Source organism: Phocoena phocoena, chromosome 7 (genome assembly GCF_963924675.1).
Source record: "Phocoena phocoena chromosome 7, mPhoPho1.1, whole genome shotgun sequence".
Taxonomy (NCBI): Eukaryota; Metazoa; Chordata; class Mammalia; order Artiodactyla; family Phocoenidae; genus Phocoena; species Phocoena phocoena.
Window position 1 is genome coordinate 76,879,050 of NC_089225.1, and position 55,899 is coordinate 76,934,948.

Here is a 55,899-nt window from a genome sequence, read left to right on the forward strand (position 1 = left end):
AACCCTAAAGATGCTACTAGATCTCATCAATGAATTCAGTAACATTACAGGATACAAAACTAATACACAGAAATCTGTCGCATTTCTATACATTAACAATGAAAGATCAGAAAGAGAAATTAAGGAAACAATCCCATTTACCATTGTATTCAAAAGAATAAAAGCCCTAGGAATAAACCTACCTAAGGAGGCAAAAGAACTGTACTCTGAAAACTATTAGACACCGATGAAGAAAACTGAAGATCGCACAGATGGAAAAATATACTATGTTCTTGGATTGGAAGAATCAATATTGTCAAAATGACTATACTACCAAGGCAATCTACAGATTCAATGCAATCCCTATCAAATTACCCATGGAAATTTTCACAGAACTAGAACCAAAAATTTTACAATTTGTATGGAAACACAAAAGACCCCAAATAGCCAAAGCAATCCCAAGAAGGAAAAATGAAGCTGAAGGAATCAGGCTCCCTGACTTCTGACTATACTACAAAGCTACAGTCATCAAAATAGTATGGTACTGGCACAAAAACAGAAATATAGATCAATGGAACAGGACAGAAAGTTCAGAAATAAATCCATGTGCCTATGGTCAATTCATCTATGACAAAGGAGGCAACAATACAATGGAGAAAAGACAGTCTCTTCAATAAGTGGTACTGGGAAAACTGGACAGCTACATGTAAAAGAATGAAACTAGAACATTCTCTAACACCATACACAAAAATAAACTCAAAATGAATTAAAGACCTAAATGTAAGACTGGAATAATACAAGGAATTCTCTGGCAGTTCAGTGGTTAGGACTGTGTGCTCTCACTACTGAGGGCCCGGGTTTGATCCTTCGTCAGGGAACTAAGATCCCACAAGCTGCGTGGCGCAGCCAAAAAATTAATAAATTTTTTAAAAAGACTGGATACTATAAAGCTCTTAGAGGACAACATAAATCATATTTTCAAATTTGACATATTTATGTCAAAGGCAGGATACTCTTTGACATAAATCATAGCAATATCATTTTGGATCCACCTCCTATAGTAATGAAAAAAATAAACAAAAATAAACAAATTGGACCTAATTAAACTTAAAAGCTTTTGCATAGCAAAGGAAACCATAAACAAAACGAAAAGGCAACCCACATTATGAAAAAAAATCTTTGCAAATGATGTGACCAACAAGGGATTAATCTCCAAAATATACAAACGGCTCATGCAGTTCAATATCGAACAACCCAATCAAAAAAATGGGCAGAAGATCTAAATAGACATTTCTTCACCAATAAGCACATGAAAAGATGCTCAACATCACTTATTATTAGAGAACTGCAAATCAAAACTACAATGAGGTATCACCTCACACTGGTTAGAATGGCCATCATCAAAAAGTGTACAAACAATAAATGCTGGAGAGGGTGTGGGAAAAAGGGAACCCTCCTACACTGTGGGTGGGAATGTAAACTGGTACAACCACTATGGAGAACAGTATGGAAGTATGTTAAAAAACTAAAACAGAAATACCATATGATCCAGCAATCCCACTCCTGGACATATATCTGGAGAAAACCGTAGTTTGAAAAAGATATGGATACCCAAATGTTCATTGCAGCACTATTTACAATAGCCAAGACACGGAAGCAATCTAAATGTCCACTGATAGGAATGGATAAAGATGTGGTACATATATACAATGGAATACTACTCAGCCATAAAAAAAGAATGAAATAATGTCATTTGCAGCAACATGGATGGACCTAGAGATGATCATACTAAGTGAAGTAAATCAGACAAAGACAAATATCGTATGATATCACTTATATGTGGAATCTAAAAAACTGATACAAATGAACTTATTTACAAAACCAAAACAGATTCACAGACTCTGAAAACCAACTTATAGTTACCAATGGGGACGTGTGGAAAGGAGGGATAAATTAGGAAGTTGGGATTAACATATACACACTACTATATATAAAATAGATAACCAACAAGGACCTACTGTATAGCACTGAGAACTGTACTCAATATTCTGTAATAACGTATATGAGAAAAGAATCTGAAAAAGAATGGATATATGTATATGTATAACTGAATCACTTTGCTGTACACCTAAAACAACATTGTAGATCAACTATAAAATAAAAATTTAATTAAAAAAATAAAACGAAAACTTTTTTAATTAAAAAAAAATAGGCAGAAGGCCTGGAGGATAGAAAAAATAACTGCTCATCTCCTTCTTCTTTCTAAAGTAAATTTATGCTCAATTTTTATGTTGTTACTTGGAACTGTAGCAAGTATGTTCCTCCAAAGGAACATCTCTGAGCAAGGAGGAGCTTGCTAATGATCCTGAACTTGCTATTTAATCTCTCATAAATAAGATGGGGATGATCATAACAACAATAACACCTACCTTGCAGGTGATTCTCCGACAGAATCAGAGTTAATGTATCTAAAATATCCTGCACTGTACTTAGAACACAGTAGCATAGTAAAAACACTCAGCAGATGGTAGTTATGATTTTAAATGTTAAACAAACTCATGCAATTATCAGCTTTTTTTTCTTAGAAGACTGCTAGAGAGATTTATTGTGTCCTCCAAGGCTATTCAGCAGATACTGGAGTTACAGCGCAGTGAGTTTAATTCAAGAGAGAAATTCTGAACACAGAGTACTCAACTCCACAGGATTCCAAGACACAAATCTACCTGATCACTCTGTCACAGTCGGCTTTATTATTACCTGCAAATGGCATGAAATAAAATATATATATAAGCATATGAAACAACTTTAATTACAAAAATAAAGTTTATTTAAATTCTATATATACACACACATACACATACACACATACAGAGTGCACCATACATTTACTTATTCTGCTTCTCAACAAATTCTGCTTCTCAACTACAAAGTTATGTATACAGTGTAAACAGTGGTAAGAATTCCTAAAAAGCCCCCACTGTACTTCTTTCATCCTACGTCTCATACTTGTTTTCCTCCCACAGTTGGACTGGGTCTTATAATCCACATGTACATTTATTATAGTATTTGTTTCCCCCTAAAAAGAAACTCTAAAAAGCTCTTATTAAACCAAGTATATCTAACAAGTACTGTTATCTTAGATCCAAGAATATGTAATATTTGAGATAAGTAAAAGGTTTTTATCTGTTTCGACTTCATCAGTAACACCTTATTCCATACATACAATTCCCTAGTCTTCCTATTACATTCCTAGTGATCTTGAAATGAAAACCAGGTCATGGCTATTGAACCTAGTCACCTTTTCTTTTTTTCTTTTTTCTTTTGGTCAGAAAGCCGAACATTGATAATGCATTTTTGTATTTGCCTCAGAGCAGTTTGCTATGAATTAAGCCCAGCCTCCCAGCTCTCAGTCTTTATGGCTAAGATACATGCAGGTGAAAAGTAAAAGATTAACTCCATTACTTGTCTTCCTACCACATAACCATTTAAAGTAAGTTTGCAAGGAACTAAGTGAATTACATAATTGTGCTGACATAAGAGTCCCAATCTGTCTTTCCTCTACTAAGCAACCTCCTTTTCTATGTATTTGAAAAACTAATGATAATAGTAACAGGGCACTAAGAAATGGATGACTGACAACAATGATATATGTAGAAATGTAGCAAACATTTCTTTCAAATAAATATATGCTCAAGGTCTGTATTTAAAGAACTGTATTGAGAGGTAATATCTTTCTCACTACTGTATTCCAAACACCTATCACAGTGCCTGGTACATAGCAAGTGTTTAATATACAGTATTAAATACACAAATGAATAAATGGTGTGAAAAAAATAGTGTATTCAACTCTATGCTGGTTCAATAGCTAATACTGTCCACTTCAGTTTGGGGGACAACTTACCAAAAAATGGTAACAGAAAATGACAGACCAATATAAAATTCTTGCAGGAATGATAATTTTGCATATCTACCAAAAAATTATTATCATATATTAAAAATGAAATACACGGATAATTCTGAAATTATCATGTCCATTTTTGGGTTAATAATAAGCCCTGAGACAGAAAATACTGGTCCATGCACAGCAGCTGCCCAAGCTGCTTTCCCAGCTGAGGGGCTTTATATAGAACAATAAGTATATAAAAGCTTCTGAGCCATTCCAATATTCCCACTGTTCTGATATATGAGAGACAAATTGTAGGCAATATCTCTTCGTAAGTCTAACTGGTCAACTTCCATACCCTAGAGGGAAAAAATATATGAATGAGTTATATTTCAAACTGACAACCAGGACAATTTTATGGCAAATAAATAGTTTTGTAAGTGTTCAAAAAACTATTAAAATTCATAATACTAAAAAAAAATTATAAAACTAGACATATACCTTGGATTTAAATTTTTATTAGGTAATGCTGATTCAGTTAATTGTTACAGTAACTGTATCATCAAATATTTTTAAATGTGTAACCAATAAGTTAAAGATAAAAGTTTCATCCGCAAGACATGGCAGAATGAACTGTAGATGAATTAGGATTTAAGAGTAAAAAAGTGAAACCATAAAAGAAAAATACCATTGAAAAATACAACAATATAATCTTGGGTAGGAAAGGCCCTTCTAAGTATAACAGCAAAAGTAGAAACTATAAAGAGAAAGATTGATATGACTTCATAAAAAATGTAAAACTTCTGCATGCAAAAGAAAAATCATAAAACAAATGACCAGATGGGAAAAAAATACCTGTACTATATAACAGAAAGTCATATAAAGAATAGGTCTAGGAGGGCATACACCAAATTGATTATAATGATTACCTTATGAGTGTTATTACCTTTTTTTCTACTTAAATAACAAAGCAACGAACTCAATGGAATAGATTAGATCTATGTTCCTAATCTTCCCCATGCAAAATTTTGTAGTCAACTGAAAAAACATCTGCAACAATGAAAAATGATACCTATAAAGCTTAAGGAGCAATACATAAAGTACTTATGAAATGAAGAACACAAAAGTATATGTATTTCATCAGCATAACTGTAAGAATATGTATTCATTTGCTTAACGGCTAAAGTTGAACAAGGGTAATAGAAAACAGTTGTGAGGGAATGTGGGGATTATGAGTGTAACTTAAAAAAATTAACTGTGAAGACATACTTTCCTTCAGAAATTAAAAATCAGGCTTTAAACACAGACTATCATAGTATTGGCAACACTTCACCCTACATTACATTATCTTAAACAAAACTGCATTTGTATTGGTCTTTCATTTTTATAAAGAAGTATGTTAGTTACACTTTTGAACTTGGAAATGAATAATGGCTACGTTACTCAATATTCAGGCTTCCTGTCTACCATCTCACACCTGTTAACCACAGGGGCTATCTTAGGATAACTGAAATGGCCATAACCAGAAGTCATATATGGCCACATGGTTGCTGATCAGGTCATTAAGGCCAGGATATCAAAGAATTACTTGTTGCTGAACATAATTAAATAAGTGCATTCAATAAAGGGAAAATATATTTTAATATATAAGCTACAATTAATTTCACTGTCTGGACCACTACACTGAGCTAACTGCACTTATCTATAGATGAAATGAGGTGACTCCTCAGTTTTTAGAGTAAATCATACAATACCTCTACCATGAATGGAGGGAGCTCCAGGGCCTTCTGATAATAGTGGATTGCAAGGTGAATCAGCCCCAGTTGGTGAAGGCCACGGCCCAAATTGTAGAATGATTCCTGGCAAGGCCCACGTAGACTGAGGTATCGATTAAGAAAGGAAAAGCCCTACCAAAAAGAAAAAGATAAATAATTCAATAGTTCACTCATTTGACAGTATGTGCCAGGTACAGGAATACAAACATTTTTTTTTCAGAAAGACAGTGCCACCCTAAAAGAATATATGCCTGTGGTATAGTGTCATATCACAATATAGTCAATTTCTCTTCTGAAGGTGTAAAAGAGAGATTTTTTTAAACTAAAGACAAAAGAATTCATAGAAAACAAAGCCAAATGTTACAACTAGCTGTTAAAGATCTGTAATCTATAAGCACACAGAATATATATTTTTATGGTTTCAAGTTGGCTTTTGTGGCATTAGAGGCCAGTAATATTTTAGGTTTGAGATACATGTCTAAAAGCTTGACCAAAATATAAAATCCAAGCCCTTATAATGACAACTCAGAAAGTTTCATCCTCATGAGCAAACTCACTTGAGCATATCTAACCTTTCTGGGTAAATGGTACCCTTTATATACCTCTCAGAACCTTAATAACCTCTTAACCTTAAAAAACTTGTTTTTTTTTTCCCTCTGAAAACTTCTGACCCAATAGTTTTATGGAGAAACTGATTATTTCAGAGCCTAACTGTAATGATGCAGGCTCCCTGTGTGTCACAGTGTCCAAAAAGCAACTTGCTTCTTCACTTCTTTTTGTATTCACTTTCCCCTTTAATGCAGCTTCAACTTTTATCATGCACAGAAAGCTTCAAGTTGCAAGGTGCAAGTATCTGATGTAAGTAATTAAATAAATATATTACCTGAGTTAAGAGTAAGTCAACTGATTTGTACGTACAAAAATAAAATGCAAATTTCCTGGGTGATCTGCTATGTAATAAATGGTCACAAATTTTCCCTCATAAATTAATAATAAAAATTAAGGAATTCTTTAGAATTAATACATTCTAGGAATAAAAATTATGCTCAGTAAACAAATCATACTTTCTGCACAATAAATGAACCCATTTGAGTACATGAATATGACCTCTACTCCACTGAAAAACATGGTTCTCTGTTAAGTAACAGCAGACAAACAATCTCAGAAATATCTTATCTTCTTATTTAAAAATGAGAAATTTAAAGACAAAAACCTGAAAGAGAACGTTTTCCTTCCTTTCCTAACTAAAAAACAGGTATATACATGCATCAAATATATAAACATAAAAACTGAAATAGAAGCAAAAGTGTTGAGGATACAGGGGTGTACAAGACAGATAAGATCTCTGATCTCTTGGAGTTTATATTTTTACTAGAGGAGACAAGTTATGTAAAAAAGTAAACAAGAAAACAAAAAGGTAATTTCAAACTGCTTTACGAACTAAGAAGACTTTAAAAGAGCAAATTGTGGTGATGATGTAAGGAAACAGTCACACAGGCACGTATTCATACCTTATTGTATGTATATATTATTATATTTTTTTAATTAATTAAAAAATCTTAAGGACCTAGAAGGCTGGAAGCCTCTGAGGCTCCAGAATATAAGGAAGTCTTAAGGGTTCCTTAAGATTCTGCCTGTGTCGTCTTCATTTATGATCTGGCTGCGCACCCTTTTCTACATGGTTGCATGAGTCTTAGCCAGGAGTACCTCTAGATGTTGGTCCATGAGTGCTGAACGTAGGGATAGGTGTTGGGTACTCCCAACATGTGTGCTAAGCAGGTGCTACTTTTGAAGCAGAGTAACAAAAGCATTAAGTATATTCATTTTTAAAGAACATAAAATCAAGTAATGAGGAATCCAAATGAATTACCTGCACAATAAGAGCATGCCTCTTTAATACATACTTCTGAGATGCCATGTGAATAAAGGTTAGGCCTATACAGAGGCTGTAGAGAGGTTCATGGGGATGGCTGCGAAAGGCCTGCACATACTGTCCTGAAAAATGAACAGTAATGTCAGATGGTGGGACAAAAACATAGTTCCTTATTTCTTCAACACTTACTCTAATATATTTTAAGGTAAACAAACGTTACTGTTACTTTAACATATGCAAGGAGTACATTCTAAATTATCAACCAGTGACCTTCCTGGTGGCACAGTGGTTAAGAATCTGCCTGCCAATGCAGGGGACACGGATTTGAGCCCTGGTGTGGGTAGATCCCGCATGTGGCAGAGAACTAGGCCTGTGCACCATAACTACTGAGCCTGTGCTCTAGACCCCCTGAGCCACAACTACTGAGCCCGTGTGCCACAACTACTGAAGCCTGCGCACCTAGATCCCATGTTCAACAACAAAGAGAAGCCAACGCAATAAGAAGCCCGCACACTGCAGCGAAGAGCAGCTCCCGCTTGTTGCAACTAGAGAAAGCCTGCGCACAGCAACGAAGATCCAACACGGGCAAAAATAAATTAATTAATTAATTAAAATGAAAAAATATCAACCAGGTGCACATTAATTTGAATTTTAAAATAATATATAACATAAAACAAAATTAGAAGGATTTACCCATGAGCATATCCTGACCATGAAGATTAAATAGGAGTATAAAAGTAACTTTTTTAAGGTACAGTTAAGACATTTCCATGTAGAACAGTACTTCCAAAATAAACAATGTATCAATTGTGATCATAAATATATCTTATGACCTTAAATCTTTTTAAAGCCAATGGGGGAATGTGTCTTTTGGTGAATTCTTTCATAAAATTAATTGAAACCTATCTTATAAATTCAAATGTGATGGATCATGGAGGTGAGAAAAAGAAACATAGTTTTGTTTTGTTTTTTAGGTTATGGGTATTATTTTCCCAAACATAGCAACTACTTTGTTTTTCCTGAGAAGAGCTAAATGCATCTAATAATAAAATAAGAATTCATGGTTTTGTGAATTCCATGTATTCTATATATATAATTGTCTCATATCAAATGCCTAACTGTATGAGACAGAGGAATTTAAGCAAATTTTTCTTATAAATGTATGATCTCTAATTTATCATATAGATAAGAAAACTTCTATTCCAGAAGACACAGCACTGTAAAATCTCTTTAGCAGCACAGATGGTAGCTTGCCGTTTGGACTTCCTATTTTTGTATAGTGTAAATGTTTCTAAATATAGGAAAATAAAATAAAATCTCTATTTCATATTTTCTTAATATTAAACTAACAATTCCAAAAAAGTATACACAATGAAGGAAAGTTTCAGTGTCTGATGTTCAAGATTACTGGCTAAACAACTATAAAAACAGCAGCCATACACAAAGAAACATGAAAGTATTAAACAGCCAAAATCACAGTATATTCAGAAGTGAACTTGGCAACACTAGCTTTCAGGCAGCAGGAGATACATGTCTCACCTAAACTTTTGGTTAGGTATTTTTCTACTTGTGTGCTCCTGATCCCTTATTACAGAAATTTCCTATAAATGATTAAATTTTCCCTGAGTTTAATTAGAATTAGTAAGAGCTATGTAAATAAATCTTAATATAAAGACTTGTCTCCCACCAGTCAGAATGACCATCATCAAAAAAGTCTACAAACAATAAATGCTGAAGAGGGTGTGGAGAAAAGGGAACCCTCCTACACTCTTGGTGGGAATGTAAACTGGTGCAGCCACTATGTAGGACAATATGGAGATTCCTTAAAAAACTAAAAATAGAACTACCATATGATCCAGCAATCCCACTCCCGGGCACGTATCTGGAGAAAACCATGTTTGGAAAGATACATGCACCCTAATGTTCACTGCAGCGCTGTTTACAATAGCCAAGACACGGAAGCAACCTGAATGTCCATTGACAGATGAATGGATAAAGATGTGGTACATATCAATGGAATATTACTCAGCCTTTAAAAAGAATGAAATAATGCCATTTGCAGCAACATGGATGGACCTAGAGATTATCATATTAAGTAAGTCAGACACAGAAAGACAAATATCATATGATATTGTTTATATGTGGAATCTAAAAAAAAAAAAGATACAAATGAACGTATTTACAAAACAGAAACAGACTCACAGACTTTGAAAACAAACTTATGGTACCAAAGCAGAAATTGAGACTTTGGGATTGACATATACACACTACTATATTTGAAACAGATACCCAACATGGACCTACTGTATAGCATAGGGAACTCTACTCAATATTCTGTAATAGGGGACTTCCCTGGTGGTCCAGTGGTAAAGAATCCGCCTTCCAATGCAGGGAACGTGGGTTTGATCCCTGGTCAGGGAACTAAGATCCCACACATGCTGTTGGGCAAATAAGCCCACACGCCACAACCACTGAGCTCGCACACCTCAATGAGAGAGCCTGTGTGCCACAAACTACAGAGCCTACATGCCCTGGAGCCTGTGCACCACAACTAGAGAGAAGCCCACACACCACAACGCAGAGCCCATGTGCCGCAGCTAAGACCAAATAAATAAATAAAACAAAGAAATATTAAAAAAAATATTCTGTAATAACCTAAATGGGAAAAAAATTTGAAAAAGAAGAGATATATGTATATGTAAATAAGTAAGTAAATAAATAAATAAAGGAGAAAAAAAAAAGACTTGTCTCCTAAAGCAGGCATCCCCAACCTGTCCATGACCCGTTAGGACCCGGGCCACACAGCAGGAGGTGAGCGGCAGGCAATCAAGTGAAGCTTCATCTGTATTTACAGCCACTCCCCATCGCTCCCATTGCTGCCTGAGCTCCATCTCCTGTCAAATCAGTGGCAGCATTAGATTCTCATAGGAGCGCAAACCCTACTGTGAACTGTGCATGCGAGGGGCCTAGGTTGCATGCTCCTTATGAGAATATAATCGCTGACGATCTGAGGTGGAGTTGAGGTAGTGATGCTAGCACTGGGGAGTGGCTGCAAATACTGATTATCATTAGCAGAGAGGTTTGACTACACAGAGACCATAATAAATCAACTGATGCAGACTCATATCAAAACTCTATCAGTGAGTGGCAAGCAAAAACAAGCTCAGGGTTCCCACTGATTCTGCATTATGGTGATTTGTATAATTATTTCATTATACATCACAATGTAATAATGATAGAAATAAAGTACACAATAATTGTAATGTACTGGAATCATCCCCAAACCATCCCCACCCCCACCCGCCTCCACCCAACCCCAGCCCTGGTCCGTGGGAAAACTGTCTTCTATGAAACTGGTCCCTGGTGCCAAAAAGGTTCAGGACCACAGTCCTAAAGGAGTGAACTATCAGCAAATCTTAAGTTCCTCTTGTTACTATAGCAAATTAAAATCAGGTAGCAAAGCATCCATAATTAATGAAAATTATTTTGAGAACGAACAAGCCTCAGCAGGGAGAGTTGTTGAGCTTTAAAGTCCTACTTTCGGACTTCCCTGGTGGCGCAGTGGTTCAGAATCCACCTGCCAATGCAGGGGACACAGGTTTGAGTCCTGGTCCGGGAAGATCCCATGTGCCGCAGAGCAACTAAGCCTGTGTGCCACAACTACCGAGCCTGTGCTCTAGAGCCTGTGAGCCACAACTACTGAGCCCGCGTGCCACAACTACTGAAGCCTGTGCTCCACAACAAAGAGAAGCCACTGCAATGAGAAGCCCATGCACCGCAACGAAGAGTAGTCCCCGTTTGCTGCAACTAGAGAAAGCCCACATGCAGCAACGAAGACCCAACGCAGCCAAAATTAATTAATTAAAAAAAACATTCAAAAAAACAAAGTCCTACTTTAAAGACCTACTTTAACCTTTTGAAACCAAAGCATCAAAAGAAAAATAAATATTAATTATTATAGTTACTGAGAACACTTATAGCCACTTACTATATGTGCCAGGCATTATTTTAAGTACTTTATATTAACTCATTTAATTTCCACAATAATCTACAAGGTAGGTCCAATTATTATCTCCATTTCAGAGATAAAGAAACCAAGGCAGAGGGAAAGAGACAAAGTCATATGCCAGGACACTCACCAAGTGCATGCTTAAAACTACCAGATACGAATGCATTGTGTCCATTCAAGACACACAGGGCATGATTATCTGGGTTTTTCAGCATTAAACGGAGACAAAAGCGGTGATGTCGTACATCTTGGGAATGCATGGTAACTTGATTGAAAATGTTCCAGAGCTGGGGTTTATTGACATTTTCCATTACCATTATCCTAAAATTGCAGAAAGAGGGTGAGGGTAAAAAATAATGTAAAAAGAAAAATCGTCCTGATTTTTAAGATTGAAACCTTTCAGTGCTGTCCCACCAACACTGAAATGCACTGCCCCCAACAAGGGGGATGTAGTGCTTCTACATCTTGTTTCTGCTTTTCAACAAAACTTTTAAACCACAAAACAGAATCAAGAGGTTTAAGTTTCACCTTTTCTCTCCCAGCCCACTCTCATAGCTGCAGAACAATGAACACTGCATAATAATAATGTATATCAGACATTGTTAAAAAGTGTTACATACGACAACTCACTTAACTCTCACAGTAATCCTATAAGGTGGTAATATTATGATGCCTGTTTTATCACAATAAATGGGGAGACTGAGGCACAAGAGGTTAAGTAAATGGGAATGCATGCTCTCATATACTGCTTCTGAGAATCACCAATGAACATATTAATCTGTAAGTGACAAGAGTTAAAATAAAACAGCTTATTAAATCCTGGACATGAGAAACTACATCAAAGTAAATATACATGCTCCATCAAAGAATCTAATTAAAATAAGTTATTGGAAAATCACCTGATATAGTTATATGCCTTTCTGAAATTTTTGTCCAGAATTGCAGCAGAGAGACCAAAGTATTCTAGCTCTTTGCGTTTTGGCCTGTCCTCATAAAATGAGTAATATTCCAATGAAGAATCCACAAGTAACTCAGCCTCCTGAAATCGGGATAGGTCACATAAGGAGTATATGGCCTTCAAAAGAAGGTTCCACCAGTCATCTTTTGTCAAAACACTCGTGAGTACAGCAAATATTGCTAAAATGAGACCAATGAAAATCAGTTAGGACACTGCACTTCCAGAAATAGGAGTATTAGAAAGAAAATTCACATGACCAATTTTATGGTTAAATTTAATAACCATGGCCCTATGGGACTGAATTCTTGCCAACATTCTTCTGACAATGATGAGGAGGAGGGAGCTGCTTGTTTCCACTCCCTCAACATGACCCCCCTCTGCTCTGCCTGCCTAACAACCTGCAGTCCTAGGTAATTCTCATTTCTGATTGTAAAGTCCAGCTATTTCATTTGTGTTTCTCAGTGCTAGCTAGAATATATGCTCCTCCAGAGCGAGTGTGCTTTCCATGATTGAGGTCAGATATGGGATTCTACACCTACAAGGCTTTCAAATATTTGCTAATCAAAGGACTTCAAATTCATACTTAACAAATCTTCTCTTCCTTATTTGTCTGTAAGAAACCTCCCTTTATAGCCCTTGAAAAATACCAAAAGCCATAAAATTTTTTTTACTGTCTTTGATCCAGTAATGCTCTTCCTGGGAATCTATCCGAAACAACTAGTCAGAAATATGGATAAATCTATAGGCATGAGGATGCTCACTATGGTATTATTTAGAAAAGAAAATTATCAAAAGCAACCATATAATCAAAAAATAATATGGAAATGATTAAATTATGGAACTGCTATCCAATGGAATATTACACACTCCTTAAATATAACAGCTACAAAGAGAACAGAACATGAGAAAATGTTGAGTGAAAGAAATCAGTACAAAGATGCATGTAACATAAAGAGCTGTAGATAATCCTACCGTGAGGCACTGGTGTAATGTGATCCCCACCATGATGAAGCTAACTGACAAAACAAAAACCTTATGAGCTTAAGAAAAACCAACAATGGACCTGAAATGAGGAAATACTGAAAGAGGAAACAGCCTGGGTCAGATACAGAGAAAAATATGTTAAGGAAACACAGTCCAAAATAATGTGTGCAGAGGCAGAAGCCACTGGGATAAGCCCAGAATCAATAAACTGGAGAGATGGCAGGGCTCTGAGGCTAGATTGTGAGCAGCTGAGCCCACCCTCCTATCCTCTGACTCTCTTCCCCTGCGACATCTTTCTTATGTCCTTATATTGTGCTTAACAGAGATTCAGTTCTTCTGGATTCTAAAACCCTGTCCATTGCATACTGCCATGTCAGTAAACAATGATTTAATTAGTATCTGTGGACCTGATTAACAATGAAACAATTTTCTGCTAGATTGATATCTCTAGTTTATAGCCTAGGTCTCTTCCAAAGTTCTCTAATAACCTCACCCAACATACTTGATCCTTTTTCAGCTAAAAATAGATGGCTTGCAAAGTCACATGACTTGAGATTGGGTCAAAGCAACTTATTTTCAGACTTTTTATGACTATTGCTACATTTGTCAAAAATAAGTTTAACAAAGAATGGAATATATGTAATTGAAGTGACTAGACAAATAAAGCAATCTGTATTATCATCTAATCATCACAAATTTCTTAAAATAGGGTATATTTTCCTCTTAAAAAGTCAAAATTAAAAGATTGTTTTAGTTTTTTCACAGAAGGATCTAAGCAGATGCCTGCCTTTTAGTTCTTTTAAACTGAAGTATTTACGTATAGCCTTTCTTTCTTTTTAAAAACACCAAGAGTTTATTTTACCTGAGGGATCTAGATTAGGAAATATCATTTTATTCAAAAAGGGTATATTTTCAATTAGATTATTGTCAAGTATTACTTCATGAGTTTTTTTTTTCCAACTCAGCCAAGTTTTGTGCAACAAAGCAAATGAAGGTAATTACCTTTTGCATCACAATTTGCTGACTCTTGGTCATTGTTGTCTGATATTTTGTCTCTTGACACTTTAATAAGGTAGAGATGCCTCTCTCCAGATTTGGAACTAGATATCAAACAGACTTGGGCTCTATTCATTGCTACCTGAATTAAAGATGATAAATGCGATTTTTTAGTCACATAATTTTTTAGAGAAAATCTATGGGAAACAAGTGTCACAGGTGTGCCTAAAAGCTTCTTTAGTAAGGCAAAAAAAAAGACAGTCATTGTGTATATAAACACCTAGAAGAGAATGAATAGACTTATTTTTTCCTTAACAAAGCAATCTGGGTCACACTACTCACCTTGGTAAGGAAAAAGAAAGCAATTCATATTAAGTTTATAACACACACACACACACAGCCACCTCCCTGCAAAAAAGCCAGATTCAGAAAGGATGTCATGTCCGGAAAACATTTTTGCAAAGTGAACAATTTTGGCACAAAGCAGTGTCTACAGAGCCAATAACTGATACCATGATGGTTCTCATTTTTCTAAATATGTACTAGCAAAGATTTTATTGTACAATCTATAGTAAAGTTTACACTTTCATGTAGAACTTTCAATTATATACCATTAATCTCTAAGACTTTCACTTTAAAAAGTTTAACAGAGTAAAAGAGTTACGAAATGGCTATAATCTATGTTTAAACCAAATTCTAAACATTTAAAAAGTCAACAAGGCTAATATAAAGAAAGATCATTACCTACCCTTAAAAGCATGGCTAACATGGTAAGCAAGGTATCCACATAACCATACATTTTGCCTTGTGAAAACAATAGAGTAGAACGTTGAAGCAGCAACTTCAGTTCCTAAGTAAATAAGCACATGATAATAAGTGTGACAAGATTCCTTTGTTGTAAATTGTTTTGTTTGCATAGAAAAGTTTTGCCTTAGAAACCAAACCTTAAGAACATTTGCTTTATGATCTCTCACAATAATTAAAATCCAATGTTTTAGAAACTATAAATTATAACATTAACAATTATAATGTTAAGTTGCTGTAACTTAAGACTCAAAATCACTTTTTCAAGAACACTGAATTTAATACACTAAAATAAAACTTGGATATAAGCTGTAGGGACATCCTTAACAGAGGAAAAAGTTCTAAAACATAATCCACCAAGAAAAACTTCTATGTTACATGGCCTACCTGCTGTGCTGCATTTGCATCTTGTGCTAAAGTATCTGGATCATACATTGGTTCCAGAGCTTCCAGAGCTTTCTCAGGACGGCCCAGCTGCTGCTGAAGGGTGGAAAGTGAAATTCTTGCATCCAAATGGAGGGGGGCCAGATCAACCACTTTGCCGTAGCTTTCGGCAGCACGCTCCATATAGCCTAAGGCCTTTAAGCATTCTAAAATGATGTTAAAATAAAGCATTAATATGAACTACAGATTTGTAAGCAGGCCAAAATCATTTCTCCATTTTAAAAGAAATTATAGCAATACAAACAAATTATAACAAGAAAGAAATATATGCATACTTCCAGTACTTTAAAACAATTATCCCTTTTAATCTCTATCTATGCTACAAGGATGTAATCAGTATATATACACACACACACACACACACACACACACACACACACACACACACACAATTTGGTATTCTGCTTTATTCACTTACTATTATGCTTTCAACATTTTCCCATGCCTTCACTGGCATTCTGATTATAATATTCAATTAAGTTGCTTATTTACTTAACCATATTATTTGACATTTAGGTTATCCCAAATTTTTACTCTAATAAATAACACCACAGTAAATATCTTCATGTATATAAGCCAGAGTTCACAAACTGGCAGACCAGTTTAACCTACAGATATGCTTTGTTAGGCCACAGTGCTGTTAAAAACAGTGAATTGTCTACATTCTTAAAAGCTAGGATTTTTTATGAAACCCAAGTTACTGGATTCTTTTGAAAAATCTGGATTTGGCAACAGCGAGTCCCTTCATTCCCACTTGGTGCATCAGCCATGCTGAGAAACAGCAGTACCCTTCAGACGGGCGTCTCCAGTTCTCACCCTGCCCTGGGCCTCTCACTTACCTACTTTATTCACTTTTGTTACGTGCCAGGCTCCTGAGTTTTGTGATCTCCAATATAAACCACCTCCCCTCACCTCACTCAATTATTTCCTCAGGATAAGTTCTCAGAAGTGAGGCTACTGGGCCTTATTCCTCACACTTTATGCCAATCAATCATTAAGTCCTATCATTTGAACTTGAATTCCTGGTAAGCATTTCTTCTTTCCACCCTAATAGCCACAGCACTCACTAATCTAACCCCTTTCACCTCTTTCCTTTTCACTGCAATGATCTCCTATAAGATGGTATTTTGCCTCCAATTGTCTTCTCAAACCTCAGATTTCTCAAATATCTCCTGATCACTATCTTTAGGTTAAATTTTGGTAATAAAGGAAGACTACTAAATGTGGATGGACCATCATGATGGAATTTCTCATTATTTTTCACTTCTCACTTTAAAAGATATTTTGTTATTATGTTACAAGCATTAAATTCCTCTAATGATCTTTCTTATCTACTGTTCCAATTTTTTTTATGATTTTTAGATGATTCTAAGGTTTTACCTTCCACTCATCTCAAGCTACACAGGCTCAACATGGAAAAAGCATTTATCAGTATCATGATCATAATTAAAGAGGATTTTAAAATGTCTACTGTTAGTAACAGGAGCAGTATAAATACCACAGCCTTATGGAAGGCAATAAAAACTTCAATTCCTGGCTCATGTCTTTAAAATTCAAAACCTACAAATAATGTAACTTTTTATGATGGTATTACATTTGTATTCATGTTCACTCATCCAAATAGTAACGTGCTATCTTAATCATTAAGTGCTCTCTTTGCCATTTCATATCTGTGATATGTGTCAAAATATCCCAGAATATCAATCAATGCTACTCTAGTTATAGAGGATTTTCTGCCATTATGTAATATTTTAAAAAAATATTAAAACTTTCTGCCATCATGCAATATTGGAAACAAAGACTATTCAAACTTTAATGCATCTCTTATGTTGATTCAATAGGAAATCCTATGAGAATATTTTTGGCTTTCATACATTTCTGTAAGAGATTTAGTTGTTTTTCCCAAGCTGCTTTTCCTACTCTAAATGATTTATTTCAGATTACTGTGGATTTAGATGCAATGAAATAAAATGACATATAAAATCCAATCTTGAGCATATTTTCAGCTCAAAGAACACTGAAAATATATTAACTTTTTTTCCCCTCAAAATAACATTAAATACAAATCCTTAAAAGCTCTTCAAAAATTAGATTGCATCCCAAGTCTGACAATCTATTACTAGAAACCAGAGCCCGTGGTTAAGACAGGTAAAAGACAGGTATTTAAGGTATTTTTAACAGGGATATGTTAGTCTTTCTACTTCACTCTGGTACCATTAAGTGAATCATTCCTCCAATATATTAGTGAGGGAAAATCACTTAGCGGTAAACCAAGACAACTTAAAATACTGACTTTCAAAAAACTGCCCTGAAACCAGAAATACTTTCTCTAAGACATTAACATTTTATAATAATTATTACCATCTTGGGGAAATAAGTTCTTGCCTGCTTATGTGATTAAAACTTCTCCTTCCTACAAAAAAGTATTACCTGCATGCCGAAGCCAAACCACTGCGAGGTTATATCTTTCAGAGCAGACTAGCGCACTAAGGAGGGGAAGTGCAGAATTATATTCACCAACATCCAGAAAAGCTTCAGCAACATCGAGATAGAGGTCTCCCATGTCTTCGGGATTCTGTTCCACGAGTGTTGTCAAAAGAGGCTAGACCCCAACAATTAACAGCCGGAAGTCAAACAGTCATTACAAATACGCTCATCTACTTATATCTCTCTTTTTAACATATATACAAGTTATCTGAGGCAAATCTAAGAGGAGAAAGGCTTAATAAAAACAGCTTTAGGGCTTCCCTGGTGGCACAGTGGTTGAGAGTCCACCTGCCAATGCAGGGGATACGGGTTCGAGCCCTGGTCTGGGAAGATCCCACATACCGCGGAGCAACTGGGCCCGTGAGCCACAACTACTGAGCCTGTGCGTCTGGAGCCTGTGCTCCGCAACAAGAGAGGCTACGACGGTGAGAGGCCTGCGCACCGCGATGAAGAGTGGCCCCCACTTGCCACAACTAGAGAAGCCCTCACACAGAAACGAAGACCCAACACAGCCAAAAATAAATACACAACTTTATAAAAAAAAAAAAAAAAAACAGCTTTAAATAATCACTTTTTAAATTCATTTCTGAGTCTCTATTAAAAAGAATTCATACTGCCGTCATTCACTCATTCAGCACACTGCTTCCGAAGGCCTGTTACAAGACAGGCATTGCAGGAGCTAGGGCAACACTGACCTGCTGTGCTCTTCCTCTGGCAAGTCAATAACGCCCAGGCCTCAGGGCCTCTGTGTTTGCTGATTTTCTGGAAAGCTGTTCCCTCCGGTACCTGCCTGGCTTACTTCGTCACTTCCTTTACGTCATTATTCAAATGTCACTTTTCAGGGGAGGCTCTTCTTGACCAATTTAATAAAATTGTAACTCCTCCCACCCCCAGTATTCCCTATTCTTCTCTGATTTTTCTCCAGAGCACTGATCACCAACTAACATCCTATATTTTATGTATTTATTTTATTATCTAATCCCATTAAAACAAAAGATCCATGAGGACAGGGATTTGTATATTATATTCAACACTTTATCCTAAGGTCTGCAAAGTAGATGCCCAATACATTTTTTTATTCAATGAAATACTTAGTCCAAAGTCGGCAAAAGAGAACAGTTGTCAGTAACTGCCAATTGTCTAAAAGGCCCAATCCCACATTCTGATCTCTGGATTATTCTCATTTTAAAAGAACAACAAATTATCATAAGCCCATTTCCAAACACTTAGCTTTTAAAAGACATTCACACAAAATAATCTGATGTTTACTGTGACTTCCTGCTTATTAATATGAAATCTAGGGTCAACTTAAAATTTCTTGTTATCTAAACATTGTAGATTTGATCTAAAGTATCTTAAGTACAAATCTTAATGTTACTTACATTAAGTGGTTCAAGGATGTTGAGATGTACAAGGCAGACCATCAACTTCACTGTGATATCTATTGGCACACCATCCGGTATAGTACAGGAAACATTCTCACCAGCTGTGGATTAGACAGACAGACAAAAAGTTCCTATATGTAATCTTAAAAAGTGGGGCAAATGAAGCAAACTGTACCTTCTATGCAAGATCTCATTTACTTCACTCAAAGCAAATGATTCTACAGTCAATTCTAAGTTTGGCCAACTCTAGTTCTAGGTTCTTACACATCTTTCGGTCTGTCCTTTGGTAGCAATTATCCTTCCTATTCTTTTCCTAATACCTTAACCGCTTACTGAAAACCTACATAAACTCCCACACCTTCTATCAAAACTACAAAGAACTAAAAAACAAAAGTGACAAATATGGATACATGAACTTTCTCTTTCTCTTCTTGAATCCAAAAGCCTCTTTTTAGTCTTCACTACAAAGAGGCTGAGAAAGGGATAAAGTAAAATAGTGTGCTTAAGTCTGAAGTAGCATTTTATGCCCATGCTTATGTTTCAAGTCGAATTTTTTCAGTGCTTAAGTTTGAAATAAATTAGTAGAGAGCGTTTTAAGCCCTTTCTGAAAAGTAAACTGCTTCAGTTCTAAAGGTTTTTGATAAGTTGCTTGGTAATTCATTCGTTTTTTCACATAGCACTATCAGGACCCTGGGTCAATGACAAATGCCAAGTTCAAATGGATGTATTGAGAAATAATAGGGACTGAAAACACTTTTTTTTTTAAAAAAAAAAGATTACCTGTGAGTGAATACTCACAAGAAAAAGATATGGAATCTCTGTTAGAAAATTGCTCCTTGGGAAAACTTGTTATGAGAACACTAACTATCAATTTCAAAATGCCACATTATGAACAAGAGAGGATTACGCACACTCTCCTATGCAGAGGAAACTACAACTTTTATTCTCTTCTGAAGTGCCTTCTTCTGTAGTTTTTTTTTCTAGCACAATTCCAGAGAAATCTGTAATTACCTAAAAGAATGGGGGAAGAAAAGGAAATAATACGATAGGTATGTACGAAAAGGAAATAATACGATAGGTATGTACGAAAAACCTTTTCACAATGCAAACATTTGTAGTTAATTCAAATAATCCTTACAAAACATAAATAGGCTATAAAAAGCAACAGTATGTCTCTTTAAAATAGGGAACCACTGTGAAACATTAACATTTTTATATCATATTAACTAATGCTTAACTGAAAATACATAATTTCTCTATACCAAACCAATCTAATTTTCCCAACAGATTAAGAAATGAATCATAGCAATCAGTCTGGCTGCTGAGTCCTGCTACCCTGAAAGACAGACATATCTAGTACCTATGATAACGGCAATAGCTGTTATTATATGGCAACTACATTTTATAATTCATACAGGACTATTATAAAATCTAAAGTGCCCATACAGGCTTTAAATATATAATTTAAAATATAAGTAATTTAATATATATAACTAAAATGGGGAATTGTCAATTTGTAAGAATTTCTAGAACACAGAAACGTGTTCAAAGCCTAACAGAGAAACACATAAGTGTTCCTACCTCCAAAGCTTTGTCATATTGTTTATTAGAAATGTATAGTTCAGCTGCAATGTTAACATCTTCCATGGAGACTAGGCCCTGGTGCTTTGAGAAAGCTTCTTCAATTATGTTGATAGCTGAAATAACATCATTGGCTTCATAGTAACTCCTAAAAAAATAATGGCAAAATGGATGAGAGCTTATTTAATTCAGATTATAAAATTCATTTTCTTACACAGACCCTCTAACTATTAACTATGATTTTCATCTTCTTAAAGTTTGGGAGGAGGAAAAAAACTCTTCTTCAAAATCATAATCAGAGCTGATCCAGAGAAAAATGTGTAATGTCATAACATTAAGCATCTCAGTCTCCCAAAGCTACTTCATACCATTCTAGCTCACTTCCTCGGTAATGCAATACCAACAACTTTCCTACCTCAGTGGGATCTACAAAGCATTGATCCTACCATTTTTTCACTGTCTCTGCACCCTTCCTGTCCTCAGTTTCCTCCTTCTCTGTGATCCAACATTATAATTACCCCATTGCACATCTCATTTCTCCTGCTCCTCTCTCCCTTTAACAAAATCATCTGATAAAACTCCAACCCTAGTTAATCCAAATATGCCTTCACCACCAGCTGCCCAGCTGCCCATGCTCACTAAACTCTAAATTAATGACCACTAGCCTCAAGTGGGCCCATGGTGCTGGTCAGCAATCTTACTACAGTTACCAGTCCAGTACTTCTCAAACTTGAATGTGCACACAAGTCAACTGGGAATCTTATAAAAAAGCATATTCTGATCTAGTAGTGCTGGGGCAGGGTTGAGATTCTACATTTGTGACAGGCTCTCAGGTAATACAAATGCTTCCGGTCTGTGGGGTAGCAAGACCTCAAGGACCCAGACAGCTATTTCACATCTTCTCCTCTCCAAACCCACAAGTCTCCCATGCTCACTCTCAGCTGATGACCTCACTTCTTATTTTACAAAGAGAATCAAATCAGACATCCCACATACTCCCAACACATCTACCTACTACTACCTACCCATACCCATGGCCATATCTTCTGCCTTCTCCTTTTATCATAAGGCCAACCCTCAACTAGATCCCATTCCCTCCAATCTATTCAAGGATATCAATCAAGCAATTGTCCCTTCTCTCATGAATCTTCAATATGTCCCTTGGTTGTAGATCATTCCCACCTGAATACAAATATACTGTAATTTTTCCCAACTTAAAAATTGTCTCTTGTCCCTACAACCCATTCCAATTACCTCCCCATTCTTCTGCTCCTCTAGTAAATTTCTCCAAAGAGCTGCCTATCACCCAGACTCCCCCAACCCATCTCCAATATTCATACTTAGTCCTCATTTTATGTGATCTACTTGCAGTACTTCACACAGATGGTCATCCCTCCTCCTTGAAGTGCTTCCTTCAGTAAAAAATTCTAGAATATCATGTTCTTCTAGTTTCCTCCAAGTTCACTGTCCATTTCCTTACAGCCTCCCTGCTGTTTCTTCCTCATCTTCCTGACTGCTAAACACTGTAGTGCCTCAGGGTTTAGTTCTCAGAACTCTTTCCTTCTCTGTTTCCCCTCCTCCTGCCCCTCCCCCATCTCTCGCTCTCTCTCACACACACACTCACACACACACACACACACACACACACACACACACCCCTTCCCTCATACCCAATACATCAGAAAATCCTTAGAGCTCAGCCTCCAAAATACAGCCAGAATCTGGTTATTTCTTACCACCTCCTATGGCTTTTACCCTGGTCCAAGCTACATTATCCCTTCCATGAATTACTACAATAATTTCCTAACTGTTCCCCCCTGCTCTATCCTTACCATTACTCAATCTATTCTCAAAAGAGCAGCCAAAATTGATGCATTTAAAATTTAAGTCAGATCAAGTCACTCTTCTACTCAAAAACTTCCAATGGCTTCCAAACTCATTCAGATTAAAAATCAGAGACCTTATAATGACCCACAAGGGCCGAGGGAATCTTTTCCTGATACCTCTCTAACATTACCCCTTCCGGCGCTCCCCCTAAACCCTCAGCTTCCATGTTGTTCCCTGAGCATACCTTTGTGCTTGCCATTTCCTTTGCCTATAATACTCTTCCCTAATATCTATTCCCGTATCTCCTTCAGTTCACTTTCAGGTCAGTATGACCATAACATAAAGAATTAAGTCCTTCTCTAATCCCCCTATTTAAAATAACTCACTCCTATTCCTCAACTTATCTCTCTTCTCTGCTTCATCTTTCTTAATATCACTTAACCAACATCTGACATACGACATATTTAGTTGTTTATTTGCTTACTGCCTGTCTCCCCCAACTAGAATGTAAGCTCCAACAGCAGGAAATTTTAAAACTCATTCAATACTGAACCTCCTGGTGCCCTTACAGTGCCTACCTAATACCTAATTTATATTCAATAATTATTTCCGGAGGGAAAGTAGGGACTGAGAGAAAGTCTAATCAATCAGAAGTTATAGTAACAGAATTCCATGTAGGAAAGACTTCTGTGGCAGTGGCAGAACTGTTCATTACCACCCTTTCCTGACAAGATTATAAATACAAGTGGAAAACAAATTTACTCTCACAGGCAATTCGTAAAGTAGAAGCCTACTGGGCTAACCCGTACGACAGCCAAAGATTTGACTAAAAGAAAGTAACCTGGGAAGATCCTCAAAGTTCATCACATACATCAGGGATCGATTAAGGGTTGCCTCCCCTCAACAAATTTCCTAAAAACACTTCCAGTATTCCTACATAGCCCATCTTTGAAGCACAGTGAGTGACCTCACGGCTAAGCATCTTCATGACAATGGCCATGGAATTAACAGGGTTAACCTAAAATACCCAGATCATAGATTAACATGGTTAATCCTAGGCTGAAATAGTAGACATCCTAGAAGAGAAAGCATACAAGCCATTATGTAGCCAGAATGTTCCCTGCTTTGTTTTGTTGCACAGCATATCAGAGAAGAGAATGTAGTTGGGCATATTTTAGAATAAAATATATACCATAGTCATAGCATGTGCCAAATCTAAAGAAAAATTTTGATCTTAAAATGTTATTCTAGGGCTTCCCTGGTGGCGCAGGGGTTGAGAGTCCGCCTGCCGATGCAGGGGACGCGCGTTCGTGCCCCGGGCGGGAGGATCCCACATGCCACAGAGCGGCTGGGCCCGTGAGCCATGGCCGCTGAGCCTGTGCGTCCGGAGCCTGTGCTCGGCAACGGGAGAGGCCACAACAGTGAGAGGCCCGCGTACCGCAAAAAAAAAATATGTTATTCTAGTACAGGCTCAAGATAAAACGATTAAAGAAGATCTCAGAGCACAAACATTTCAATAGCACATTTGCAACAATTTAATATTACTGCAAATGTACCTAACTTCAACTAAATTATGAAAACCTGGGAACCTAGTCATCCTTTCAGAACATGCTCCATTTTTAAACTTCTGAGCATGTGAAAGATAATCATATATCCAAATTTTTCTAAACAATCACACAGTTGACTTGGAAACAGAAAAGTACTGGGGGGAAAACCTCTATATTGAAGCACAATATGAAATACAAGAAGCAAAACACTTCACTGAACCTCAATAAAAAGTATATTCACATCGAATATATGCTTTGATTTCTAAAATAAGATGATTAATGAGGGCATTTATATATATTTCACTTTGAACTTACTTTGCCATATCTCTGGACAACTGCATAAATCGTTCTCCATCAGACGGAGACAAAAGGTTTAAAATACGCCTATAACCATCCATTGCCATTTTGTGATCTCCCATCTGTTCATAAAGGCTTGATCGCTCCCACAGATAACGGACATTAGTAGGTTCATATTTAAGTGCTAAAAAGAAAAAAAGGAATATAAATAATAGATTTATCATAAAAAGGGGTTCATGGTACCTGGGTGTGACCCACTTTCTTTTCAGAAAATCTATTAAACGCTCTAAACTAATTCTCCAATACAACCAAGTGGGTTATTCTGGAATAAATCTACCTTCACAGGAACTCTAGACTAGGCTTGATCTAAGACCAAACAGAACCTGAAATCTCCATATTAATCTCCATTTGGTCACTGAAGTCTAATATTAACCCTCAAGGAACAGCTTAGAACCAACACTGATCTTGGTGGGAAACTGAAGGTCCTGTTCTTCAACCAACTTTTGTGCAGTATTAGCTCACAATATAAAGAAAGTTGCTGATAAACATGAAAATACAGGGAGCCCAAATACCTACCTCTGGTATAACAGAATATAAGGAATAAATATATTTCAGCTAACATCACCCCAGAAGAGCAAGTACATTGATCAAAAAACCTATTATATAACATTTTATCAAAGGAAATGAGAAAAACACTTTTATTACCTTTTGTGTAGCAAAAAATAGCCTGCTTAATATTGTCTTGTTCCAGGGACATTTCTGCCAATCTAACCCATTCTTCAGTGTCACTGGGATTTAAATGTGCAGCAATCAACTCAAACTGCAGTGATTTCTCCATGTCACCTTGGTCCTCATATATCATAGCAAGAGTAGAAAATGGCTCATAAGCCAAAGGAGCTACAATGAATATAAAAAAAAAAATTCCATTCGTTGAGGGAAGAGGCTTGAGCTGATGTCAATTCCATGTTTCACACTATGGATCCTTTCTCTAATATTTAAACTTTTTAAATAACTTGAGCAGAATTATACAAACCACTTAATGGAATTTAGAATAAACAGTAGAGGGGATTCCCTGGTGGCGCAGTGGTTAAGAATCCACCTGCCAATGCACGGGACACAGGTTCGAGCCCTGGTCTGGGAAGATCCCACATGCTGCAGAGCAACTAAGCCCGTGCGCCACAAACTACTGAGCCTGTGCTCTAGAGCCCGTGAGCCACAACTACTGAGCCCATGAGCTACAGCTGTGGAAGCCCGTGCACCTACAGCCCATGCTCCGCAACAAGAGAAGCCACTGCGATGAGAGGCCTGCACACCGCAACGCTTGCCGCAACTAGAGAAAGCCTGCGCGCAGCAACGAAGACCCAATGCAGCCAAAAATAAATAAATAAGATAAATGTATTTATAAAAAAAGAATAAACAGATATTTGCTTTAGTATATTTTCACATTTTTAAAATACTCTTTTCTGTAAGCAAAGTGTAATTTCATGAAAAACCCTACTCCCTACCATGCCCCCTTCCAGAAAATCCCCCTTTGCTAAGGCTAAACAGGGCTCACTAACTCAGCAAGTTCATCCTAACGAGCATCAGCCATATCAGTGGGGTTAAATCTTCACGATCCGGCTTCCACACCGAAGGAGTATGGGATTAATGGACAGAAACATAAGTAGCACCTAAATCCAGATTATCAACGTGAAAGGTTAATCCACATTTCTGAAATAATGTTTTTGAATTGAGGTTCTAAGATCACAAGGGATTAAAATCAAAGGTAATTGTCAAAATAAACAATTACAAACAAATAAAGGAACAGATAATCCTGAAAGTAGGAACCAAACAAAATATCCTAAAGGAAAAAATTCGATTAATCTTATTTCGGATGGGGTAAAAGAGGAAAAGCAGCGCCCTCAAATTACTCTAATGAATAATCCAGGAATCTTACAAGATTTCTAAAAGGACCCTAGACTAAAGGAAAGGAAATGCCAAAATATTGAAAAGATAAATTGAAAGTTCACTCTAGCACAACTATCCCTGCCACTATGCAGGGCATCATTTGGCAACACATCAGGAGAGCAAAATAATAAATATAAGTGATTAGTCAAAAAGTGACTTCTGAAGATATCCTTCAGTATGCCTGAGGTTTGCAGTTTAATGGAAAGATGACAAGTATATACTGTGTCTTATCAAAAAGTAGATTAAAATAATCTAACACTGTCTGATTTGGAAAATAGAAGAAAAAAGAATACTCTTCAAAAGTGGTTTTAAAATAATTTGTTTGCCATATTTTAAAAAGACTAATACTATAAAAGCCTAAAGCTCCTAAAATGAAACATTCAAAAACACACAAATTTAAAAAAAGCCTGTAAGAGTTCAATAAATATTAATGATATTTCACTGAATCATACTCTGCGATTTTCATTTTCTTGGCAATGATACCTATTCAATGTGAAAAGTGGTAAATCACTGTTATCACAATCACGTCCAAGCTTCTGAATATATTTTCCAAATAGCACAGTGAGGTGCTCCTCCGTTTGTTTTAAAAGTCAGACTATTAGGGCTTCCCTGGTGGTGCAGTGGTTAAGAAACCACCTGCTAAAAAAAAGAATACACCTGCTAATTCAGGGGACACGGGTTCAAATGAGGCAACTAAGCCCGCACACCACAACCACTGAAGTCCACATGCCACAACGAAAGTCCACACGCCCTAGAGCCCAAAGAGAAGTCACCGCAATGAGAAGCCTGCACACCGCTACGAAGAGTAGCCCCCACTCGCTGCAAATAGAGAAAGCTCGCGCACAGCAACGAAGGCCCAATGAAGCCAAAAATAAATACATTTATTAAAAAAAAAAGTCAGACTATTAAACTGCTATTGTCAATAATCCCCACATTAAACACCTTGTCTTATGATTTCCATGCACATCAATATCGCCTCTTCACGTTCTCCCCGAGCAAAGCGAATGTTGGCTTCACCCATGAGACCTCTCAGAGCTCTGGGAAGTTTACTCCGAGGCCTTTTCTCCTGTACAGAACAAAAATGACATTTAGATTCAAACAAAAAACAAATCCAACAAAACTTTCCTACAGTAGCAAGTTCAAATCACAGTAAAATATTTAAAGAAAGCAAAAATCAAACTGGTCAAGCATCACTAAATTACTAATTAGAACAAATGTGGAACTGGATGCTGTAAAATGGATTTATATGTCAGGAGATTTATGATGCAATCTACTGAAGATTCTCCTTTCAAATTTATCTACTTAGAATGAACTTGGTTAAAAGAATATCAAGTTACAATATGGACCTTTTAATAGCAAAACGACAGTACATTTTGAGACATGCAATAATTAAAGTTTTACATTTAAAAATCTCTAAAATGAAACATAAGAAACCAGTAACAGTAGTTGTCTCATAGTGTTTCCTTTCTCACAGTTTGAATTCTTTCAGAATATATGTATAATTTAAAGATTCTTTTTCAATTTCTATGTCACATGTTTACATTCCATTTATAAATACGAAAATAAGAAACACTTTACTTTCATCATTTTCTTGGTTTCACGATTGAGAACCATCTCTAATACAAACACGTCGCCTGCAGTGGGTTGCTCAGGTGTCTCCTCCTCCTCGTCCTCCTCCTCGTCCTCCTCCTCGTCCTCATCTTCATTCTCTCCAAGCATGGAAGCAAAGACCTTGTGAACTGACTTACTGACTCCATCTGATGTTTCTCCTAAAGACAAAGACATTGAGGTTGAAAAGGAAAAAAAAAGAAAGCTTTAGCATACTTACTAATTGCAAGAAAAAACAAACAGTATTTTCTGGAATATAAATTTCTACCCCAGTAATACCAAACTTGAAAGAAAAACACAGACAAATGAACACTCCCAAAAAAAACAATCCAAAGAGGAAAGCTGTCACAAAGCCATGTATTTTACTCTGTAGGAATTGCTGACTCATCCTTTAGGCCTTACCCAGACATACAGGCAAAATTAGTGGGAAATCAGAAGCACACACAGTTAACTGTTAAAAGCAGAGAGGAAAAAAAAAAATAAAAGAATTGTAGGACATAGACCTAAGAACTAAACAAGTCTGGTGGTACATAACTAGGAGGTATAGAACAGTGGTTTAAGGTGATACATAACCAGGGGGTGTAGCACAGTAGTTTAAGGTGATACATAACCAGTGGGTATAGCACAGTGGTTTAAGGTGAGGTCTCTAAAGCCAAGCTGTCTGGTTTCAAACTTCATCTCCATCTATCACCAGCTGTGTTACCTTGGGCAAATTACTGAAGCTCTCTGTACCTCAGTTTGCTCATTTGTAAAAGGGGTCAATAATGTCTGCCTTATAGGGTAACTCTGACGATGAGATGAGTCTTTACATATATGTATTTAGAAAAATGCCCAGCATATAGTAAGAGCTTAATAAATGCTATTATTAAAATTAAAATACTATTATTATTTCAGGAACAAAATAACATGACATATTTCATCTGTATCTGAGGATATCACTACAGTAAAATGATTTTTCTAATTTCATAATGATTATCTTTTTTATTTAAATAAATGTATGTATTTATTTATTTTTGGCTGTATTGGGTCTTCATTGCTGCACGCAGGCTTTCTTTAGTTGCATCGAATAGGGGCTACCCTTCGCTGTGGTGCGAGGTCTTCTCATTGTGGTGGCTTCTCTTGTTGTGGAGCATGGGCTCTAGGTGCACGGGCTTCAGTAGTTGTGGCACGCAGGCTCAGTAGTTGTGGCACACAGGCTCTAGAGCGCAGGCTCAGTAGTTGTGGTGCACAGGCCTAACTGCTCCACAGCATGTGGGATCTTCCCGGACCAGGGATCAAACCCGTGTCCCCTGCATTGGCAGGCAGATTCCCAACCACTGAGCCACCAGGGAAGCCCTCATAATGATTATCTTGAATGATCAAGAAAAGTTAAGCTGATGGTGCTTCCCTGGTGGCGCAGTGGTTGAGAGTCCGCCTGCCAATGCAGGGGACGCGGGTTCGTGCCCTGGTCCGGGAAGATCTCACATGCCGCGGAGCAGCTGGGCCCGTGAGCCATGGCCGCTGAGCCTGCGCGTCCGGAGCCTGTGCTCCGCAACAGGAGAGGCCACAACAGTGAGAGGCCCGCGTACCACAAAAAAAGAAAAGTTAAGCTGAGAAGCCAATTTTCTGTTAAAGCAGAGACAAGTAGCATATTTTAGAAAAGCTACAAAAGTTAAAATTTTAAATATATATATATTCAAAAATCCTTAAGCTTATTCACTTATGTGAAATACCTCAAATCCCAAAGATGCTGGATAAATGAGATAGTCAATATACTTAAGGAAGAAGAGAATGAAAAAACCCACATGTTCTGAGCAACAAATAGTAATTATTATTATGAAGTCATAATGATCATCTTCAAGAATTCTAAACACCCAAAATAAATATGAAAAAAGAGTGTAAAATAAATCAATAAAATTTATTACAGTACAGAAAAAAAAAAGAAAAGTCATATGATCATCTTGATACAGAGAAGCATTTTTTTTTTCTTTTTTGGTCATGCTGCATGGCTTGTGGGATCTTAGTTCCCCAGCCAGGGATCATACCTGGGCCCTGGCAGTGAAAGCGCCTAGTCCTAACCACTGGACCGCCAGGGAATTCCCCCAGAGAAGCATTTGATAAAATCCAACACCTATTCTTAATAAAAATTTTAAGTCAACTAGAAATGGAAGGGAATACCTTCAGTTTAATAAACAGTACCTACAGAAAATTTTCCACAAACACAGTTAACAGCTAATTATTCAAAGTCATCAGGAATGAGACAAGTATGCCTACTATCACCGCTCATTTCAATATTTTACTGGATGTCCTGGAGGTCCTAGCTAATGTAATAAGGGAAGAGAAATAAAAGACATAAAGATTAAGGAAGAAATAAAACTGTCATTCACAGATAACATGATTATATACATAGAATATCCAAAACAATCTTTGCATAAAAACTGTCAGAATTCATGAATTAGCAAGGTTCCTGGATACAAAGTCTATATACAAAAATTAACTGCAATTTTTATATCAGCAACAATTAACTGAAAATGAAATTAAAAGAAGTCCCTATTTGCCTGGTGCTCAAGAATAAGAATTTTGCAGTGGAATTCACCAATGTATAGGAGAAAAATACAGTGACTCTAGTGGCCATACATTCCAATTAGCAGACGTTACCTGTTCAAAACTGACCCCTTCCTCTGCTCTGAATACATGTTCACAGTTACCAAAGGTCTTGGTAAAGTTCTGGGACAATACCTTCCTGGGAAATTGGGAGTTTAATATCTTAAAAGGACTGATGGGATTACTTGAGCTGAGGCTAGTATGCCTGACTGCTCATGGGGAGCTAGAATGGGGTTCAACTAACCACCTTCTTTTAGGGAGAGCCTAATGGCCACCTCTCAGGGGCAGCTTTAGGTAAGAAAACTGGCAGGCACCCCATGGTGTCTGGTACTACAGTTGCACCTCAAAGATGTGATGATGGAAGAGCAGCTCCTACTCTGAGCAGATAAGGAAGGACTCACAGGTTTTAGAACAATTTCAGCCCCATTTTTCACCGCACTTGCCTGGCAAGGTAAGAAACTATAACCCCAATTTTCTCTCCTCTTTACCCTTTCTTCCCCACTTGATCCAAAGAAGCAGTAACAAAGCCTGTTCGTTTTCTGTCCACCCTACTAGTGTTTTCTCTGTGTCAAGTCTTATTTGTTTGGAGGGAAAAGAACCAGCCTCTATTTCTACCCACTAGGACTAGAAAGTTTAATTAAGTTCTCAATCAGACCTTACACCCAAAGCTAAATTCTAACTGATAGTTCAGTATCCCAGGTTACTTGACATGGGTAAATGGATACCATGAACTATCATCAGTATTCTGATCACTAAAAAGGTGTATCAATCACCAGAAATTAATAAATTTGCATAATAGTTCATCACTTAGGCTCTCATGAGTTTAATTAGTCTGGGTGCAGCAACCAAATATAATATCCGGTCATTCAGAGCTGAGGACTGGATCCTGGCATGAGGTAACATACCAAGATACCTCTTGTGTGTGTGAGGTCCCATATGGAGCCAACTGGCCTTCCACTCTGACATTTCTATCTTATTTCCCATAATTAAAAAAGTGGTTTGGAAGCCACTTTGTATAGAAGTATAATTCATTACAATTTGGGGGAGTATAGTCTAGAAGAATTAGTAATCAAGTGAGAGGGTCAATTTAAAGAATAATGACTCTAAATGGCTCCCAAACAAACACTGATGTCGATCTGAAACACTTCTCCACAAACATAACCCACTAAACTAACCATCATCATAATCAATAATTCAACAAATATTTATTGAGCACCTCTTACACACCAAGTACTATGCTCCTAATAAGCCAGGTATCAATGACAGAATACCACTGCAGAAAAAAAAAAAAAATAACACTTTCACTAAACTATTAGGTACCCTTAACATTTAATGCATTTAAGGTAGGGATCTTAACATACCTTCATTGACATCTTCCTCCTGAGATTTGGTAGAGTCAATTCCTGATGATGATGGAACTGCAGAGTCATTTGGATTTTCTTCAGCTGATGACTTGCCTTTTTCCTGAAGACTCTGAGATTGAAAATTAATTGATTCCAAAAACAAGTGCACATTTAGCGCTCCCCAGTTGAGAATACAGCATCTGCCTCATTCTCTATTTCTATGACTTGAGCTCTGAACACATACATACTATGTGGAATCTAAATTTGAATATTGCCAAAGCATTACATAGTACTTAGGTCTCATCCTTCAGGCTGAATCAGTCGTTTCTAAAAAATAATTTTTAAAACCTTGATGATTTCATTAATCTACACGGTGTATCCTTGCTTTTTAAATGAAAAGAGATGGGGTGCTATTAGTTGCATGATTTAGGAAGGAATCCAACAGCTAATCTCAAAAGGTGTAATTACTTTTATTTTCCCTCGGACTTCAAGTGAGAAGACATGGAAAGTTCACGTATTTCCTCATAAGTATAAAAAAAACATGTCCCAGAGATTTTATCAGACAAGAAAATTCACTCTTTTCTGTGGAAGATTACACCACACCATTGGGAGACTCCTCAAAAATGGAAGCTCAAATCACTCCGTCTAGAAACAGACACTGAGGCCTAAAGAAGAGAGGTGAGTTGCGCAAGAAGACAGTGGCAAAGCTCGGACTAGAACCAGATACTGCCTCCAAACTCTTACTTCCCACGCCCCCCATTTAATCTACCAGCATTATGCTACCCTCAAATAAAAGATGCACTATTTGGCAACAGAAAAAAAGATAAGTGGTTACCACCGAGACAAAAGCTTTTTGGTGGGTGAAATGTTTTGAAGAGGAGCTTAGAACGGGGACGAGGTGAGAACCCGAGTTTCCGTAAAAAGGGGAAGAAACTGCTGGAAGTACCCGGCCCGCCCCATCACAGCGAAGGGGGTTACTGGGTCCCCCACATCTCTCTTAAGTGTTTTAGGGCGACAAGATAGTGGGGAGCATCCTGGCCCATTATCTCCTCACTTTCTTCTCACGGGTTTTTCTCTCTTCTCTCCGCCTTTCGAACTCCTCAAAGGAGATCTTCCCTTCCAGATAGTCGATGAGCTCCGGGCTGAACCCCGACATGTCTGCGGGGATCTGATGTGCAGTTCCAGAAACCGAGACAGAGAAACGGAAGAGCAGAAGCTCCCAGACGCTACCCCCACGCAGAGGCGCTAAAAACAAGGACCCGTAGTCCTTCCGGGAAACCTGTCCGGCCTGCGCCGCAACCGCGGCGCTCGGGTTCCGCAGGAGCTTCGGGCCCCGCCTCTTCCTGGCGACGTGGGCGTGGGCAGGACCCGGACTGGACAGCGGCTGGACCCTCCGGGTCGCCGCGCTTGCCGCTGGGCTCAGGCCTCCGGTTTAAACTTATTAAGGAGTTGGAAAAAAAATGTGCTTTAAGAAAATGTTCCTTTATCTACATCATTTCCTGCAATTCTCCATTAAAATTCTGACTCTCAATCCATTTCTTTTTGGAATGTTTATTTTTAAAATTAATTGAATCATTGGTGTAGTGATTTTTTTTCTTAATTTAACCATTTGCTCTGCCACGTGCACGTTCCACTTTCCAGTTCTGCCCTGCCACAGAAAGCTAAGGTCCTCCCACAATTTATGGTTTAACTCTCATCTCCTCCAATCAATGGCACCATCAGTTTTCCCCTCTTCCACAAATCCTCAAGCTGTCCCTTTCCTCAGACTCCTCAGTCTGTAACTAGGTCATCTAGACTTCACGTCCCACCTCTAATTCTCACACAAATTTTCTTCTTTTCTTAACAGTTAAACTTTTAGAGAGAATCAAATATTTGCTATGATTAGCATACACTATTGCCCATTTACTATACAGGCTGTGTACTGTCTTATGCATATTACATTCATATCTCAAAATAATACTTTTGGATTATATTTTATTATTTTATGTTATTCCTAATGCCAACGTTCTGAATCTAATACGTAGTAGAGCCAAGATTCAAACCCTGGTCTATGTGACTCCAAATCCCATACTTGGAATTAATATGATATACTGCCTCTTCTCAGTGGAACACTTCTTCAGCTCCTACACACTCCTGTGGTTTATATTTTACCTTGTCTTATAACTATTTCTCTGCTGTCCTCTTCTAAAGACACTAGCTAGCTGTCAACATCTTGAGAACAGCACTACCTGATACATCTTTGTGAACTTTCCTCTGTAGGCTAGTAATCTATGCTCAAAACACATTTATGAATTCAACTGGATGGAACTGAAAGTGCCTTGGAAATGGGCAAGGGATAAGAGGTACGGAATGCAGCTCAATACGAAGCTGAGGTTAGGGACAAGTTACAGGGAGCCTATCACCTGACTTGGCCATCTTTATGACAATCCAAATGAGGAAAAGCAACAGTTGGATGGGAGAATGAGGGGCCAGGACCTGTAAGAGGGGAACTTCCAGGTGAGAGAAAAAATCTCCAGCTGGAAGTCATTCCTTTCTCATGATAAAGGATCCTCAGGGCCGTATCTGGGTATAAAATATGGGAGGCTAGGTGAGTGGGTTGGATCAAGGTAATCCACAGAAATCCCTAATAGGTAAATTCCCCCCTGAATTTCTCCAGGCTGTCAGGGAATTGCATTTGAGAGGAAGTCGAGTCTCTAGTCCTAACTCTCCTAAGGAAATCAAAAGGAGCAAATCTGGTCACCTGGTAAGGAGAATGTTCTCCTAAGACCCAGATGGCTTAGACTAGCTTGTTATTGGCTGCCTGGAATATGGGAATAACAATTGTGATGATATAGATTCACATTGCAGAGATTTGCAGCAGGAAGCAAGGGGTGGGAGAACAGTTTTTCTGCTGTGGAACACCTTGATGATGTGACAGTTTTGTTTTTTTTGTTTTTGTTTTTTTTTTTTACAGGTCAGAATGTAGCAACAGGTCTTGAAATTGGAAGCTTTCTGCTTTTCTTTTCTCCACTTCGTTATAAGTGATGTGTCCCCTGGTGAGTCAGAGGCATCCACATTACCTTGAGATGAAGTGGAATTGTTATAGCAGTAATGAAAATAGCAAGAAGAAACTTTTCAGACTTTCAGACTGATTTCTGAGAATCAAAATGGAATGTCTGAAGAAAGCAGAACATTGAATTTATACCATGACGAGAGCATGAAGAGTACACAGGGAGGGAATGACTCCCTCCTTTCTCAAGGGGAGGAGCCAGGATGGGGTGTGACACTTTTGGGGAGACAATTTTCCCATGGTTCTCTCACTTTTTTGCAAAAACTTGTGACTGCTTTCACTCTGGACTATCTTTTCAAGGATGTCTGGAGAACAAACAGCCTTGAAAGATAGAGATATTGTCTCCCTCTGGGACAGAGGGCAGATTTGTTTTCTGACCAGTATGATAATATTTCCCTCTGGGGCAAAGGTTGGGCATGTTTGGGCATGTAGCCCCCTTGTAAGAATGGGGATTTCCTAAGTTTCGGGTTCCTCAACTGTGGCAAAAACCAACTAGTGCCCAGTAAATACCTGGACTCACCTCCACATGGCCCCCATGATACTTGGGGAACAAGGAGAACCAATAGGAATGTAAAACGCATGCTGCCTGCTGAGCCATGAATAATAAAGTCTATTACCTTAGACCCACTGGTCTCAGGGCCCACCAGGATCTGTGAAATTGCAGCAGCCAGTGTGTAGCTTGCAAATCGGGTAAAATCTCACACCCTTAATAGTTCTTGACCACACTAGACCCAGGATGGGGGACAATAGGCCATGTCCTAGGGATGGGGAATGGAATGCTCATCAAAGAGGAGCAGAGCCAGTGTTGAGAGGCTGTCAAGGACCTATGCAGAGAAGGACCACAGACCCCTTGGGAGCCTAGATCACCGGCAGAACACTTATTTTCATTGCAGGAAACACTACACGTCTGCTGTTTTCCTAACGACAGTTCTCAGCCAAGGACAAAATCACTTCCCCAGTGGCCTTTTAGAAATGTGAATAGGGAGGTTTTGGTGGTCAAAATAATAGTGCAGGGGTGGGGAAGTCACTAATATACCACTACACATTGTCTGGGGACCAGGTGTGCTAAATGGTCACCACGAAGACTTGTCCTTCCCCAACTGACAATACCATCACTGATAAGAAACTCTAGTCTAGTGGAGTGTAGGCCTCCCATCAACAGTTACCTGCCAGTTGTGAGGAATTTTCCAGCAGAAGGATGCATGTCCTGCGCTGAGACTTTGCAAGCTCATAGCTAAAAGTCCCCTGTGGATGCCCTTCCTTTTCAGAGGCCTTAAAACTAATAAATATTCCCTTTGTGGAGCTCTTGACAACCAGAGCAGGAGTGGTGAAAGGGAAAGGGAAAGCCAGTCACTGGTACTTGAGTGGAACTGGACAGGGGTGAAGCACTCCCTACCACTCTACCATTTATCTGAACAGGCTTATTTTTATGAGGAATAGCTCATCAATAATTACTTATAGGACTTCCCTGGTGGTGCAGTGGTTAAGAATCTGCCTGCCAATGCAGGGGACATGGGTTCGAGCCCTGGTCCGGGAAGATCCCACGTGCCACAGAACAACTAAGCCTGTGCGCCACAACTACTGAGCCTGAGCTCTAGAGCCCGCGAGCCACAACTACTGAGCCTGCATGCCACAACTCCTGAAGTCCGCACACCTAGAGCCCGTGCTCTGCAACAAGAGAAGCCACCGCAATGAGAAGCCCGCACACCGCAACTAGAGAAAGCCCACACGCAGCAACGAAGACCCAACGCAGCCAAACATAAAATATAATTATAAATAATAATAACATATCTTTTAAATGGTAAAACAAAAAAGTCTGGCATTAACTAGAAGCAGCTTCCATTACTGTCTAATAGCAAAATAACACACATTTATTTCAATTCAGCAAGTATTTATTGAGTGCTTGCTACATGCAAGGCATTGTACTAGGTGCTGGAGAAATAAAAATGGCTTATATATGATCTTGGCTCACAAATATCTCACAACCCTCCAGGGAAAACATTTATACAACTAATTACAATAGAACATATTGAACCAGATATAGAATCTGTTCTTGCATAAATATTTTATTCTTGATATTGGATATCAATCATCCACAAAAAAGCCACAGAAAACTATTTTGGAATGTACAGACTAGTGTTTTTAGGATTACACTGTTTCCTTCTAGTAGTGTTCCTTTTGCAGAAATCAGAGAAAATGATGCAGCTCTTCATAAAGAAAAGTAGCTATTTCAGCTGAGAATATGAGAATCAGAATGATTCAGCCTCAGTTGGGGAGGGGTGGGTGGAGGAAGAGGGTTGGTTATGAAAGAAGGGAAATCCACCTGTTTCTCCTCTCCCTTCCTGAGGTTGTATGTGGAAGAGCCAGAGGTGAGGCATGGCTAGGATATCTGGTGTAGCACAATGTCCACCTCTGAACATCGTGGCAGAGAACATCTCTCAGAGGCCCAAGAGACTCCTAAAATCCCACGTTTCTTTGCCTTCCATTTCAACTTAATTGTGGATATTCATCACTTACTCTCCCTTGATATGTAACTAAGACTGTGAGATCTTTCAATAGCATATGCTGACCATGGGAATGCATCTTCCTTTTAGGAAAAAGATAAATTTAAAACCCAAATTCCTGTTACATATAATGAACTAAAGTAAAAATGAGCAATGTCCCTTTCAAATAAAAACAGATTGATAAAAGGTAAGAAACATAGAAGACAAGCTTAAAGGAAACATAATTTAGAAGATCATTTCTTATGACTTTATGGTGTTTCTGTAATCCTTGCAATATATGCCGTGCTCTACACTGCTATCTACGGTTATTGACTGGGAAGAAAACCCATGCACATAAGTCACACATGGCCCAAAGCTCAAGCTGTTTACATAGCTTGAGCTTTGTAGACTAAAATCACTACAAATTAACAAAAATGGAGGGAAAAAACACATAAAAGTTTAGCCATGACCATGAATCAATTTTTCTAATGAGAAGCTTCGTCTGTAGTTTTAAAACCACCAGACATCTGAAAGAAAACATTATAACGAATGGAAAATGAAGATTATATGATTAACACAAAGACCCAAAGATCAACATAGTTCAGTGAAAACTCTTTTTGTCTTCATTTCCTAATGAGAGTTGTTAGGAAAGGAGAGCTTGTATTTATGAAATATTCTCCAAATCAGAAACTTTGCTTCTTTTGCAAAGTTGAATAATTATTATATTATAATATCACTAACTGGGTGCTTTCTCTTTTTTCCTGCTCTTAAACATTTCCTTGTTTCATGCTCACACAAAAGTATGTATTTGATGTTTTCTCTGATACTTATTATTAGAAATCCATATATGCAATTTATAGATGAATAAACTAAGGCTTACAAACAACTTGTATGCAATACTGTCTCATACTGAAATAGGTACTTGGTATTAATAATTATTCTCTGTTTTAGTGTCTGTTACCCTAGGGCCTGAGTGTGGAAAATAATCAAGGGATCCTTCATTAATATACTTGTGTTTATTCTATTTTATTTTCTCATTGTAGGACAGTTCTCAAGTGCATATACCACATGGTAAATTGCATCCTCTTAGAATAACAATCATTATTTTTAAAAAATCATCCCATTTAAAAGAGCTAACCATCAAAATCCTTTCACAATCATAATGAAGTGCAACAATGGTTTGCTTCCTCACAATTTCATCCTATGCCCATGAAAGAATGGGAGTAGATTTTAATTATGATTCAGTTGCCTTTATTTATTTTATTATTATTTTTTTTTTTGCGGTATGTGGACCTCTCACTGTTGTGGCCTCTCCCGTTGCGGAGCACAGGCTCCGGACGCGCAGGCTCAGCGGCCATGGCTCACGGGCCCAGCCGCTCGGCGGCATGTGGGATCTTCCCGGACCGGGGCACGAACCCGTGTCCCCTGCATTGGCAGGTGGACTCTCAACCACTGCGCCACCAGGGAAGCCCCGGCTCCCTTTATTATTCAGCCAAATGAAAAGCTAACAGACTAGAATCATAGTATATTTTCTTCCACTGCACCATACCTGTTCCTTTTTAAATGGTAGGTATTTATTTGACAGGAATGCTAAAGTAATAAGAATAGTAAAATTCAAATCTTAGACATAAATTTCTAATTTTTTTCCTATGAAGTGCCATCTTTACTAATATTCTACTCTTTTTCCCCCTCTAGATGAGAAAGTTCAAGCTCAAATATATGCTTAATACTTTCTCCCAAAAGAAACCATTCTTTAAAATTTTTACTATCCATTTAATCCAACTGTACAGCTCAATATATTTCTTTACAGACGATTTTCCACATAATTTAGCTCTATGACCTGGTCTGAAAAAAGATATAGGTATAAGTATGTGGTTTTTAATTATATTTCATAATTCTATTGAGTGATAGTTCTACTATTTTAATATATCTCTCCCCAGAAAACTATGCTTTAAAAATCATAACTGTCATTTCTTTTTAAAACCAAAATTTATGAACCAAATCAGAGTATTAACAGTGATGAGTATCATCAGAACTGAGCAGTTATTTACATGAGGAAATAAAATCATTTTTCTAAACCTCTTTATGACTTTATGACTGAGTTGTATGTTTAGATAGATGCTGGGAATAAAGGGATGAGTTTTACCTGCACTCAGAAGAAACATTCAGACTTTGAGGTAATTGGGGAAGGAGTTTTTCTGTTCTTCATAATCTGCAAATGCAGAAGTAATAAGTTCTGGGGCTTCCCTGGTGGCGCAGTGGTTGGGAGTCCGCCTGCCGATGCAGGGGACGCGGGTTCGTGCCCTGGTTCAGGAAGATCCCACATGCCGCAGAGCGGCTGGGCCCACGAGCCATGGCCGCTGAGCCTGCGCGTCCGGAGCCTGCGCTCCGCAACGGGAGAGGCCACAACAGTGAGAGGCCCGCGTACCGCAAAAAAAAAAAAAAAAAAAAAAAAAAAAAAAAAAGAAGTAATAAGTTCTGATTGGAAAGAGAGAGGTCTGGGATTCTCATTCATGCAGGAAATATTTGAAAACATTCCAAGATCAAGACCTCTTCCTTTAAAATATGCCTGAAGGGTTCTGAAAAACTGAAGAGAGAAAGAAAATGTTTCATGTCATTTATCACTTGAATACTCCAAATACTCAAAGATGAGTATTTTTCCCCTCTCATTTTCCCCCCAAATTGACTTTAGAGGTAACCCAGGAGGCAGGAGATGGAAAACTCAGAAACACAGCTGTGGCTCCTTCTCCCCTTCCCCCTCCTTTCTACCTGACATTTCAACTCTAAACAAAGATAATTCACCATTCTTGAATATCAATTATTTAACAGCCCACAGTGAGAAGATTCATTGCCCATCTCTAAGTACTGAAGTCAGAGATGAAACTGAACTCCACGGTGATCAGAGCTCAGGTGTCTCCTCTCCGATTGATGGTGAGATAGATCCCAGTCATCTCAGACGTGGGGTTTTCAGCTGTGTATTCTGTGAATACATAGAAGCTGTGCAAAGTGCTATTTGATTGTTTTAATCCTATATTGGTATATTTCACATCATTTTCTTTAGAAAAACTATATTTTGAAATCGTAATGTCATCATGTTTACTGTATTTGGCATATTTTTAAAAGAGAATTTTTACTGGTATTTTGAATTCTATTTCCTAGATAACGTTATGTTGAAAAGAATGCCTAGCAAATTGAAAAGAATGCAGGTCGACTTTCAGTTTTTGCAATGGAGCTTTGCAAGTATTGGTTATGTGAGAAACTTTTGTTATCAGTTCAACCTAAGCTGTGCAAAATGTAATTCCCTGTTACGCTCTTGACTCTGTATATATCAATATATTAGAAATTAAGGCTATGAAGTCAATGTGTATATAATATTTACAAATGTAATGTGCTATGTGTGTATAAGATCATTTCTAAATATAAATTTGTTTCTCCGTACAGAAACAAGTGTAAATTGGCTAGAACACCGGCCACTAGGCTAGCAAAATTCTTCTCTGGTCCTGCTGGGGAATCTTCTCAGCCCTTGGCAGCCTCCTCTCCACCGTGCTCTAGCAGAGTGCAGTGTCCATAACTCCAGGGAGGTGCCAATTTCACCCTGCAACCTGGCATGTCCCAGTGGCTGTTCTTGCCAGATCTCGGTTTCTAGGATTGTTGAGGGGCTTCCATTTTTCTTTGTTTCTCAACACGGCTCCATGCACAAGCCCAAGTAGCACCAGGGCAAGAGCCAGCAGCAGGAGTGCTTTGGGCATTGTGGAAGGAAGCTGAGTGAAAGGAAGGACCAGGGAAATGTCAATGGCCAGAGAGAGAGATATTGAGGAGGGAGAGAGAGGAGAAGAGAGGGCAAAAGTAGAAAAGAGAAAGAGGAAACATTTTTAAAGGGAGACAAGGAAGAAGAAATAGTATATTTGTTCACCTGAATTTTGCAGCCCTCTTTTTTTCCACATTCATTTCTTAATGAACTCCCCTAAAACCAATTACTAGCTTAAAGGAGTCCATGATAAGGAGAATGTTATACAGTGATAAAGCAATTATGAATACAACCTAGAAAGTGAGTATGCCTTTTCATCTGAAAAAAATTGCACTTTGTTGTCTCCAAAGAAACTGCAATTCTTAACAATAACAACAAAAAAAGAAAAAACAACCAATCTTAAATTACTTTAAGGGTTAAGACAGCAGTCTTAAAAAAAAAAGAGAGAGAAAAGAAAAAAATATACACCCCGAACTGAAAGATGCACCTTACACACAGGTCTGAGACAGACACACACCACACCAGTGTAAGTAGAGATTGTATCCCACCCCAAGGTGTGAAATGGAAATGAAACACACAGAAAGAGCTAATAGAGCTTACCAGGAGTTTGGTTTTGCCTGGCCCTGGTTGTTTACCCTGCCTACAATCTGCAAGGCGATTCATGGCTACTTATAACCAGTGGATCGGCTGCAGGTGGGAGTCATTGATGTGAGCGGGGGTGGGGGGCTCAAAAATAATGATTCCATTTTCATCCACAGCACAAAAACCCTTGAGAATCACATCTTCAGGTTTCTTCAGGGTTAACAGTGAAGCTATTTGTCCTAAATACAGCAGACTCTCCTCCAACCACTGAACATTTCATTTGGATGTTATAGAACACACAAGGCACTTCCACACAGCAAAATGGCTTTCTCCTTTTTCACTTTTAAGAGAAGGTATATACACAGCAGCTGGGAATATGATAATGATTATCCCACCTAATAGAATGCTCTTTTGGAGCTATCAGCCTTTCAAATTAATCACATTTTTTAAACAGAAAATTCTATTGCAAGAGACAAAATTGCTCTTTGTGACCCATACCTTATATTTCTTCTTAGAATCTCAAGAAGCTTTACAAGTTTTAAATAGTGGTATGGTTAATCATAATACCCTTTCAAAATAGAGCAAAAAGATAGCACATGTTTTGTAGAAAAAAGAAAAATTACCTTACCTATAGCATCCCCTTGCTAAATAAATGCCATCCGCAGAAAATGGTAGGGTTGAGAAATTGGACTTGACGAACTGAAGTTGCTTTGGTTCCAATAATTCAGAACAATCCAGAACAAGCTTTTTGTTGAGAAGGCTAGTAATCTGGACTGGAAATTAGAATACCTGGCTACAATCTCAGTCTTGCCATTTTGACCTTGGGAGGGTCATTGTGACCTTCATTTATTCACGCCTTTGTTTATTCAACAAACTTTTACTGAGTGTCTACTATGTGCCAGGCACTGCACAAGGCTTTGGGGATAAAATAGTAAGAATAATAGATTCCCTGCCCTCATGGAATTAACACATTAGTGGGCAAGACAGACGTTAATCAAACCATTATGTAACAAAGTGTATAAATATCGATATTGATCATTTCTATTGAGATTATGGCACTATGACAGGGTAGAAGATGTGGATTCGATGCAGTCTCAGGGATCAGGTAAGGCTTCTGTGAAGAAGTGCCCTTATTTCTGGTAGATGAGTAGCGTTACCTAGGCAACCTAGGGAGGACAGAGGGAGAAGAGGTTCAGACAAGGCGAACAACTGTAGTAGACCTTGTGGCTGGAAGGAACGTGGCAAATTAATGCACCTGCAATTAAGTCAGTATCTGAGGAGTATAAGGAGCAAGGTGGGGGGCTGATGCAATCTGGGCCTTTAGAGGTAGTCAGATTATGATCTTTCTGCTGCAAACAATGCTAACTGATTGAAAAGTTTTAAGCATCCAAGTGACTTGATAACAGACTTGCAATTTTAAAAAGCTATTCTGGTTGCACTGTTGGAGGACAGACTGAGCTAGAAAAGAGGGAGACCAGTTAGGTGGCTACTGCAATAGTCCAGGCAGGACAAGATGTTAACTTGGATTAGGGTGGTAGCACAGATGCAGAGTTGTGGATGGATCTGAGAGATATTTAGAAGGTACTGATAATGTACTGGATACTATGGGAGGCAGAGCTAAGGGGAAGAGAGTTTCAAGGCCAATCCCTAGGTCTCAGGATTATGCAGCTGAGCAGACTACAGTGCCATTAGCTGACATATCAAACACTGGCATGAGGAGATGAGGCTCATGAGTTCCAGGTGGGACACGTTGAATTTGAGGAGCCTTGGAGATCTCCAAGTGGGGATGGGGAGTATACAATTGGATACACAGGCCTGAAGCTCAGAGGAGAGGTCTGGAAAGGAGATGTAACTATGGGAGTTGTAAATATGGCATGGAAAGGATGAGATTACCTCAGTGAAGATTAGCAAATGAGAAGAAAAGGTGACGTAGGACTTGAGCTTTGAGAAATTTTAACATGAACCAGCCCTATACCAGAATCTATATGAAGGAGACCCTGGAGGTACGGGGAAAACCAGGAGAGGATGGGAGCAAGAGAAGAAAATGTTTCAAGAAGGGACAAATTGGGTAAATGAGGACTTAAAAGGATCCACAGAGCATTAGAGATGTTTGGGTAGATGGAGGTGAAGGTCAGATTAGAAGGGAGTCGATGGACAGGAAAGAGAGAATGAATCCATCAAGCTCTTGAGAAGTTTGCCTGTGTGTGTGTATGTGTGTGTGTGAGAGAGAGAGAGAGAGAGAGAGAGAGAAGGTGCTGATTTTATTAAGACTTGAGTCTGTTTAAATGTCAGTGGTCAAGTGAGTAAAGTGCGTAAATGAATACCCTGGAATTTCATTACATCAACTGTCCTTAAAACTCCAGGACTTTGGTACGGTTTTCAGGGCAGACAGAGACACAGATGTAGAGAACAAACATATGGACACCAAGGGGGGAAAGTGGGGGTGGGGTGGTGGTGGGAGGAATTGAGAGATTGGGATTGACATGTACATACTGATGTGTATAAAATGAATAACTAATAAGAACCTGCTGTATAAAAAAACAAAATAAAATTTAAAAATTAAAAAAACAAAAACTTCAGGACTTTGAAGTTAAAGCACCTAATAATATTGAAGTATTAAGTGTTGAGATTATTAACACTGTAAACTCCTTAAACAGTGCTCACCTTTACGTTCCCCCAGTACCAGCACTGAGCCCAATGCATAGACAATGAACTTTTTAAAAGGGAGAGACTGAATAAATAAGAAAAGATTTACATAACCATTTACCTATGAATAATTTCTAACTTTAGAACCATTTGTATGAAACCATAGCTCATTTGTTTTAAGAGCTCAAAAGAGCATTGGACTCAAAGTAACACACACATATTGTCATATTGTTCACTAAGACTGGAGTTTTCCTGATTGTTAAAAGAAGTTATATATTTAAATAAAAGTATTTTAAATTCTTGTAATTGTTTCTTAATTTCAAATCTCTGTCTTGAAAGGCAAAAACTGATGACATTTTTTTCAGAATGTACCAACACAGCACTAAGTAGGTATTTTGCAATTATTCAGTTGATAAGTTCAATCAAAAAAGAGGAAAAAAACCCAGGAGAGTTCAGGTTCCCAAACCATTAATTTCTAGTCTAAACGGTCCCACTTGGCCTCTTCATTAAATAGAGTGTGTGTAAAAGTAGCAGTTGGGATATTCAGCCTTCCACACCTAGACGCATCTGAATGAAGATCTTTGCTGGCATTTCTCAACCAGAAATTAAGAGGAAAATAGAGTACTCAGCACAGGGCTTCCACATAAAGGAAATCCAAAAAATATGCAGTGACTGAATCACAAACTTAATTAGATTATAAATTCAAACATAACGGTAGAACTACCATACGACCCAGAAATCCCACTACTGGGCATATACCCTGCGAAAACCATAATTCAAAAAGAGTCATGTACCACAATGTTCATTGCAGCTCTATTTACAATAGCTAGGACATGGAAGCAACCTAAGTGTCCATCGACAGATGGATGAATAAAGAAGATGTGGCACATATATACAATGGAATACCAGCCATAAAAAGAAACGAAATTGATTTATTTGTAAGTGAGGTGGATGGACTTAGAGTCTGTCATACAGAGTGAAGTAAGTCAGAAAGAGAAAAACAAATATTGTATGCTAACGCATATATATGGAATCTAAAAAAAAAAAAAGGTTCTGAAGAACCTAGGGGCAGGACAGGAATAAAGACGCAGACATAGAGAATGGATCTGAGGACACGGGGAGGGGAAAGGGTAAGCTGGGACAAAATGAGAGAGTGGCCTGGACATATACACACTACCAAATGTAAAACAGATAGCTAGTGGGAAGCAGCCACATAGCACAGAGAGATCAACTCAGTGCTTTGTGACCACCTAGAAGGGTGGGATAGGGAGGGTGGGAGGGAGGGAGATGCAAGAGGGAGGAGATATGGGGATATATGTATATGTATAACTGATTCACTTTGTTATAAAGCAGAAACTAACACACCATTGTAAAGCAATTATACTCCAATAAGGATGTTAAAAATAAATTCAAACATAATGGCAAAGATGAGGAGAGGAATGAAGAGGACATTGTGGCAGACAAAGAGGGATTTTAAAACTATTGGACTGTTGGACTCTATAACCTATTCAAACCCTTCTTGTTCTTATTAGGAAAAAAAAAAAATGACAGAGCTGGTATAGCTATTTAGGTGTATCATGAACAGGGACAAGAATTTTACCTCCTTTTTCTTCCCTCTGGTCTGAGTAAGGGAAAGGGAAAATTACTGTTTATAGACTGCTTCCTCAGTGATGATGAGAACTTCAGAGATAAAAGAAAGGTTGCTTACACGACTAATAGAGTGTGCGAGGCAGCTTTCTGCTCACAGCAATCGTAACCGCTTTTTGTGGCAGTGGGCAGATATCAGTTTGAAAATAGACTAAAGAGAAGAGGGGGAAAAGGGATAAGCCACTTGCCAAGCACAGAACAGAAGCAAAGAGAACCCACTGTGACCTCGATGGATGGGAGAGGCTCACCCCTCATATCCTGGGGCCACATAAAGTTTCCAGATCCTGTGAGACCCTGGGGAGGTGACGGAAGGTCCAGAAACCGCTGAAATTGGATCTTTGCTCCCCAACCCCATTCGGAAAGGGGCTTAGAGCAGACAAGTTGGTTTTAAAAAACCCATGACATTCTCTAACACCTCCACAATACAGCTGACTGTTTGTTCCTTTCGGCAGTATCAGTACAGGGTAAGTACCTCTGACTGTAGAGAGTTGACCCTCAGAATTCTCTAGCTATTCACTATGGAAAAATCTGTTTTATTCTTTGTTATCCTCTATTTTGTTTAAAAAATGTGAAAGGAGTATTTTGAAGAGAAAAAGAGATCTTCCTCCAAAAACATGTTACAGCTGTTTAGGGCCAGGGTGTGTGCCAATCCTAGAAGCCAAGGCCAAGTGGGGTGGCCATCCTTCCCTGAGAGCATTTGCTTTCAAGCCCAGCTTGGTCTCAAGGCCTCTGCTTTCGTCAGGTCTCCGTTATCATCAGCTGGGGCTTCAGCAGTGGCCTCCCTTCTTCCCAAGGTCCCTCCCCTGGTTGGTCTTCCTCCCTGCCACCAGCCTTCCTGAAACACAAACACCATGGGCTAGTTAGAGAGGGACAGCCAGCACATATCTTTCAATGCTGCCCCAAGTTCCAGCTATTTCTCCTGCAACTAAGATGAAGGAGTAGAGGCAACAAAAGGTAGAAATTACAACAATCATGCTTGATCTGAAACCAGCTGGGAGACACAGAGCAAGAAAATGGACATCTAGATTCACAAGGTGACTGAAGTATCAACCAAACTCTCTCAGCCTGAGTCTGAGAACCAGGTCCCCAAACCCTTGCCACCTCAGGCCACATTGGTATCTCCAAAGTCGTAAATAAGTTAAGGATTTTTCCTAAAATATAAAAGGTTAAGTCATTTCTTATGACTTTGCAAAAAGCTTTTCAGCAGGCAGTATGTTTTTGTAGCAGAGAGCCTGAGGTAGTTGGTAACAAGTTTGTTTTTGCAACTGACCCTGGTGGAGAGATAACAGAACAAAAAGGTCACACAGCTCAAAAAGAGCTTACTTGCATCCCGTCCACCTCTAGTGGCTTCAGGATGCCTATAAGATAAAGTCTAAGCTCTTGACTATGATGTAAAGACCCTCAATATGACCCAGTCCTACCATTCAAGCCATTTGACCTCTCTAATGAACACCACCCACACATATACCTCAGTGCCTTTGAACACACTGTTGCTTCTGCCTGGAATGCCTTCTCTAACCCTTGTGGGTTCTCAGAACTTCTCCCTGTCCTTCAAGGCCCACCTCAAATGTCACATCTTCTGAGAAAAAGAAACCACTTAGTTACTTCAACAGCTTTTACCTTGCTGAATTTGGACGATGATATTTGCTTCCACATGTCTCATTGTTCCAAGGTGAGTTCCTTAAAGTTGGCGTCATGTCTTTTTTATCATTGATTCTTCAGAGTTTGGCATAAGGCCTGGCATAGAATAGGCCAGCATATAGAATTAATCATTCTTTAGGTAAAACTTGAGTTCAGATTCTTGCAATTTTCTTTTGAAATTTGAGCCTTGTTACATTTCTATTTTGTACTGTCCATCTAAAGATTTACATAATGCCATATTTTAATAAGGAGGGAAGAGATAACTGTAGGTAGGCAATAAATATTTTTTGATTTGACTTGAATATTCAGTGGACTAGTAAAGTATAAATTAACATTCAGTCTAGCTGTTGCACACAAACCAACGGAGACTGGAGTGTGGCACTTTTATGACCACACATGCCTTTCTATTTAAATTGTTCTGGAGCTGAGGCCACAAGCCAAGGAATATGGGCAGCCACCAGATGCTGGAGAAGGAAAGGAATAGATTCTTCCCTAGAGTCTCCAGAGGGAGCATGGCCTTGTCCACACCTTGATTTTGGCTCAGTGATACTGATTTCAGACTTTTGGCCTCCAGAACTGTGAGAGAGTAACTTTCTGTTGTTTTAAGCCACCCACTTTTTGGTAATTTTTTACAGTAGCCATTGGAAACTAAGACAAGGAATGTCAAGATGTCAGGCCAATCACAAAGGAGAAAGACCCATACTCACCACAACTGCTTTAGCCTCTACTGAATACATTGCACCATGGAGACATAGAAGCTGTCTCTATTCCCTTTTAAGAAAGGTGAAGCTTCTTCTGTCTTCCAGTTCACAATACAAAATGGATTTGGGTTGAAATGTCTATTATGAACCTGAGGTTCTACATGAGGAAAACTATACTATAAAATGTCTCTTTGATATGAAAGGGATGAGAAAAGTTTCCATCTTAGACTATTAAATTAGATAAGACCCCACCCCTGAGTTACATAATTTTGTAATGGACCTCATATTTTAACCCATTGATAAAATTATTTAAACACCTGGAAGAAACACCATTCTTAAAATACCTCTTAAATTTCCAGGTGCATATTTTGCATGATAAAGGGAGTAGTTTCAGAAAAGGGGAAAAATTGAGGACAATTCACATGGGTATTCCTTTGGATATTTTGGGGCATAATGGGCAAATGATTCCTTTTCTTAGTGCTATTCATCAATTGTGAGCTCTGAAATAGAGCCAGTGAGTTTTTATTTAAAAAAATCAACAAACCCCGCTCCCTCAAACAATCCCCCCCCCTCCACAAATCGATGGTTAGTTCCTAGTATTCTGGGAGCTCTTTAGTTCTCTAGGTGTATAAAGTGTTATACAGTTATTTTAAACAAAATAAAATAAATAGCAGCCCTTTACTCTTCCAAAGTGCATTCTGTAAGTCTAGCCCTGGGGAAACTCCCAAGAAATCTCAGCAGCAGAGATGATGTCATCTTAATCCTCCAACAATAATGTGCTTCCAAGTGGCAGTGAGGACGTTCTAGGTTTCTGCTAAAAATACCACCTCCTGACTTCCGTCTTTAAAAATTCTACTTCTAAAAATTGGGTTATTTGAGGTTTTATGATTGAGTTGTAGAAGTATTTTATATATTCTGAAAACAAATCCTTTAGAGAAATATGTTTCTCTGTCTGTGGTTTGCCTGTATACTTTCTTAATGATGTCTTTTGATGAGCAGCAGTCTAATTATGATGAACTATTATTTAACAATTTTTTTTTTTGGCTGCGTTGGGTCTTCATTGCTGCACGCGGGCTTTCTCTAGTTGCAGAGAGCAGGGGCTACTCTTAGTTGCTGTGCATGGGCTTCTCATTGTGGTGGCTTCTCTTGTCGTGGAGCACGGGCTCTGGGTGCGCGGGCTTCAGTAGTTGTGGCACATGGGCTCAGTACGTGGGATCTTCTCGGACCAGAGATCAAACCCGTGTCCCCTGAATTGGCAGGCGGATTCTTAACCACCGCACCACCAGGGAAGTCCCCTATAATTTAACAATTTTTAAATTGTCATTGCTTTCTTTAACCTAACTATGCACATTTGCCTACCATCACATCTCAAAGTTTTCTCCTATATTTTCTTCTAGAAGCTTTATAGTTTAGCTTTTACATTTAGGTTTATGATTCATCTCGTTAGTTTTGTATATGATGTGAGGAAGGTTCCAGGCTTTTTTTCCCATATAAGTATCCAGTTACTCCAGAACTGTATGTTGAAAAGATTTGCTTTTCCCATTGGAATGTTTTGGCACCTTTGTCAATAATCAATTGACCATAAACACATGGGTTTATTTTTGAACTCTTTGTTCTGTTCCACTGATGTACTTACTACTTATCTATCCTTTTGCCAACACCACACTGTCTTGATTACCATAGCTTTATAATAAGTCTTGAAGTCACGTATTGGTGTGATTCTTTTCCAAAATTGTTGTGACTATTTGAAATTGTTTGCTTTTCTATATACATTTTAGAATCAGCTTGTAGAGTTTTAGAAAAATAGCCTGCTGGAATTTTTATTGAGATTGCATTTAATATATATATCATTTCGGAGAAAAATGACATCTTAAAAATAGTGAGTCTTCCTATCAATGAATATTATCTCTCTTTATCTTAGGGCTTTAAAATTTTCTCTAAGCAATGTTTTGTAGTTTTTGGTGGAGAGACCTTGTACATATTTTTATTTATTCCTAAGTATCTTATAAATGGCATTTTATAAAAATTATTTTACAGTTGTTTGATATTTGAATATGGAAAATATTTTTTGTATATTGACCTTAAATTCTGTGACCATACCAGTCCCAGTAGTTGATTTATATATTCCTGAGGGCTTTTATAAATTACTGGATTTGATTTGCTGGTATTTCATCAAGAACTTTCACATTTATGTTAACAAGGAATGTTGGTCAGTAACTTTTTGTAATTTCTTTGTCATGCTTTGTTATCAGGCTATGCTTGCCTCATAACATGATTTGGGAAGTGGTCCCTCCTCTTTTATTTTCCAAAAGAGTTGTCAACATTGGTGTTACCCAACGTTCAACAGAATTAAAACTTCAATACAATTCACCACTGAAATAAACTGGGCCTGGAGTTTTCTTTGTGGGAAGCTTTAATTTTTCTAAGTCAGGTTTATTAGCATGTAACTTATATATCCTTTTTAGTAAAAAGTTCCACAAATTTTATATAGCTATGTAACCACCATCACAATCAAGATTTAGAACATTTCCATCACCCCCAAAGTTCCCCTCAAGCCCCTTTGGAGTCAGTTCCCCTGTAACCACTCTTATGTTTTCTGTCACTACAGTTTTTCCTTTTTCTCTCATATAAGTAGAATCACACAATATGGCATGTTAGCATACTGAACTTAAGAGTCATCAATATTATTTCACATATCAGCTGTTCACTTCTTTTTACTTGCCAAGTAATATTCTATTTTATGGATGTGCCACAAATTTTCTATCCATGCACCAGTTGACAGACACTTGGTTTGCTTCCAGTTTGGGGAAATTATTAACAAAGCTGCTATAAATATCTACATACAGGTCTTTGTTTTGACATAGGTTTTCATTTCTTTTGAGTAAACATATGGAAGTGGTATTGCTGGTTCATATGCTAAAGGTATGTTTCACTTTCTAAGAAATTGCCACACTGTTTTCTAAAGTGACATTCTCTTTTGCATTCCCACCAGCAATGTACGAGAATTCTAGTTGTTTCAAATCTTTATCAGCACTACTGCCAGTTTTTGAAAATTTTTATTTTAGGTATTGTGGTTATAATTAGCATTTTTCTAGTGACTATGTTGGGCATCTTTCCATGTACTTAGTTTGTCACCCATGTATCTTCTCTGGTGAAGTGTTTAAGTATTTTGCTCATTATAAATTTAGTTGTTTTCTTGTTGGTGAATTTTGAAAATTCTTTATATATATTTTAGATACAAGTTCTTTATCAGATGTATGTTTGGTTTTCTCTCACTTGCGAATTGTGTTTTCATTTTCTTAACACTGTTTTTGAGCAGTGTTGAAGTTTTTATTTTTGGTGAAGTCTAATTCATCAATTTTTGTCTTTTATGATTTGGGCTTTAAAATATTTTAAAATTTCTATTTTAATTTCTCCATTGGCATTCTAGCTATACCTCTTTGAATTATTATTTTAATGGTTGCTTTAGGGATTATAATATGTAATCTTACACATAGGGAACCACAGGTAATAATACTTTAAAATTAGCTGGGGTCAATTGTAAAAAGAAAAACTTCAATTATTTCTCAAAGTTTTTCTAAATGTATTAATCTATTTAGTAAATATAATAACTGGACCATAATTAAAATTTCTGTTATATAAGACGCCAATATATACAAAAGTAAGGAGAAAAGAATAATGCAAGTCCACGTACTTATCACTCAGCTTCAACAATTATCAACACATAGGCAATTTTGTTACAGACAAAATTTTTGTTGTTAAATCAGAATTTTGAATTATCTTGGGTCACTGTTATGATTACTCATTTGAAAAAATATTTAACAAATTTCTACCATGTAAAATATGCATTGCTAAGTGTGGGACTACAAATAGGTGTATGGAAAGGGACACGATCCCTGACTGCTACGAGCAAACAATCTATATGGAGAAACAGCATGGTGTGGTGGAGTTTCAGAACCAAATTTAACCATGTTCAAAACTGGACTCTGCCATTCTCCTGGGCAAATATTATTTAATCTCTCTGCACCTCAATTTCCTCATCTGTGAAGTAACCCTACTTTGCAGTGTTGTTGTAAGATTTAGAAATGATACGTATAAAGGGCACCTGACATGTAGATGCTAAATGTCACCATTAAGAACTGCACATAATGTGACCTAATGTGATGATTCCCATAGGATATGAAACTATGACAGCAAGAGCTAGAAGTAGGGATAAGATTAGTCCTGACTGGCAATTGGTAGATTTTTACGGAGAAAATTTTGACAGCAAAGATGTGGGAAGAAGTTCTTGAGCAAAGGCAGTGAAGTAGCAAAAGGAAGACAAAGGAGATGCAGTAGCCAAGTTTGCATGTGTGGCAGACTTGGCTCATTGTTTCCTTTTATCCCTTTTGTTATGGGCGGAACTGTATTCCCCTCCCCCCAAAGTTTCATATGTTGAAGTCCTAACCCCCTATCAGCTGGCACATTGATCTTGGACTTCTCAGCCTCCAGAACTTGAAGAAATAAATTTCTGTTGCTTAAGCCACGGAGTTTGTGGAATCCTATTATAGCAGCCCAAGAAATACACCTTTCTTCTTAGATGTTGTTTGGGGTAGCACAAACCCAGCTTAAAAACTTGATTCCGCCATCTCCCTTGCATTTCTTTAGTGGTGATGTGATATTATTCTGGCCTGTGAGCTGTAAGTGGAAGTCCCTGAGAGTGGGAAAGGGAGAGGAGAGGGAGAATCCTTTCCAAATAAAAGGCAAAATTCCTTTTGCTCCTTTCCCCTCCTTCCTGGAATGGAAATATCATGCAGCCACGGTCTTGTTATGAAAGCCACACATTAAGGATGGAGAACAAATGCGATAGAAGGAACTTTGGTTCTTGATGACTTCATGGAGTCTTATCCTGGACCTTCTACCTGAAACTTTGATTGTTTAAGCACCTATTTCTCAGGCTTCCTGTTTCTTGCAAACTAATCCTAACTGAAACAGCCTGTGTGGGGAGGAGATGGGTGTCTTTAGGAAACGGTAGGAGAGAAGGCTGGAAATGGATCAAACTGTCAAGGGGTTCAGACTGTTTCCTATCAAACATGGGGGAAGATTAAAAGGTTTTGAAAAAGAGAGTGATAATGCTAAATTGCTGTTTAAAAAAGGATTAATGGGAATATGCAGGAGAAAAAGGAAGAGGGTGAGACAATGAGAAGATCATTTGTGAAGCTGCTGCAAAATTAGGAATACTAGTAATGATGGTCTGAATTAGGGTGGGAGTCAGAAAAGAGTGAACTAATGTAAGGGTGGCCCTAAAGTGCTGGACTCTTCAGGGCCTGTGGTATGCAAGGAGGAACTAGATGGTAAGCAAAGGAGACATGATCAAAATGAATGGAGGTTCAACTTTAGTAGCTGGAGGATTTAAGAGAAATTTGGAAACTGAAAGGAGTTGTTAATTAGGGAGGGAGAGAAATCATAAGGTTAAATTTCAACAATGAGTTGCAACTGAATTTGTTTAGTTTGGAGTAAACCAGAGATTGCAGAGCTGGAAGAAAGCACCTATCATTTCTTGTACACAAAGGTGTCAGATGCATTTGGTTCATTAACTCATTTAATGGTAATATTTATGATAATATTATTGTCACAATTTACGGATGAGGATACAGTCTCAGGGAGGCTAAATACATTACCACTGATTCAGAAATACTTAGATATGGAACTGAGGGAGCAAGTCTGTCTGACTTGGTGAATCATCAACCAAGAATTTAACACTGAAGTCACAGATGAAATCTCTAAGGGAAAATATAGAAAGAGTAATAAGGAAAGCTGTGGGCATATCACTGGAAACATTTTCTTCCAAAGCAAAAGGAGTAACTAGTATGGTCAGAAAGGATTTTCAGAGAGTAGGAAGTGAACTAGTATTGATAATTACATATTGCAGAACTCAGACAGTCTGGTTTGAATACTACATACGGAAAATTGCTTAATTTCTCTGAGCCTATTTCTTTTCTTGTAATGGAGGATAATAATCCTCCCTCTAAAGGTTTTTATGGAGAATGAAATGAGAAACTGAACATGAATGTGTCTGGCATGGATTCTGGTACAATAGGTACTTAGTGAATGTCTGCTGGAAGAATAAAGTATAGGTGACAAGGTGGTCTGTAGAAACCCCACAGTATGGTCTAGAATGTTTTTATTGAAAGAAATTGCTTATACTTTTCAGTTTTTCTATGATTTGTTTCTTTTCTTTCAAAGTTGAATTACAGAGTATATTTCTGATTAAGGATTCCAGTTAGTTGCATTTTGGCACCTAAAGATCCTACTGCATTTTAGTCTCACTGGAACAATAAAAAAAAGTTAATTTAAAACTATAAGGTACTGCAACAAGACGAAGAAAGAACAAAATGGAGATTCAGAAAATCCATTCTCCACTTGGTCCGCTGTAGTTAAGGTACCTAGGATCTTGGGAAAAGTGAAAATTAAGATAGGCTATTGGCCGGCAGCAACTTAAGACATTTTGGTTGTGTTCATAATATGCTACACACAGGGAGTCAGGCAAGGTCCACGTCAAATCTAACACAGAAAGAGGCTTGTCTACCACATCCAATTAGTTGCTAACCCCTAAAGAGTCCCCTTATATTGTTTCACTCTTTTTTTGGCTCCCAACCTAGTTTAAATCATCATTACTAGCATTCCAAATTTTGTAGCAGTTTGATAAATGATCTCTTTCTCCTCGTCTCACCTACTTCCCTTCTATGCTGCGTATTTTATTCCCATTAATTTTTTTACACACAAAGATTTTACAAACTTCAGTATCAGAAAAGAACTCCCCAATGCTGGCTCTACCAGTTTCATTCCTGTCTACCCTACCCAATAGATCACAGCTGAAGGACTGTAAGTCATGACGTTTAAGGTGCCTTACTCAATTCCTTTGGTCATTAAATGTTTCTAACAGTAAGCCAGCTTGGAGCGAGGCATTATTTCTGTACCCCAAGAAGGCTATCAGGGAAACAACGCCTCATGTATATTTTCATGTTTCTGCATGGTTTGGCTTCCTAAGCAAAGGAAATTGACATGCTATAAAGACATGTCTCCTTTCCCCAGAAACATTTACTCTCCAGT

General features: G+C 37.9%; 2 protein-coding genes across 2 annotated transcripts; both read right to left on the bottom strand.

Moving 5' to 3' along the window:
- Positions 1 to 4,098: 4,098 nt before the first annotated feature.
- On the bottom strand, positions 4,099 to 33,466 carry GTF3C3 (general transcription factor IIIC subunit 3). Its single transcript, XM_065880667.1, has 18 exons — positions 33,365 to 33,466; positions 32,329 to 32,440; positions 28,355 to 28,545; positions 27,719 to 27,842; positions 25,535 to 25,726; positions 24,848 to 25,013; positions 21,159 to 21,306; positions 20,516 to 20,588; positions 19,575 to 19,678; positions 18,136 to 18,307; positions 15,649 to 15,851; positions 15,206 to 15,307; positions 14,464 to 14,599; positions 12,419 to 12,656; positions 11,650 to 11,840; positions 7,508 to 7,632; positions 5,617 to 5,769; positions 4,099 to 4,221 (listed from the first exon to the last, which is right to left on the bottom strand). The coding sequence occupies exons 1-18, from the start codon at positions 33,464 to 33,466 to the stop codon at positions 4,099 to 4,101; spliced, it is 2,655 nt and encodes an 884-aa protein (XP_065736739.1).
- A 6,541-nt stretch (positions 33,467 to 40,007) lies between these two features.
- Positions 40,008 to 41,636, bottom strand: C7H2orf66 (chromosome 7 C2orf66 homolog). Its single transcript, XM_065880163.1, has 3 exons — positions 41,472 to 41,636; positions 40,324 to 40,429; positions 40,008 to 40,081 (listed from the first exon to the last, which is right to left on the bottom strand). Exons 1-3 carry the CDS (start codon positions 41,589 to 41,591, stop codon positions 40,008 to 40,010), a joined length of 300 nt encoding a protein of 99 aa, XP_065736235.1. The 5' UTR covers positions 41,592 to 41,636.
- Between the last annotated feature and the right edge of the window lie 14,263 nt (positions 41,637 to 55,899).

Bases quoted from the DNA above. Each gene is read 5' to 3' on its own strand.
- GTF3C3 (XM_065880667.1), bottom strand. From the start codon at position 33,466: ATGTCGGGGTTCAGCCCGGAGCTCATCGACTATCTGGAAGGGAAGATC. The intron at 25,014-25,534 runs GTAATAAAAGTG...TTTTCTTTTTAG, and splicing joins TATTTTTTGCTACACAAAAG to CACTTAAATATGAACCTACT. The intron at 4,222-5,616 runs GTATTGTATGAT...TTTTCCCTCTAG, and splicing joins TCCCTCCATTCATGGTAGAG to GGTATGGAAGTTGACCAGTT.
- C7H2orf66 (XM_065880163.1), bottom strand. From the start codon at position 41,591: ATGCCCAAAGCACTCCTGCTGCTGGCTCTTGCCCTGGTGCTACTTGGG. The intron at 40,430-41,471 runs GCAAGAACAGCC...TTCTCTCTTCAG, and splicing joins ATCCTAGAAACCGAGATCTG to TTTTTCAGAACCCTTCAGGC. The intron at 40,082-40,323 runs CAGAACTTATTA...CCAGGGAAGCCC, and splicing joins CAGACCTCTCTCTTTCCAAT to CAGAACTTATTACTTCTGCA.